General features: G+C 44.5%; 1 protein-coding gene across 2 annotated transcripts; it reads right to left on the bottom strand.

Annotated features, from left to right (window-relative positions):
* Nucleotides 1-39,590: 39,590 nt before the first annotated feature.
* Nucleotides 39,591-60,573, bottom strand: MACIR (macrophage immunometabolism regulator). 2 transcript variants are annotated; one of them, XM_056139136.1, is made up of 3 exons: nucleotides 60,455-60,573; nucleotides 52,707-52,793; nucleotides 39,591-40,239 (listed from the first exon to the last, which is right to left on the bottom strand). In XM_056139136.1, exon 3 carries the CDS (start codon nucleotides 40,216-40,218, stop codon nucleotides 39,595-39,597), a length of 624 nt encoding a protein of 207 aa, XP_055995111.1. In that variant the 5' UTR covers nucleotides 40,219-40,239; nucleotides 52,707-52,793; nucleotides 60,455-60,573; the 3' UTR covers nucleotides 39,591-39,594. The 2 variants fall into 2 exon arrangements, with proteins under 2 accessions (XP_055995111.1, XP_055995110.1); XM_056139135.1 differs by lacking the exon at nucleotides 52,707-52,793 and having other exon boundaries at nucleotides 60,455-60,530.
* Nucleotides 60,574-72,089: the final 11,516 nt, after the last annotated feature.

The following is a 72,089-nucleotide window of genomic DNA, read 5'->3' as shown; positions in this document are numbered from 1 at the left end:
TCTCACCCTATTCATTCCATTCTATGCCATAGGTCCTGATGTGGAGTTCTTTGGCTGATCTTCTTGGTCCTATCTTGGCATTAAAAGCACCAACAATTATCTTGTAGAAAGTGTGGTCTTCTTTATAGAACTTCTCCAGCTCCATATAGAGCTTTTCAATTTCTCCTTCATCGTAATTGGATGTTGGTACATAGACAATGAAGATAGAAACTTCTGGCAGTGAGTCACATCTATTCAAGTGTAATCATCCTATTTGGGTTTTTAGGCATTCGAATGAATCAGTGCTCATGCCAAGTTTGTGTTGACAAGGACACTGACACCACCTACTTTTGTTGCATGTTGCATGTTGCCTCTTGTCACATGTTCCAAGGAACAGTTCTTCTCCAGTTTTGAAAACTGCCTGATGTGATTGATGCCTTCAGTCATTTTGGTCTTGTAGTTGGCAAAGGACAGGCGGGCGTTGTGAATGCTTTTCTCAGCTTCTGCTGCATCTGCCAGCACTGCTGCTCTTCTCTCTTGGAGGTCTTCCTTTATCACTTCTCTGCACTGCTTTGCGAGCTCAGACATTCGCTTTTGCGAATTTGCCTGAGGCTTGTTCCAAGCCATGTTGGCAAATGAGCTGAAGAGTTTTCGAAGACAGGTGTCTTTTTGTGGCTATCTCTCTCTCGACATTCTTCGCACAATCATGGAGTTGCTGAACCAGTCAATCGTATTCCTCGTCAATGTTGTCAATGACGGCATCTTCCCAGGTTGGTGCAATAGTGCCAAAGAGCTCCCAGTTGTTGGTCGTTCTGGGAGTTCTCTTCTTAAACTTTGCAGCCCTTTCTCCCCACTCTGTGAAGTAGAATTTGAAATGTAGACAATAAAATTTCCAAATGTGACATCAGCCAAATAATAATTTTCTATAAATTTCTGCTAAGAAGATTGAAGAGGAAAAAAATATAAGAAAATGAGAGGAGAACAAAAGAAAAGAAAGAAATGAAAAGAGAAGAGAAAAGAACTCCAAGACCCCAACACCTAGAATACTCATATCAACTACTAACTCACCTTCCAAACTGAAAGCATCCCCAAGTCTCAGCTGGTGGCAACTCCCACTGAATTCTCACATAGACAGGAGCCATGCAGTAACACCTGTCTAGGATGATGACAAGCGTGAACACTGGTTTAAACTTGGGGCTCTGAAGAGCAAGCAGAGCTTCAATCCAGAGCCCTTGTCTGGGGCAATTTGAGCTGCCAGTTGTCAGGTCATCCCAATGAGCATAAGTTGCCAGAAATACATTAATGACCCCGAGTGCCTGTTGAATTGGAAATGTCTAACTTTTAAAAATGAGAATAGCTCCTTCAAAAACCAGTGAACAGGGCATATCAGAGCTAGGAAACAAGCACTGGGATGCACTGACCTCTGGCCCTCCCTTTTCTGCCTTGGGACTAAATATAATTAACATTAAAATTCCATGATTTTAACAACTGAATCTTCTCGGAAAAGAAACGTGAATAGGTTTCTTTTCCTACAGGAAAAGAGATGAATGAAATGTGCAGCCCACAAAGTTGCCCTTCTTGATATTCTCCCCTGAAAAGCAGCACTGCATTTTGTGAGCATGAAGCAAGAGATGCAGGGATATGCTCTCCATGAGCATCACTCAGAGACTGGACAGAGAAGACAACCAAAAGGGGATTTACTCTCGAGGGAAATAAGACAATTGCACCCTTTCTGGGGAAAGTCAAGAAGGAAATGGGTAGGGACGCTTTCAAAACACATACTGTTCATTACTTTCTAGAATTCAGTTAGTCCCTAACTCTTTAAGAGTCAATTTTGGTACTGCGCATCCAAGAGTGACAACACTGGCTAACTGCATGATTTAACTTAGGTTTTACTTTACCTTCATGGTGAACGATGACTGGAGTTTATACACCAAAAAAGAACAAAATCAAGACTTCGAAGGAGATTCAACAGTTTGGCTCAAAACTCATTAACCAGGGGCCTCAAGCCGAGGTCTCTCTCCACACGCGTGTTCTTGCTCATCGCTCTTTCATGCTTCTGTGAATAGTCAAGGAACTATATCCCATTTCTTGGAATCTGGAACAGTGAGCTCCGGTTGCAACTTAGGGCCTTCAAGCCTCTGTTGCCTTCCAGTCTTCTCTCAAATGTATCATTCTGGGCTTTTAGTAGAACCCATTTGAAAATTGTCTGCCTGGCTGGCAAGATAGTACAGGGGTAAAGCACTCACCTTCCATATGCCTGAACCATATTCAAAGCCCCACCACCATATATACGTGCGGTCCCTAGGAGTGATCCCTGAGCACAGAGACAGGAGCAAGCCCAGTCACGGCTCAAAAATAATAACAAAAACAGGAAAAATTGTTCCTCTACTTACATCTTGAAACATACATATACCTTTTAGATTTCTAAGCCAGAGCACCAGTTATGTATTATATACGCTGTAAAAAAACAATGGAGCGATAACACAGCAGGGAGGGCATTTGCCTTGCACGCTGCTGAACCGGATTCAATCCCTGGCATACCATAGGCTCTCTCAAGCACCGCCAGGAGTAATTCCTGAGTGCACAGCCAGGAGTAACCCCTGTGCATTGCCGGTGTGACCTTAAAAGAAAACAAAATTATATACAAAGTCCCTTAAAATTCATTTATTTAATCATTCAATAAATAATTATTTAATAGATGCTTTTAAAATGTTTTCCTTAGCAAAGAATTTTTTAAGCCAACAACTCTTCAAAAATTTAGTTGTACAATAAGTGCAACATACTAAATGAATTTGTTTAGTCCATATTGTTGGATACTTTAAAAATTTAGGTATGAGAGGTAAATTTCTACACTATCAAAAGACCATAAACACAATAGAAAAATATGATCTACCTTGTAGATGCTCTAAAGACAGGTCTAGATCATTATTAAATTTTTGCTTATTTATATAAATGTCTGATACATCAAAACTGGATATAGCTCCAAAGAAATAAAAATACATAAGCAAAATCCCATCTGGAGCCTTCTGGAAAATAATCCACTCTTGTAGATTCCTGCTGTCCTTGTGTGACCCTTTTGCACTTGAGGCGGAGACCATAAACATGGTCTATTGCCCACACACATCTCTCCTAGCATTAGCAAAGCAAATCACAATGCAAAGTACTTATGGCCACCACACTGATAAAAGTTTTTATTCTCTCTCTTTCTCTCTCTCTGTCTCTCTCTCTATCTCTCTCTCCTGAAGACTCACTAATGAAGACCCATTGAGTATTAAAGTGAAATGATTTCACACTCTCAAGGTATTGAATGTAGATACTCTGAAATTAGAGTAAATTCAGATTATAACTCAAAACACAATTCTCTATAGGTAGTACTCTAAGGAAGAAGAGAAAAAACACCATTTGCTTGCTCAGAATTCACCTGTGTGATCAGCAATTATTTGTTCAAAATCGAACACTGAGTTGAACAAAACTGTTGCAAGATACTTTTTCTTCAAAATTTTTATTTGTCCACAAAGAAACTTTTATTGGGTCCAGCCCTGGAACTTGTCTTTAAGTGGCCCAACAATATGTGTAATTCAAAGCAAGAAGAAGAAGAAGAAGAAGAAGAAGAAGAAGAAGAAGAAGAAGAAGAAGAAGAAGAAGAAGAAGAAGAAGAAGAAGAAGAAGAAGAAGAACAAGAAGAAGAACAAGAAGAAGAACAAGAAGAAGAACAAGAAGAAGAACAAGAAGAACAAGAAGAAGAACAAGAACAAGAAGAAGAAAGAATCATTTTTCCTTTTAAAGGAATGTTTTCCTCCTTTGTCATATTTTTTATATCTTTATGATTTTAGAGCTGGAGCAATAGCACAGTGGGTAGGGCGTTTGTCTTTGCACACGGCCAACCCGGGTTTGATTCCTCCGTCCCTCTTGGAGAGTCCAGCAAGCTACGAGAGTATCCTGCCTGCATGGCAGAGCCTGGCATGCTCCCTATGGTGTATTCGATATGCCAAAAACAGTAAAAAGTCTCACAATAGAGATGTTACCCACTCGAGCAAATCGATGAACAATGGGAGGACAGTGCTACAGTGCTACTATTTATTTTCGCACAACACATTACAATATTATTAATAACTGCAAATGTACAATTCAGACATTTTAAAAAATTATCCCAGGCTTACTTCTTTGATCAACAATCTTTTTCAGGTTCATTTGAGTAAAGTACTTATATTTATTACCTGGGGCTCTGTGAGATTCTTAATTAGAATCAGGCCTGTGGAGAGCTGCCCAAATGCATTAGGAAGGAAGACAGCCTGAGCTGCAGCTCTGTTCAAGATAGCGCAATCCGGCCTAATAGCTAAATGTCACTGCTCCTTGCCAAATGCATCAAGGACTTTGCTGGCACCAACGTGCCCACTTCCGAATGAGCTATATTTCAGCATCATCAGAATTAACCGTCCACTAAATTCAATTTAATCAGTCTGCCTCATCCCCGGTGTTTCACCTTCATGCACAATTTATTATAATTTCATCCAAAAAGTGAAGAGCTCAGAGCACACAGATGCTATCCTATTCCTGAAAAGAAAGTCCTTTGCTGGAGCAGATTCTGACACTGGAGAGCAATACTGACTGTAATTGGTGTCTTTGTGGGGCAGCTGACTGTGTTCGCTTGGAGCAAGATAAAAGATGCGATGTCAGGGTTTAACAGCTGCAAGAAATCTCAGCATTTTGTGTTATCCCTTCAGCGACAAGATGAGAAGACATCTCCACAAGGACACTCACAGTTTCTTTCTGGGTACCCCCAGTCTCTGACTGTCCTTGGAAGACACCGTATTCACTGCAGGGGAGTTGGGCATGGTGGTGGGGGTGTTGGACCTATTTTATGTGGTTTCAAAGAGACACTGGAGAGGCACTACATCCACATGTATGTCTTCTCTGAACTTCTGCTTCTTTGTTTATTAATTTCTTGTGGTGTCTAAGAAAAAGAAACAGACACTGTCATGCATATAAAAACTGAGAAAGAAAAATAAAGTAAACCTTATGGCAGGAGTGTCAAGTAGTATTTAATATTAGCAACATTCACCAGGAGGGACTATCATTTTTGGAGTCTTTAGTTAAAACGGTGCATCTCAGGGCTGGAGAGATAGGACAGAGGGGAAGTCACTTGGTTGGCAGACAGCAGACACCGGCTCAATCCCCGTCACCCCACAAGATCGCAGCGCTCCACCAGGAGTAATCCCTGAGCACAGAGCCAGGAATAAACCATGAGCATAGCCAGATGTGGTCCCCAAACAAGTGTTGCACCTCAGATAAAGTTCAATTCAGCAACAAAGCAATCTTTGGACATTAAAGGCTTCTAGTTAGATAGAAGTGATACAGATTCCAAATTTTCAGGTTTAGGCAAAAAAAAATTTTTTTAAACAGTCTTTTAAGGATGGTGGAGAGGCACCGAGTCCTTTCTCTGCTGACATAATTCTACAAGTTGGTCACTTGGTACTACCTAAATAGGCAAGCTCTGTGCTGCTTTCTGCTGGGAAAGCAGAAACCAGCGCATTCGAATACGATCTTCGGCAACAGCTCCAGGGAGCAAACAGGTGTGTGCAGAGACTTTTCCCTCGGGTCGCTCCAGCTGGTGCTGACTCACCCCTGGACTTATACACTGAACAATAATCTGGATCCATCACCAGATCACATGTCGGTCCTCCTCAGTGAAATGGGTCTTTATTTTTAGAGAACAATGGGAATTATAGGAAGCCAGAGACCTGACATCAGAGAACTATAAATAGTTGTTGTGAAAGGCACCCCCACGCCCCTGGAATCCAATTTTCAAAGGCAGCTGATACTGGAGAGAAGTTTTGCATCTGCCACGCAGCTTAGATGCCCCTTTCAGATTAGCCCGAGCGCTAGCTGTCACGGGGAATTTTAATCAGCAAGATCGCTCGCTGTGCTGAGTGTGCCAAGCAAACTGAACACCGCTGACCTTTCCTGCACGCAAGATTTAAATTTGTACCATTTGGCTGGGTAGGCCTTCTTCCTTCTCCCTATGGATCAAGATTAGAGATGAACTTTCAGGTTCAGTCATACATTAAGAACACAAACACAGACGCTGAGAAGAGCAGGGCCTGATGTCTTCCCTATGAACCAAAGGTCAGCACTGTTTGATCACACAATTCAGCCCAGCAAGAGGCAGCCATGCTCGCTGTCCCCATTCAAGAACTCACAGGGGGAAGGCACCGGGCTCAGGGGTCCTGCATGTGTTCTCTTCCCTAACATCATCTACACGTATGAACTGGAAATCTCCTCTGTCCGCTCAAGGAAAAATGATTTCCCTGCTTAGAGACCAGGTCGGAGGGCCTACGTATAAGTTTCTGTTGATCAAAATAGCCTTCATGTGGTATGAAAAATTCTGATTCCTAAATGGCAAATAGGAAAAAGAGAAAAAGTTTCAGGTAAATATGTCTTCGAGAAACCTGCTATCGTCAAAGCAAGCCATTCCAATGCATCAGCATCTAAAACTCTTGCATCATCATGTATGGAGTAAGCAGGACAGAGAGTACCACAGAAGCAGACCCCCTTTTCAGCACTCAATTAAAAGTAGCTTAGGGGCTGGAGAGATATACATCATGTAGGGTACTTGTCGTATACTTAGCTGACCTAGATTTGATCCTCAGAGCCCAAAATGGTCCCCCAATCCCCACCAGGAGTGATCTCCAAGTGCAGAGCCAGGAGTAAGCCCTATGTGGCCCAAAAAACAAGCAAATAAATCTATAGTCTCCTGTTTAAATTTAAGATTGTTTCTGTATTTCCAAAACGGAACTCATAGGTGTATATAAAGAATCTCAAGGATCCTACACAGTATTTTCTTGACTACAGACTGAGAAAGAAAATGTAGTATAGTCTTAATTTAAGTATTATACCAGACACAGCAGATCTCACAACCAAAAGAGCCAAGGAAGTTTGGGGGTTTCTATATTTGTGAAGGGGGAGTGACATATTAGGGCCACACCAACAGTCTGGGTTTACTCCTGGCTCTGCGCTCAAAAATCACTGCTGGTGGGGGATAGAGGGACCATATAGGGGGTTTCAGGGATTGAATCTGAGTTGGTTGAATACAAAGCAAGTGCCTTACACACTATGCTATCATTTCATCCCACTGAGACAAAGTTTTCTTTCTTATTTAAAGGCTTATGTCTAAAACCAAGCAATTTTTCTTTTTCTCTACAACATGCAGTATCAAAATTACTTTTCATTTTAATTTATATAGCTATAATACTGTATCTGATACACAAAGAATATGCATTTCACTGCATCTCAAAAAACATGAAGAATACAGTTAGAAAGTCTAATCTGCTTTCAGCAATCCACAGGTTAGGACTTCAAAGTAATTTAGAAAATGTTTGTAAATTGCATCATTTGATTATTTTCCAATCAAATGGAAAAGGACACATGGTAGTTTACTCATAGAAGTGCAGGGGGTATTTGCTGCTTCAGTTTTTAAATCAGTAGAGACTGTTTTACCCAGATAAGTTTGATTATACTCTCTGTTTGGATATGGTTTTTCATTGGGGTTGGTGTGCTTCCAACCACTGTGTGGTGGTGGGGAGGGGGGGAGGTCACTCCCAATGCTTCTCAATCCAGAAGCACAAGTCTCACTTCTGTGCCCCGCAGTGCTGAGACCACCCCTCAGTACTCGTGGAGCCATGAGGTACCAGGCATCAAACGTGAGACCTCCAGCATACAGATTTGAGCCTTCTCTCCAGCTCCTGTACACAGCTTTTATGATCACCTTCATCATTAAAATGAGAAATACCTATAAGAAATGAAAATTCTCCTGTGACACACAATTCAGATGTGGCACCAGCCATATAATTCGTATTGCATTGAAAGAAAGCCCCATGACAATTGGGCCCTAGTAAAGCAAGTCCCAGTCCTGCAGCTGCGGCAGGCTAGCAACATCAAGTACCCCCACCTCCTCCCTGCACCTGGAATTCACCAGATAAGGCCACAAGGTCAGAGAAGGCCTAATGAAAAGGCCTAATTGACTGCCCGTTGGGAGGGTCTGGTGACAGGTACAGAAGAGAGTGGCTGGTGCTGATGGCTTGTTGCAAAATGATTGGCTGCCTGCGTGCAGCATCTAATGTGATAATTCAAATGTATTGGGTGATTTGTGCGCGGGCTTTCTGAAATGCGCGGGAAGATGCCCTATAAAAAGCCCCCTTTGAAGAGGCTCAGGGCTCTCAGTCACTTACGGTTTGCGGTCATGCTGTGAGCCCGAGCATGCTCGAATAAACCTCTTGCTTTTGCATGGACTTGGTCTCTCAGAGTTTTCCTTGACAGGTGAGGCTGTCCTGAGCTCGGACCCTAACATTTGGGGGCTCGTCCAGGATTGGGAGCAAAGGGACCCCTGCCCACCTGATCAGGACCTCCCTGACAGACCTTCTGAGGTAAGTAAGGCGCCTATACCTAGCGATCGCTAAGTTGGTGTGCCGGCCGGTCAGGGGACTCTCGCAGTGGCTGTCAGATTGGGTCCGTGAGGACCTCCTGTCTGTGGCGAACAGACGTGTTCTGAGACCACAGGCCACAACCCTGGAGGACGCTCCAGTGGTGGTGGAGTTCCGGGGACGCCCGGCAGGCTCCGTTTGGGGGAAGGAGACGCGGAAACCTCCTTCCAGGCAGAGAGCGAGACAGTGAAGTTTTTACCGGTACCCCTTCCAGCAATTGGAAGACCTCTCCCCTTGGCATGTAACAAACAGGAGATTGGCTGGTCAGGCTGGGAAACGGGGAGCAGTGTTCCCAATCGGCCGACAGGGCTTCTTTGCCCTGGGGACTGCTCCTTCCTTTCTCAGTCCATCAGTTTTCTCCCTGCCATTTTTGAAGGGTCAGATTGATCAATCAACTGCAGATATGTGCACATGTACGTGTGGTGGTCTTTTGTCAGTTCACTGTCTGTCTGTCTGTGTGGAACACTCTAGTGCTGAAATCAGAAGTAGAAATTCTAGAGAGGTCAGTAATATGCAACTCAGTGATTTAAGGAATGCAGTTGTTTTTGGAACTTGTTAGACAAGGTTTAAATGAAGATTTCTTATCAGAAAGATACCTACAGAGAAAGCAGGATTCTCAATCTAAATTTCTTATTGGAAGAACATTAATAGATATTGACGGTTGTAATTCTTTTGAATTTAAGAATCTGTACTGTCCAGGAAGAGTTGCGGAATTAGAGCCTAAAACTAAAGTGAAATAAGAGTTCAGAGAAAGCAAGAACTTAAATTACAAGCCTCAGCTAACTTTTATGAAAAATTTGTAAGAGGCAGTTTCCCTTTTCTCACAGAAACCTAGCAGGTCTTAAATATGTAGATTCCCAGCTAGTCATTGGTATGCAAAGCTCAGATACTTGTCTTTGGGATGTAGATTCCAAGCTCTAGCAGACTGGTCTTTGGGATGCAAGCCCAAGTGCTTGTAGCTTGTGAAAGTGTTTGTAGCTTGCAAAAGTGCTTGTGAAAGGTTTCAGTTTGGTTTTGTATCTTCTTTCCCAAGGCCAAAATTACTGGCTTGCAGATGTAAAGAAACAATGTACGTTTTGCTCCCTCAAAGTTTTTTTTTTTTCTGTAACTCCTTTTGATTACATCACTGTATTGTGCACTTTAGAGACACCATGATCTATATGAGAAATTTAGCTGTTTTACAAACAACAGAGGTACTTAAGCCACTAAAATAGTTTCCTCATATTCATAAATAGTTGTCTCCATAAACATTGAAAGTCCAAGTGCTTTTTCTTATGCTAATACCAAAGTTTGGTAAAAATCCCAAGGCCTTTTTCTGTGTCCAAAAACATGTTTGTATTTTTGTGGAATTGGTAAAAGTATCTGGTGTAGAAAGCTCATGATTTTAAATAACTAAGGTACAAGAACTATTGAAATTAAGCCAAGGAAAGTTTTATCATTAAACATTGGTGGTTCAAAGGTTTTATGCTGTTATATCAATGTACATATTTGTACCTGCATTGGATTATTAGAATATTTGACCTAGAAAATCTTGTGAGTTGAAATAATGTGGTACATAAAAACAGGTTCATGTTTATTTTAAAATGAGTTTCTGGAGTTATCAAGTTGGTTGCAAAACCTATCTTACCAGCGTTTTATTTGCTCTCTGAGACTTTTGATAACTAAAATTTCTAGAGGTATTTAGCAAAGAATTGTAAGTGATCTCAGATGTCATCTTGATAGAGTTAAGCCATAGCATTGTGCCTTGGAAAAATTTGAGAAAAGAATGGAGAATGGCATGGGAATGTGGGAACTTTTACCGACTATTAATCAGCCTGTCCAGTATATGAAAATGTATGCTATTATGATAACTGCAAAGCTTTGTCTCCAGGTATCAACCTAGTCCTGACCTTCAGAGAGCTTAGTACACAAGTGTGAATTGCTTTCTGTACTATGGTAATCTGAGTGTTTAATCTCTTTGTATTTGTGTTTTCCTAGAAATCAGATTTCTAAGATGTCTCTTGGTTAATTTCTAATGTGAAGTGAACTTTTGCCCAGTGAATGTATGTTGTAAGAACTTTAGTTGTGAGCATCTCTAAAGCCTTTTAAAATATCTATAGTGTTGGGATCGGGAGTTCCCTGGCCCTGGGAGGCGCGGAGAGACCAGATAGACACAATTCCTGCAGGAGTAAAAACGGGGTTTATTTAGACCAGCATGCTGGGGCTCCGCAGCATACCCCAAAAATGGGCAGTGGCTGAGAGCCCCGAACTTCTTCAAAGGGGATCTTATATAGGCCTTCACTGGCCGTTACAGCAAAGCCCGCGCATTTCATAGCCAATAGATTTGTAACAACATATACTTTCTTAACCAATCCATTTAAAAGTACCTCACTCCTTAGCCTATAGATTCAAAGATCAGCATTTACGTACATCGATTGTCAGCACAAGCAAGGTTATAGCTGGAATCATTAAGCCTTAGGTAATCTCCCTTGACCATCCTCGTTTTGTGTTACCCAAGTCTGCAGGGTGCTTTAGTGAGACAATACATTCCAGGAAAGGGCAATTTCCCCCAACCACCAGCATCCTGAGTTAGCCTTTACCCAAATCTGCAGGGTGCTTTACTGAGACAATACATTTCAGGGACAGTAAATACACCTGAATCTTGTAGAAAGAAGTTATGCCCTGTTCACTTTGCAAGTCCCCTCTCCCCCAGGTCAAAGCAGCCAAGCAGTTTTACAGAAAGCAATGTTGCAAGTTAGCTAAAGTACACAAAAATTTGATGCCCTAATATGGATTCTTTCATTCCCCACTTCTTTTCATGAGCATCTCTAATCCTAGAGATCGTGGGGGGTCGGGGCCTAATTCAAGGACCCGTGGTTAAGAGTAGCTTCCCTCAGTGGGTAGAGTCCGGTATTGTTGCCCCGAATTAGGAGGATCTTCAAGACTCAAACCAATTCTCCCAGGCTTCTCCGACGTCGTTCAAGGCCTTCCTGTAGCTTGGCTATAGAGTCTCTGACAACCTCAGTGTGGTCTGCGTAGAAACAGCATCCCTCCACCAGATCAGAGCAAAGCCCTCTGTTCTTGAGGAACAACAGGTCGAAGGTCGAGTCCTCTCAGGTTTTGGGAGACTATCTCGAACAGGGATGTGAGAGATTTCTCGATGAGGTCTTAAAAAGAGTTAAAGCAACAGAAACCAAAGCAACATAATGCCATACCCATCTCTATCATTAAAACAATGAAAAGGATTAACTCTACAAACAGGTTTGGTTGATAATATAACTTCCTGTGTTCAGATTTTTCTAATGGTCACAGAAACACCAAGCCATTCTCTGGCTTTCTCAGTACAGACTGGAAAAGCTTCTGCCCATATACTGAAGCTATCAATGAGAACCAACATATATTTATACCTTGAACATATGAACATTTGATCATTTGTATAAGGTCAAGCTGCCGATTCACCTCTAAGTTCCTTGATGCTGAACAGGTGTTAGGAGAGGAGGCTCAGGATTTCCACTAGGTTCATTAATGGCACAGAAAGCACAGTTCTGAATTACTTCTATCTTACTTGCTGTTCAGTTCCTCCCCATGGAAGATGGTTCTCACTAGTGTTAAAACATAACCCTTTAATAATATTCCATTGCATTGGTTCAGGAGTTGTTAATCCCATGATGCAACAGAAATTAAGAGCTGATAATATTCTTGTTCTCTCCAAATGACTGTTCACAGAAAATGAGATGCAATAAAGTATAGAAAGAAAATTCACAGTATTTTAGAACTAGATATTAATCTACTCTAATTTGACCAGTTTAGATGCCTTTCTCGACACTTTGGCCAATTCAGACCAGGGGAAAGCAATTCTGCACTTTGAGATGAGCTTCACCCTAGTAAAGCTCTGGCTTTCAATGCTCGTATCAGACTAGTGACAGCATGTATAATATTGAGTTCCCTTTACAGATTAGGCTGTTTTACCTACAGACAGTAAACTAAGTTTTATCTAAATTTCCCCAAAGGGGGTACCTTTTAGATCAAGATTAGAATACATTTATTCAATCACCTCTGTAGAATTAGAATCTGATTCTTACAAAAAGCAAGTTACAGAAACATGGTTTTCTCTCCACCTTCATTTTAAAACGTTGCAAGATAGTTTAACAAACCTGGCTTGTTCTTTTGCATAAACACAGTAAGATTAGAGAACTCTCCATTTGGGATACCCAATTATTTACTGAGAAGTCCTGGGGATCAGCTAAAGACAGGAGACACAACAATAGTGGCATTAATCTTCATTAATCTTATCTGGCATGTCAGAGCTACCCAGGCCTGGCCAGAAGATGTCCCGCGATGTCTCGAGCCCTTGGGTTGTGGCTTTGGTCCTCGTTTTCCACAGAGATGTCCTGGCAGAAAGGAATCCATCCCATCCCTTCTTCAGGGCTGGGAGAAATCCTGGTTTCCAGGTTTTTCCTTGACGCTGAGAGTAGGCCCAGACTGAGTTAGTCATTGCAGAGTCCTAGATTCCTCATTCTCCATAGCAGTGATGGTTTCCAGTCTTTTCTCGAGCCAGCCTGCCTCTAGGGTCGCTCTGAGGTTTGTAGGGTTCTTGAAACAATACCTGTTAAATCCCTGCTCCTGTCATTTAGACAGATCCCCTGACTGTTTCCCTGGAAGAGGGCTTTGGGGTCCCATGGCTGGTTTTTCCTGTCTGCATGAGGGGTAGACCCTATTACAGAGAGGAAAGACTTATCTGGATTTATGCAAACCAACATAGTGCCATGAAACATCAAAAAACATACTGAAGGTACAAAAGAAGAGAAAAGCAAGTATTTCACTTTACTCACAGAGATGTAATACACCTGTTTGCTGTGGGTCCTAGTCAGAGAAGCTAAAATCTGTAGAGATAAAGCATACCGTTTAACATGTTTTTAATCCCATGTCAAAACCCTTGATTTCTGCAACTTTTGAAAAATTCAATGATCTTAAGAGCACTGTAACAGGAGTCCAGATAATCCATCAATCATCTTTACCATAGATCTTACCACAAAGGTGCTAGAAGAATTCTGCATGTGATTTAAAGCGTTTCTTATAACAGTTTGACCAGTTCCTTTTCTTTAGAACAACCTCAAACCTTCTACACATTCCTTTACATACATTCTGTAACTTTCATTCATTTAAAAATCAATTTCACTTTAACAGAATTCCTTTCCTTTCTTCCCACTGACGATATCTCCATCCATTATCTTTCTGACTTATGGCATACATCTATAGTAGTACAATGTACAATGTGATCTCCCAAATTTAGACACAAGTTACCAACCATCTCACTTAACATGACAAAACTGTACTCTGCAGTACTATTTCAAAAGCATTAGATCAGTTCCATAGATATTCAAAATGCTTAAAAATGCTCACAATTAAAGCTTTTACAAGGTATATCCACTGGGCAAAAGATCACTTTACATTAGAAACTAACCAGGAGACATCTTAAAATTCTGATTTAGAGGAAAACACAAATACAAAAAGATTAAAACACTCATATATTACCATGAAACAGAAAGCATCTCAGGTCAGGGCTAGGTTGATACCTGGAGACAAACCTTGGCATAAAATAAAATTATCAAAATAATAGCATGCACTTTCAAGCACTAGACAAGCAATGCTATGGCTTCAAATTGTCAGGCTGACATCTGAGACTAATTCAATACAACTTATTACTAAGTAGCCCTAGAAATTTTAGTTACCAAGAGTCTCAGAGATCAGATAGAGCACTGGTAGGACAAACTTTGTAACCAATTTTATAACTCTAGAAACTCATGATTAAACTAAACCATTACTTTTAAACCAGTTTTAATGTGTCATAGTTATTTTAACTCTTTCTAGGTCAAATATTCTAATCCAATGCAGATACAAATATGTACATTAACATAACAGCATAAGACCTATAAACAATCAATTTTTATAAAACATGATAAAAACCTTCTTTGGCTTAATTTCAATAGTTCTTGTACCTTAATTATTTAAAATCATGAGCTTTCTACACCAGATACTTTTTAACAATTCCACAGAAATACAAACATGCTTTCAGACACAGAAAAAGCCCTTTGGATTTTTTTTAACCAAACTTTGATATCAGCATAAGAAAATATTTGAATTGTTGTGTGAGCACAAAAAGGATGGCAACAATCTATCTTTCCCACCGCCAGCGTTCTGTAGTTTCCCCCACTCCAGGGAGGTAGATGGAGATGGGCAGGAAAAGGAAGGAAACCTTATGGCCAGGCTGCTTGATCTTAGTTGCAGTTTATTCCAATCCTCTCTCCACTCTCGTACCAAAGACTAGCCTGCCTAGAGCTGGGAATCTGCAACCCAAAGATCAGGCCTGGCTAGCACCTGAGATCTCCGTATCTAAGACCTGCTAGGTTCTGTGAGAAAAAGGGAAACTGCCTCTTACAAATTTTTCATAAAAGTTAGCTGAGGCTTGTAAGACAAGTTCTTGCTTTCTCTGAACTCTTATTTCACTTTAGTTTCAGGCTCTAGTTCCATAGCTCTTCTAGACAGTACAAGATTCTTAAGTTCAAAAAGGATTTCAACTATTAATAATATAATCAATGTTCTTCTAACAAGAAATTTAGATTGAGAATTCTGCTTTCTCTGTAGGCTCAACCTTCTGATAAGGATTAACCCTTGTCTAACAGGTTCCTAAAACAACTGCATTTCTTAAATCACTGGGTTGCATGTCACTAACTTCTCTAAAATTTCTACTTCTGATTTCAGCCTGGTTCCAACACTCAAGTGTTCCACACAGACACACAGACAGACAGACAGTCAGACACAGACAGACGGACACAGACAGACAGACAGTGAACTGACGAAAACACCACACGTACATGTGCACATATCTGTAGTTGATCGATCAATCTGACCCTTCAAAAAAATGGCAGGGAGAAACTGATGGACTGAGAAAGGAAGGGACAGCTCCCAGGGCGGCTGATTGGGAACTCTGCTCCTCATTTCCCAGCCTAACTAGTCAGTCTCCCACTTGTTAAAAATGGGTCAAGAAAGCGCTTTTGTTGATATAAGCCGGCAAAATAAACTATGACAAAGATGTTACCATATTTTCGCCAAGGCTAATTCTGAGGCAGGGAACTAGTACCTTCCTATCAGACATGGGGATAGGCTTCTTTGTTTCTGATGTCAAACAGTTAATCATAAGATCTCGCATTTTCCTGCCTCCTCTGCTTTGATACTCTCCTATTTCTTTTGTTACCTGCAAAGATCTGACTGCAAAATGATCTGGTAATGCAAACTGCCATTCACTGGCTATCTTTCCCCAATATACTCAGGCCACATGGTGTTACAGAGGTCAATAAGATCTCCTTATCTAAAACTACCTAGTTAGAAGCTCCTCAGATGATTTCCTAATTGCAAGCAAGAATCTATGAAAAGGGATGGTTCCTTGGCAAAACTTTTCTCCAGGTCTATCACTTTTGCGTCTCCTAAGGGGACTCTAACCTCCCTTAAATTGGCCTTTATTCAGAGGCTCATCTCCACCTGGGTGGGCCTGGCTTTGGGCAGACCCACAGCTGTGTGCCTGAGCCAAACTTAGTGCTGTGGTCTTAAAAACTCTGCTCCTTAAAAAAAAACAGTTCTGCCTTCTCTCAGCTTGCTACATCTTCCCTGCTTTTGCTGGCTTGCTGCTTTTCTTAGGCTTCTTACCTGCCTTTTACCCCTTTTTTTTTCTTTCTGCCTTACATCTGGACTGCCTTCATTAGCATTTGAATTGACCTCTAGCTGAGACTGGGTGGGGAAAAGGATTTTCTGCCTGTAAATTGATCTGCCTTAGTTTCCCAGAATCTTCTCACTAGTGGGCTTTCCTCCCATCCCCCCAATAGTGGATGGTGACGCAAGACAGACAAAGGAGGGGTGCCTCTTTGCAGAGACTATTCAGATGCTTGCCTGGAGGAGAACTTCACAGCAGATCTTCCACAGATTACCTCCTTTATCTGAGCCACAAGGTTTGGAGAGAAGGAACCTCGTGGGGGCCAATCCACACCGAAGGAAGGTCATTCTGATGAACAATAAGTGTCAAATTTACCTTTCTTGATCATCAAGCCCAGATCCTGAGCTTTCCTGTGGATCTCAGAGAAGTGATCAATTCTGACCCGTATTAAACAATCTTAATAAACAGAATTAGGAGAAAGATAATAAATACACACACTATGGATACACGCACAGATCACACTTAGGCACTCGCTCGGACCGGTCCACTCTTTCACACGGGTGTGCACCACACTCACCAGTCACCCTGGGACTCCCAAATATGCCCAAAGGGCATGCACATGATTTTTCACCTCCAGAGGGTTTAGTTCTTCCAAGTGAAGAGATCGGAAGTAGGGAAAGGCCAGTGCTGGCCCGGGAGTGGCAATAGAGAGTTCGGGGTTCAGGGGCAGAGGAGGAGCAGAGTAAGTGGGGGCCCCTTCTCCCCCCGGCCTGGCACTCCTGCCTAAGGCTCCTGGTCCGGGTACCCCCGGGGAGCAGGCTGGTAGATGACTCCCTTGACCTGGAAGATAAGCGGCGAGTGGAACGATCCCTCGGGGGGCCAACCAATCTGGAACGTCGGCCATCCTGCAGAGCAAAAGGTCTGCCATTTAGGCTTTTTAACAATCAGAAAAGGATTCTGAGCACGAGAGCAGACCTCTGACCAGTGGGAGAGAGTGAGTGAGAGGAGTGGACGGAGATTGTCCCATGGTTCCAAAGACGGTGTCTCGGTAGAGAAAAAGGACGAGCGTGATCCAACCTACAAAAAAAGAATGACGCAAGCGCAAGGCCTTTTGGAGAGGAAAGAAGAATAGAGAAGTAATAGAGCGGCCGATGATTCCTGACACACCAGATGTAGCCTCTCCGAGGCTACCACAAAAGAGGCCTCCAGGCGTCCCTGGCCCTCATCCACCTCCGGGGCGTCCCCCAGGGCTGCGGCCCGTGTCTATTCCCGACACGTCTGTCAGACACAAGGCTCGCACACACAACAGTGTGCTGCACACCACTGTCACTGTGCTTGCACACCACTGTGCTTGTGTCACCGATCGGTAACTACAGTAAAACGGTACCGGAGAAACAAAGAGAGAGAAAGAGGCGCCTTAACTTACCCCGCGGCTCAATCCTGCGTCCCTGGGGCAGGGTCCTCGGTGATCTCGGTGGGACCTCCAAATGTTGGGATCGGGAGTTCCCTGGCCCTGGGAGGCGCGGAGAGACCAGATAGACACAATTCCTGCAGGAGTAAAAACGGGGTTTATTTAGACCAGCATGCTGGGGCTCCGCAGCATACCCCAAAAATGGGCAGTGGCTGAGAGCCCCGAACTTCTTCAAAGGGGATCTTATATAGGCCTTCACTGGCCGTTACAGCAAAGCCCGCGCATTTCATAGCCAATAGATTTGTAACAACATATACTTTCTTAACCAATCCATTTAAAAGTACCTCACTCCTTAGCCTATAGATTCAAAGATCAGCATTTACGTACATCGATTGTCAGCACAAGCAAGGTTATAGCTGGAATCATTAAGCCTTAGGTAATCTCCCTTGACCATCCTCGTTTTGTGTTACCCAAGTCTGCAGGGTGCTTTAGTGAGACAATACATTCCAGGAAAGGGCAATTTCCCCCAACCACCAGCATCCTGAGTTAGCCTTTACCCAAATCTGCAGGGTGCTTTACTGAGACAATACATTTCAGGGACAGTAAATACACCTGAATCTTGTAGAAAGAAGTTATGCCCTGTTCACTTTGCAAGTCCCCTCTCCCCCAGGTCAAAGCAGCCAAGCAGTTTTACAGAAAGCAATGTTGCAAGTTAGCTAAAGTACACAAAAATTTGATGCCCTAATATGGATTCTTTCAATAGAACTGATGTAATGCTTTTGAAATGGTACTTCAGAGTAGTTTTGTCATGTTAAATGAGATGATTGGTAACTAGTGTCTAAACTTGGGAGATCATGCTGTACTAAGTTCAGTAAAATAAGAGTTTAAACTTGTGGGATGACTATTAGGGATATAGATGTGTGTCTTAAGTCAGAAAGTAATAGATGGAGATATCAGAGGGAAAAAGGAAAGGAATCCTGTTAAGTTGATTTTTAAATGAATGAAAGTTACAGAATGTATGTAAAAAGAATGTGTAGAAGGTTTGAGGTTTGCTTAAGAAAAGGAACTGATCAAATTGTTTTGTTGTAAGAAACTCTTTAAATCACATGCAGAATTGTTCTAGTACCTTTTTGGTAAGATCTATGGAAAAGATGATAGGTGGATTATCCAGACTCCTGTTACAGTGCTCTTAAAATAATTGAATTTTCCAAAGTTGCAGGGAATCAAGGGTTTTTTTTGACATGGTGTTAAATGAATTAGACACGTTAAACTGTACTCTGAACTCCTGGTACAGTGCTCTTATTAATGGGAAATTAAGGTTTTCAACATGGGAATGAAAACATGATGTTAAACTGTATGCTTTATCTCTACAGATTTTAGCTTCTTTGACTAGGACCCACAGCAAACAGATGTATTACATCTCTGTAAGTAAAGTGAAATGCTTGCTTTTCTCTTCTTTTGTACCTTCAGTATGTTTTTGTTGTTTCATGGCACTATGTTGGTTTGCATAAATCCAGATAAATCTTTCCTCTCTGTAATAGGGTCTACCCCTCATGCAGACAGGAAAAACCAACTATGGGACCCCAAAGCCCTCTTCCAGGGAACAGTCAGGGGATCTGTCTAAATGACAGGAGCAGGGATTTAACAGGTACTGCTTCATGTACCCTACAAACCTCAGGGTGACCCTACAGGTAGGCCAGCTCAAGGAAAGACTGGAAATCATCACTGCTATGGAGAATGAGGAATCCAGGGCTCTGCAATGACTAACTCAGTCTGGGCCTACTCTCAGAGTCAAGGAAAAACCTGGAAACCAGGATTTCTCCCAGCCCTGTAGAAGGGATGGGATGGACTCTTTTCTGCCAGGACATCTCTGTGAAAAATGAGGCCCAAAGCTACATCCAGCCCAAGCTGAAGGCTCGAGGCCATCCATCCAGTTCATCGCGGGACATCTTCTGGCCAGGCCTGGGTAGCTCTGGCCAGATCAGATTAATGCCACTATTGGTGTGTCTCCTATCTTTAGCTGATCCCCAGGACTTCTCAGTAACTAATGGGGTCTCCCAAATGGAGAGTTCTCTAATCTTAATGTGTTTATGCAAAAGAACAAGCCAGGTTTGTTAAGCTATCTTGCAACATTTTAAATTGAAGGTGGAGAGAAAACCATGTTTCTGTAAATTGCTCTTTATAAGAATCAGATTCTAACTCCACAGAGGTGATTGAATAAATGTATCCTAATCTTGAAAAGGTACCCCCTTTGGGGAAATTTAGATAAAACTTGGCTTACTGACTGTAGAAAGACAGCCTTATCTATAAAGTAACTCGATGTTATACATGCTGTCACTAGTCTTATCAGAGCATTGGAAGCCAGAGCTTTACTAGGGTGGAGCTCATCTCAAAGTGCAGAATTGCTTTCCCCCAGTCTGTGAATTGGCCAAAGTGTCAAGAAAGGGCATCTAAACTGGTTAAATTAGAATGGATTGATATCTAGTTCTAAAATTCTGTGAATTTTCTTTCTATACTTTCTGTATTGCCTCTCATTTTCTGTGAACAGTCATTTGGAGAGAACAAGGATGTTAACAGTTCTTAATTTTGTTGCATCATGGGATTAACAACAGAGAATATTTCCTCTACGCCAGAATGCTCTGCAGAAGAGGAACGATGGACATTGGAGGTTTCCAAAAGGAAGTTGATGGATGATTTACTAACAAGGAAAGTTGCTAACTCCTGGACCAATGCAGTGGAATATTATTAAAGGATTATGTTTTAACACTAGTGAAAACCATCTTCCATGGGAAGGGACTGAGTAGCAAGTAAGGTAAAAGTAACTCAGAACTGTGCTTTCTGTGCCATTAATGAACTTAGTGGAAATCTTGATCCTCTTCTCCTAACACCTGTTCAGCATCAAGGAACTTAGAGGAGGATCACAGCTTGACCTTATGCAAATGATCAAATGCTCATATGTTCAAGGTATAAATACCTGTTGGTTCTTATTGATAGCTTCAGTGTATGGGCAGAAGCTTTTCCAATCTGCACTGAGAAAGCCAGAGAATGGCTTGGTGTTTCTGTGTCCCGTAGAAAAATCTGGACACAGGAAGTTATTTTTCTATCAGCCAAACCTGTGGGTAGAGTTAACTCTTGTTTTTTTTTTTAAGACAGCAAACAACTCTGTCCTTACTGGGTCAAAAAGGAACTTCTATTCCTCCAGGGTCTAACCACGTCAAAGTAATATCCCTCAGTCTAGTCGAACTGATCTTTTCTTTCAGATAACTTCAGGAACCCAACCAATTCATTGCTGAGGGCCACTAAAAAGCTGAGGTAGCATGAGATTTCACCCCTTGTGTAGGCAGGGCCAGCACCCCATTGTCAGCATGAAGCAGCTCCAGAAGATGGACCTTCTGCCATTCTCCCTTAAATCGGTTTAAGAGAGAGCCTGTTAGCCATACCCTGGCAGTGTTGTTGGGGTTAAGAGTAGCCGCAGGGATAGGTACTGGAACCGCCTCACTAATCCAGGCTCCTAAACAGCTGGAACAACTGCACATAGCTATTAATCAGGACCAAAAGGCGATTGAAGGTTCCATATCAGCTTGGAAAGAAGTATAACATCCTTGTCAGAAGTGGTCCTCCAAAATAGGCAAGAGCTGGACTTGTTATTCCTGAAGGAAGGTGGGTTATGTGTGGCCCTAAGGGAGGAGTGTTGTATCTATGCTGACCACACTGGGGTGGCCAGAGACTCCATGGCCAAGTTAAGAGAAAGAATACAGGCCCGGGAGAAACATCTGCTGGATCAGCTGGGTTGGTTCGAAGGATGGTTCCACAAGTCCCCATGGCTGACCACTTTACTCTCGGCCCTATCAGGACCTCTTGTTCTGCTCCTCCTAATAATAACAATCGGCCCTTGCCTTCTTAGTCGCCTGCTTGCATTTATACAAAACCGACTGGGAGAGGTCAAGCTATTAGTGATGAGGCATCAATACCAGGCATTACAGAATGAAGCTCTCTAGGATTAGAAGACCTACTAGAAGAAAAGCGGGGAATGAAAGAAAGCCCATGACAATTGGGCCCTAGTAAAGCAAGTCCCTGTCCTGCAGCTGTGGCAGGCTAGCAACATCAAGTACCCCCACCTCCTCCCTGCACCTGGAATTCGCTAGATAAGGCCACAAGGCCGGGGAAGGCCTAATGAGGCATCTCCTTGTCCTGGAATCCGCCTAACAAGGCCCAACACCAAGTACTCCCATGTCCTCCCTGCACCTGGAATTCACCAGATAAGGCTACAAGGCCAGAGAAGGCCTAATGAACAGGCCTAATTGACTGCCCGGTGGGAGGGGGCTGCCTGCTTGCAGCATCTAATGTGATAATTCAAATGTATTGGGTGATTTGTGCGCGGGCTTTCTGAAATGCGCAGGAAGATGCCCTATAAAAAGCCCCCTTTGAAGAGGCTCGGGGCTCTCAGCCACTGACGGTTTGAAGTCATGCTGTGAGTCCGAGCATGCTCGAATAAACCTCTTGCTTTTGCATGGACTTGGTCTCTCGGAGTTTTCCTTGACAGGTGAGGCTGTCCTGAGCTCGGATCCTAACAGCATGGTATCAAATACAAAGAGCTACTGTGAAAAAGTATGTTTGGACTATCGGAACTTTGGATGATCTTTTGAATTTCTTTGGTTTCTGTTGTGATATCCCCATTCTTATTTCTGATTCGATTTATTATGGTTCTCTCTCTCTGTTTCTTTGTGAGTGTTGCTAGTGGTTTATCTATCTTATTTATTTTCTCGAAGAACCAGCTCTTGGTTTCATTGATCTTTTGGATTGTTTCTTTGGTTTCCATGTCATTGATTTCTGCTCTAAGTTTTATGATCTCTTTCCTCTGCCTGATTAGGGCTCCTTCTGTTGATCCTTTTCTAAAATCTTGAGCTGTGAAGTCAAGTTGTTTATGTGCATCCTTACTTCCGTCCTGAGATATGCTAGCAGAGCTATAAATTTTCCCCTTAACACGGCTTTAGCTGCATCCCATAAGTTCTGGTAGCTTGTGTCTTCATTCTCATTTGTTTCCAAGTATCTTTTGATTTCATCCTTGACTTCCTTCCTGATCCACGCATTGTTCAGCACTGACAACTCTTTTTTGTATAGACATAGAAAGACAGTTAATGCTATGCTTTTGTAACTTGGGAGTTAATTAACTCCAGATAATTTTACCTCCTGGACATCTGTTCTCTCAATTTAAGCCTCAGTTGCCCTTACTTCTTAGCACCCCAAAAGCAGGGTCCCAACGAGGGACTGGATTGACCCAGGGCATGCAGTAAGCTACCTCGGCATCGAAATGGGCCAGGCCAAAGCGCCATAATAATTATAAATTAAGAGCATGGCCATGGACAAATTCTGTCATAATCCAAAATGTAACAACTGGATTAGGAACCTGCTACGATTAGGAAAGACTAATCTGGCCTGAGCACTCTGGTCTGATATCTATAGTGAGATGTCCCCAGGAGAGCCACCCTACAAGCTCAATGTATCTCTTACTGTGCCCATACAAAATTACTAATATTAAGTGGTAGAATTAAGATGTTAATTAAGATGTTAATTAAGTTATTGAACTAAGGAGAGGAGGTATTTCCTCTCCTTAGTCCTAGGTGGTATTTCCACCCTTGATCCTGATGGGCGATCAAGAAGGGCTGTCATATGTTAATTGTGCTCCCAGATGGGGTGTCTACCCCTAATGCTGGGGAGTTGGAGAGAGATGAGAGAGAAACCAGGGCAGCAAGATGGAGCACGGAGAGACTAGTAAGAGGGACAGAGGGAGAAGAGTGTAGGGGAAGAATGCAGGAGCTGGCCTGTGGAGAGACAAGAGATGCAGCTGCAAGAGCCCAGAGAGCTGAGCGGGAGAGAGAGGAGACAGGAATATGGGGCAGTGTCAGACTGGAATGGAGAGCTTAGGGAGACAGGAACATGCACCTGAGGAGAGTGGAATAAACAGCAACTGATCACCAACCAGCCTGGTGGCCCTCATTTCCTCCTTCGTCCGCACATGGCAACGACTGTCCCAAGTCAGGGAGCGGCCCGAGTCCACTGAACCCAGGTGGTGAGAGGGAGAGCCCCCGGGGCTTTCCCTAGCCACCACAGGAGATTACAAAGAACACCACTGGGTGTGGCTCCCCAAAATAAAAACAAAGGGGTGGTGGGAAGAGAATACGTATTTCTTCATAACAGAACAGAATAAAATGAATAATATTTTGTTTTGGGTTTTGGGGGGAGAGTTGGTATTTTTGTTTAGTTTTGGAGGAAACACCCGGCGGTGCTCAGGGTATTTTCCTGGCTCTGAGTTCAGGCTTCACTCCTGACAGTGCTGGGATTCCCATATGAGATGCCAGGGATCACACCCAGTCATCCGCTTTACCTGTTGTTCTGTCTCTCCATCCCCCATAATATTATTTTCCAGCTTTTTAAGGGGTGTGATATGCCAGAGATTTATTGTAATGATGAAAACTAAAATCAGGGCAAAGGAAAGAGCACAAGGAGCTGAGGCACATACATGCTTTGGGTGGAAGGTACCCTGGGTTGATCCCCAACACCACCAGGCTCCCTAAGTATCAAAGTGTGGCCCTCTGGCACTGAGCTCTGCCTGGGTGTTACTGGTGGTTCCTGGCACAACAGGATCCAAAGTTCTGGCCTTCACATGAGTCTGTCCACAGCCCCCTGGACAGCAATGCGCCTCTGGGCCTTGGCCTCAAGCTGTCAAAGCCAGTCACTGAGAAATGCTGGGCTAGCCCAGAGACCCTGAACCACTGCTTAGGAAGTTCCGTCCTACCCCAATTTTTTTTTAAATTTTTATTAGTGAGAAACCATGAGGTACAGATGTAGACTTACAAATTTTTGTGCTTGGGTTTCAGTTATACAATGATCAAGTACCCATCCCTCCACCAGTGCCCATTTCCCACCACCACGGATCCCAGTATCCCTCCCACGCCCCCATCCCCCCATCCCCCCTGCCTCTGTGTCAGGGCATTCCCTTTTGTTCTCTCTCTCCTTTTGGGTGTTGTGGTTTGCAAAAAAGGCATTGAGTGGCAATCATGTTTGGTCTATAGTCTACTTTCAGCATGCTTCTCCCATCCTGGGAGGATCCTCTCAACACCCTTTATTAGTGCTCCCTTCTCTATCTGAGCTGCCTTTTCCCCTAGTATGTTTGGCTGGCCTCCAAGCCATGGAGCAAAATTCCTGGTACTAATCTCAGCCATTCTTGGGTGTTAGTCTCCTATTTTGTTACATTATGTTCCCCAGATGAAGGCAATATTTCTATGTCTATCCCTCTCTTTCTGACTCATTTCTCCCTGCAAGCTACCCCAATTTTTTAAATGAGGTCAGGTACGGGAGGGCTGGCTCAAATGGCTGGGGAATAGGCTCTGCATATTGTAGGCCCTGATCAGGTTTGATACCTGATATTTCATGGTCCCAGAACATGGCTGTGAGTGACCCCTAGCTCCACCAGGGTGGCCCAAAAGTCAATTTTTTTAATGAGGTCAATAAAAATGAACAATGCAAAAAAGAAATCCTTAATTCTGTGCCAAAGGTGAATAAATAACCAGGAATCTGAGGGACAAATGATTAATCATCAAACGTTTTGCTATGCAATTGCATGTAAACATACATGCTGACATTTACCCATTTGCAAAAACTCAGTCTCAAGGATATTGGCTAAAAGGGCTCAAAGCCTGCCTTCAAGTGCAAGTTTTGTCTACTCATTGCAGATTCTGCTATTTGGTTCCAGGCTGACCGCCTTCGAGTCACACAGCCTTGGATATGATGATCAGTCTTAGTAGAGCAGAGCAAAGGTTACTGCTACCTAAGCTCACCTGGCTTTTTCTCAGGATTCTTAGGTATGACACGCCCTCTCTGTCACTGTCCTCCATTGTTCATCTATTTGCTAGAGCGGGTTCAGTAACATCTCCATCATGAGACTTGTTGTTACTGTGTTTGGCATATCGAAAATGACAAGGGGAGCTTGTCAGGCTTTGCTGGTGGGCGAGATTCTCTCAGTAGCTTGCCGGGCTCTCCTAGAGGGGCAGAGGAATGGAACTCGCGTCGGTCATGATGGCTGCGTGCAAGGCAAACACCCTGCCCGCTGTGCTATCGCTCCAGCCTCTCTCTCAGGATATTCCCATTATACTGCCCAGGTAATGCTCTCTGATCCTCCCTAAGTGATTACAAGAAGCTCCTAAGCTAAACAATACAGGCAAAGAGATTTTAAAGTCATTCCAGTGTGATAAATCTTAGTCTACAAAAAACCATCAGCAATTCAAACTTTAGAGAAGAAAAGATTGCGTGGGAGTTGAAATCATTAAATCATAAGGTCAGACTTTCCATAAGGTGCATTAGATTCTTATCACCTTGCTCTGATTCTTGCATATATCATCACTCACATCCCTGGCGACTGCCCAGAAATAACAAGACATTTAAAAATCCCGAGACAGCTGCAGTGTATGGTTAATACACACTATGCATCCACCTAGAGCCTCCAGCACTTAGAACATCGGGATAAACTTGGAAGTCTGAAATTGAAAAGTTATTTTTAAATCCAAAGCAGGTGATAATTTAAAAGAAGGAAGGAGGTGTTAACAAACCAGCTCTGATTTTTTTCTCAGTTTCCATTTTGTTTGCATTGCTCCTTTCATTTTTCAACTCTCAGTGCTAGAAAGGTTGGAATCAAATCTAGAAACCATGCCAAAGACATTGACTTTAAGGCCTTCCATCGGCATCTTTCCTCAAACTTTTTAATCACTGTCAACTTTAATCACTGTCCTCCCGTTGTTCATTGATTTGCTCGAGCGGGCCCAGTAACATCTCCATTATGAGACTCCTTGTTACTGTGTTCGGCTTGCCAGATGAAATACTCTTGGTAGCTTGCCAGGCTCTCTGAGAGGGGTGTAGGAAACGAACCTGGCTCAGCCAGGCTGGCTGCGCACAAGTCAAATGCCCTACCACTTTGCTATCACATTGAGCAAAATTGTCTATTTGTAAAGATGCTTTATTTTTAATTTTAGAACATCAGCAATTATACATAAATACTGATGACAAAATGGTGACACCACAACCACATGAACTGTTATTTTTATTTACACAAAGTAAAGGGCATGCACTCTTGAACTGAGGGAAAAATTTAAGACTTTCTGGCCAATATATCTTTTGAAGTTATCTACTACCAAACTGAGTTATTAGTATCAGACCATTTTTGTATGCTGCAGATTTTCAACAGAGTCCAGATAAATTCATAGCTCGTAATTTAGAAAATGGGGAGGGGGGGAGAGGGCAGGGGTATATTTACTAGCAGTGACTAATTTCAAAATTAAACACTGATGGAATAGTCTGAGGTATAACATGTGGGAAGCAGCCTTGGATAAGGGACAAGACATCCAAGGTATACTGAGAGCAATTTCTGAATGTTTATTCATTATACAACCCTCAGAAAGAGGTTAGTTAATACAGTTTTGATGACGCCACCAGCCACACAGATGGTTGTTATGAAACTCTGGTGTTGTGTCCAAATTTGCATGAATGGATTACTGCTTTCATACATTAAATTAAATTAATGAGAATTTCTGTCACTTCAAAAGTTTCCAGAACATAGTCATGGAGCTCTGTTCCACCCCAAGTTTTGATTGCTTTAGCTATTTTCATTAAAACTAGCAGCTACACAGGTAGAGAGAATGCTGGACATACTATTTTTATTTTCCATTTGAAAACAAATCAATACTGACAAAATTTTTTTTGTTAAAGTGTCCCGCTTTCCTTGTGGACAGCAGGTATGAGCCGGGAGTGTGGGGGGTGACTAAAACCTCATGGGAAGGGGGGCGTTTCGCTCCGCCCTTCACGCCCTACCGAGGCCACTGGTTGCCCCCCGCGAGCGGCTCTCCAGCACGGCCACGACTCCAGAACACAGAAACCAATTTCTTAACTATCTGACTTTCAGTAGAAATACTTCCAGGGTCAATAGGTAAAATAGCAGAAATCCAAAACCAACATTTAATTCTTGAACCCAGCTGTAGAAAGCAAATCACTTCACAATGCTTTTTCAGCATGTCTGATTTGGGGGGGGGGGGTAAACTCTAAATAATAGTGGTGAATCTTATTGAAATAATGAATCTAATCAAAGCAGATAGAGTGTTAACTAGAATTCATCTGCCTCACAGGGACGGGGAGGGGTGGGGGGTGGGGTTTTATTGGGGTTCTTCAGGGTAAAAAATAAGTATTGGTAAAGGGAAATGTGTTTGATATTTGCATGACTGAGACATAAACCTGAAAGCTTTGTAACCTTTCCCACAGTGATTCAATAAATAAATTAAAAAAAAAAAAAAGTGTCCCGCTTTAAATATAATTCATGACCCTAAAGTTGAATTTTCAGACAGCGTCACAAAATTAAGAATGCAGTGCCATTTGTGTATTCATAGCTTTGAAAAACCGTATCATAGACTTGGGGGGAAAGGTTTTCTTTTTTTCTAGTGGCTAATATATTTCCGTGTGAGAAACGAAGACAAGTTGGATTCCCAATAGTGCTTGTCAAAGTCAGTTACATGGTGGCTAAATGACAAATAAGAACATTGTTAGCAATTCAGGGAAACTGAAGTAGAAACAGTTGCAAATTCTCCCTCTGAAGTATCAATTTACTCTTGGCAAAACAAAAACCACCCTGAAATTAAATGCAGACTAGAACCAAACCAGACATTGAGTTAACAACCAAAGAAATTCTATGGAAAGACATCAACCTGTAGGTCCTGGTACTTCCATTCTACAGATCAAATAAAGAAATGCAAGCAGGAACCCCCTTTCATATTAAGAGTAACATGTATATGCCTTAAGGCAAGTTAGAGGAAGATAATGGGGAGCACAGTTAATTGGAGCAAATAATTGTTCCCAGGCATTCATCACGTTCTATAGTTTGAGGCCAATCCTAGGGCTGGAGAGAACCCCCACTGTCTTACATCGCCTTGCAATGAACATGGGCAATCCAGTCGTGAAGATCAGGAGGTCAACTCCAGTTCTCAGAAATTGTGAGTACAGCAAAGGGGAAGGAGGAGAAGAAGGAGAAGAAAGGAGGAAGAAGACACTTTCTGTGGATGGATCCTTGCTCTGAATGGTCAATGTTTCTGAGAGTGAAGTCAAGATCTGGTAACAAAGAGCAGGATCTGCAGTGTTTACCTTCCCTTCCTCCGTAAGATGGAATAGGGACTAAACGAACAATGTACCAGTCCATGCAAGAGAAATGCAATTCAAAAGTGAGATATTCTGTAAAGGAGTCACAGGCCCAAGTATAAAATCTGCTAATGTGAAAAAGAGGTGGCTGGCCAAAGGAATGATGGGATAAGTAGAAAGCTTTGCAGGATAAGTCAGTATCATTGCCTCCTCTTTGCAGCACCGGGATGTCTGAGAAATGCCTGGGAGGTACCCTTCACCCCAGACCCCTCAAAAGGCTCAGAAAGCTACTAAGGAAGATGGGTTCTGCTCTGGAATCTTCCCTTGTCCAAATGGTATCATGTCTTCCATTGAGGAACTAGACAACAAATATAAGCACTGATGCACTGAGGAGAAAATTCCAAGCAAAGACATGTATGACAGGGGCCAGAGAGATATCATAGTGGGCAGGGCACCTGCTTTGCATGTGGCTGACCCAAGTTTGATCCCCAGCATCCCATATGGTCCCCCGAGCCCACCAGTTGTGATCCCTGAGCACAGAACCAGAAATAAGGCCTGAGCTCTCCCAGGTGTGCGCAAAGAGAAAAAAATAATAAATATGTATTATAGTAGACATGCCTCTGGACCCCACCCAGGCTGAACTTCATATTCAGGGCAGCTCAGAGTGGGGGCAAGTAGGGGAAGTCACCCACCCAAGCAGAGCCCCAGCAACCGAAAACCTCCAGAACTCAATCACCACCATGCTCATGAGTGAATCTGCTAAAAAACTCAGGTATGTAGGTTTTGTGACTGAAATCTCTAAGCTCGCATGGAGTTGGGAATGAGCAACCTCTACTCATCTCCCTGTGCTTCCGGGAGCCTGGCAGTCACACCCACATACTGCCTTTGGCACCACAAAATCTCATTAATGGCCATGATCCAGACACATAGAGAGCAACAAGCTGCAGACATATCTCCAAACCCCAAAGTCACCATTCAGTTAAAAACTTAACTCCAGCTGTATCAACCTATTTAAAATTTTAGAATTCCTAGAGTAACATCTCATACTCTACACCACTAATATACCAGGAGTAGCACACCACATTGAATGGGGTGTAAAGTAAAAGGCACTGATCTCGATTAAAATACATGCATATGGATGTGTGTGTCTGTGTGTGTGCGTGTGTGTGTGTGTATTAGCCCACAAGACTCAACCTGTAACAGCATGTTAGTAAATCTCTTCTAACAAGGGCTTAATAGCTCCAGGCTGAGATACAACAATCTTTACCCACTTTCTTCTAAGGAAACTGATTATTTTTAGCAGATTTTCATAACAAGTAATACAAAATAAATAGGGCCTGCTATTGGGGTAGGTCTGGGTGGTGGTAGGGAAAATTCAAAATATTGGTGGTGTGAAAGTGTAATGGTGGTGGGATTGGTGTTGGAATACTAATGTAATAAATTGCTGCTAAAGGCTTTATAAAAATAAAATTAAAATTAGAAAAAAAGATGTATTATAGGAATCAAAAATATTTTAATGTATATCCCTTATTTTGGTACCCTTGCTAGATTTCAAACTCATGTGCAAACACTTAAAATTTCAAGAAGGCAAATTGGACTCATTCATTCATTCATTCATCATCCTGTTATTCGTCGATTGCCTCGAGCAGGCCCCAGTAACGTCTCTTTCATCCTAGCCCTGAGATTATATTCAAGGCTCTTTAGGAGAATGAGACCCATCATTGTTACTGGTATTTGGCATATTTGGTGCGCCACGGGGAGTTTGCCTGACTCTGCCCTGTGGGCAGGCTACATTTGATAGCCTGCAAGTTTGTCCAAAGTAGGAATGAGATAATAAGATGTCATAAAAAAGATGTCCTGATAAGATGTTGCGTGGCTGCGAATGCGGCCGTGCGGTTCCGGGAGCTGGATTTTATAGTCTCTGAGTCTTGGCCATTGATGGGATTACATGGCGCCAGGGGGCCAGGTGGTGGGTGTGACCCCCGCCTACTGGAATTTGGAGGATCTGGGTGGAGGATGCTCGACTCCAATCCGAGTAGGCTTGGAGATCTCGGCCCCGGAACCCGTGTGGCTTTGTCTGAGTCACGGCAAATTGGACTCAATAAGAATAATTTTCATGTTATAATGGATATGGCTATTTAGATGATTTACTTTTAGGGCCATGAGTTTAAAAAAATTAATTGAGCTAATATGCTGAGAAACTATAGACATGATATATATTTTAAAGAATAAGATTTTTCATTTTAATTTTGAAAGTCTACTTTCTTCATAAAAGGAACAAGGGCGATTCTAATCCTGATTCTGTTTGTTTCTTTGTAACCACACCAGCAATTCTCAGGGCTTACCTCCTGGCTCTGCACTTGGGGATTGCTCCTGTCAGTGTGTAGGGGACCATATGGGATGCTGGGGTCCAAACCCAGGATGGCTGAATGCAAAGCAAGCATCTTTGCTTTGCATTCAGCCATCCCCTGTACCATCTCCCCAACATCACTTCTTACTTCCAAATGGAACCCTGTATCGCTTGGAATATCAACAGTTCAGGTCAGAACTGTTAGTTTAGTTCAAAAATTGAATTGTTATTATTATTAAAGAGCAACGTGTTTATTCACCACAAGTCACACACATTTTAAGATTCTGTAACATATTATACAAAACACTTGAATTTCAAACAGAGTGCTTTAATATTGCCATCTAGCACCTTTTAAAAGCAATTGTTGGGTGAACAAAGGCACAGACATCAGGAGTTGCAAAGACTGTTTTGATTACTACCAGTGGTTAGTTTGTTCTGCTGCCTGTGACAAGCATCTTGAATATTATGTCTAATTCTCACAAGAACTGTAAAATGGAAATTATTTTTTCTGTTCTATATACTTAAAAATTATACTGGGCTCATGGTAACTTTATCTACAAATTATAAGCCAGAGTAGATGATCTTTATCTTTAAACCACAGAATCAAAATGGTGTCAATGACAGGCCATTAAATGTAATGCCAAGCATTTTAGCTCCTGCTTACTCTCTCTCTCTTTATATATATAATATATATTTAATGCATTAATTATATATTTAAACATATGATATATTACATCATATATTTTTAAAGAGAAAACAGAACTAAGCTTTTAAGTTTTCTTAAATTTATTTATATAAATAAAATCTATATAAATTATTCAATAGTAAGTAAACAATAAATATTTGTTTATTATTTAAGAATTAACAATTCTCCAGGTGGCAAAATAGAAAGGGTTCGAGAGACAGCACAGCAGGACGGCGCTTGCCTTGCATGCTGCTGACCCAAGTTTGATCCCTCGCATCCCTCATGGATCCCTGAGCCCCATCCATCAGGAATGACCCCTGAGCTTAGAGCCAGGAGCAAGTCCTGAGCACAGCCAGGTATGGCCCAAACACCAAACAAACTTTTTAAATCAAATAATAATAATAGAAAGATCTGGGGAGAAAGTACGTACATCCTGAAATGCACTGGGGCCAAAGCATAGTCCAGCGAGCAGGGCACTTCCCTTGCCTGACCCAGGTTCATTCCCTTGTGTACATATGGTCCTCTGAGCCCTTCCAGGAGTTACCCCTAAACTCAGAGCCAGGAGCAAACCCTGAACACTGTTGGACGTGACCTTAAAACCAGAAAGAAACAAACATACAAAAAATAGCAGAAAAACAAAGAAATATTGGACTCCAGTCATACCCACCTGCTCTCCTACTACTCCTCTAGCCAAAAGTTAATAATAACAATGTCAACAGTAATAAAAACAATCTTCTCCAGACCTGTTGTGGGGCCCAGGTCTGCCAATGTCAGGTTCAACCAGTGGAAACCTCGGAGACTCCTGAGCTCCCCAGATCACACCCTGGGCTCCAAAGGCAGCTGGTGTGGAGCAGCCTGGCCAGCCCTGGGCTCAAGGGAGGAGCCCACAGAGAAGCCAGAGAAGAGGCAGCTGTTCTCATGGGCTCCTTCCCACGACGCGGGTGAGAGTGGCTAATTTCCTCCCATGGCCATCTGCCAGCTCTGCGCCCCAACAGAGCTGGGTGCAGGCCCTAGGTCCCCAAAAGTTTCTTTATCTTTACAGCACAGAGGCATCTAATCTCTGCCCGAAACTCTACACTGCCAGAGCAGCATGAAAGATGACAGAATTCTAAACACCTGGGATGTGACCATAAGGTTGACTTTCATTTTTTAATACATGGAAGTGGGTGGCAAATTAGGAGAAAAGCTAATAATGTATTTTATTGGGCAGTGTGAAGAAGCAGCCTTTGGAATTTCAAGCCAAACACTCGACTAATGTTGATCAAACTCCTAGAACAATTCCAGGACTTTCCTTCCCGGAGATTGTTAGTGTGGTTTCTTCCCAGACTAGTCCAAAGCCTTTCTCCACAGGCATTTCTCTGCCTGGAAGGCACTCAGCCCTCCTACTCACCCGGCAAACTTCTCTACACGCTCCACACCTACACATGCTTCTTTGAGAAAATTCTCCACACTTGAAGTGGAACTGGGAAATTTCTCTTCTGTGTATTCAAAAAATCCCTTGCATAAGCCTACACTCGTTTAAAATGCAACTATTTGCTCTGAACTCTGACTTCAGGGTTCCCTCGCCTAGGCAAGTAGGCAAATGCCAGTTCCCACTGTATTTTGACACATAGTAATTATAATAAAAATGTGCTGGGCAAATAAATAAATGCTGAGCCCATGGATCTGATGGGGCATTCCTTCTGGCAGATAAATTATAGTACTCTGCTCTGGGTGGTTCTCTTTCAAATAAGCACGCGTTTGTTTTGCCGTCCTTTATATAAAACTAACAGTTCCCTGAACCTCCGAAGGTCACCATGTCTGGCTGTGGATTTTTAAAAAAGCTTCTCTCATTGCTGGTCACAAAGACAAACCCAGTGTAGCATAGAGGAAGTGGCATGGAGAATTTTATTCACAAGTTGTAGACACCATTTCTCTTGCAGCATTTCCTATGATTGCCATAGGGAATACCTGGCCCAGTGGGCTAAGTCATGCTTTTCACTATTTACCATCTCAAGAGATTCCTCAAAGTGAGGGGGTTGGAGGGTGGGGGTGGAAGAAGGCAGGAAAAATTTAAAGAAAGCTTAAAGAATGGCAAAAATCCACAACAGTCATGTTTCACATTTAGGGCTAATCCTCCAAAGAACAGTAAATTTCTAGTGGGAGGGGGGAGAAGAGGAGGTCAGGGAATAATTAATATGATCTTTAAGAATAACTAATATGATCTTTCTCCCTTCAAAAGATAATTTGTCTAATTTGCCATGTCATTAGGTTTCTTGGACTATCAAAAAAGTGGATTACCTTATGTGATCTACTACAAAACAGTATTCAATCTACAAAAACCTTAATACTAGAAAAAGTGTTTCTTTATAACTGCACCAATTTCTTATGACATGAGCATGACATCAAATATGTATGCGAATGATTAAGAAAAAAGCAAAACTACCTAAATACTAGAAAAATACAGAAATCTGCAATGAACACAGAACTCTAGATGATCATTTTAAAAGACGAATATAGGGGCCAGAAAGAGCACAGCAGGCCAAGCCCTTGCCTTTTACACAACTGACCACAGGGTTTGCTCCCCAGCACCCCATATGGCCCTAGCCCACTGGGAATACTCTTCAAGCTCAGAACCAGGAGTAAACCCTGATCATAGTTGAGTGTGGTCCCAAGACAAACAAAAGATCTGTAACAGGAAATTTGGGAGCCACACGCAGTGGTGCTCAGGGAGCACTCTTGGCAGGGCTTTGGGGACCATCTGAGGTGTTGGGGATTGAACCTGGGTATACTGCATAAAAGGTAAATGCCTTAACCCCTGTACCATCTCTCTAGCCCCTGTAATAGGAAACTCCTCGAGCAAGGCACCTTATACAGAGGTCAATTTCTTATACAAATTGTATCAAGAATGCAACTTTTCGTGGCTGGAGCAATAGCAGAGTGGGAAGGGCATTTGCCTTGCAGACGGTCGACCTGGGTTTGATTCCCAGCATCCCATGTGGTCCCCTGAGCACTACCAGGGGTAATTCCTGAGTGCAAAGCTAGAAATAACCCCTGTACATCGCCAGGTGTGACTCCCAAAAAGAAAAAAAAAAGTGCAACTTTTCAAGTGGACTTTGGACTCTAATTTAAACTTTTTTTCATTTCCCCCAACCCCAGTCCCACTCAGAACAAAAGGCAGAGTGAGGTGGTGGGGAGGAGTGAAAAATAAGTGAAATATCTAGAACATCTAACGTCTCTGTTCTTAGCTCTTGTATCCCTGACCCTCAACGCCAGCATTTCCAGGGCTTCTCCTGCACCTGAAATAAATCTCTTTGAAAAAGGAGAAGGATATAGGGAAAAGGTCCACCAATCCTGATCTAGAACTCTCAGGGCCAATGACTTCACCTTTTCCATGGTTTACCTTCCCAGACTTCCCAAGAAAGGCACCGGGGAGAAAAATAAGCACATTTCAACTGCCACAGACATCAGCCAAATGGAGTGAGTGAACCAGGCCACTAGCAGGTAAATGAGCGAGTCACTTCTCCGACGCTGGTGCCTCAGACTAAAGCTGCTGTCTGGAGCTGCTGTCCAGTGTACACACACGCGCCTTCCTGCTATGCTGCTTAAGTCTGTTTCCACCAGGAGGCATGACCTAGAAGGCGGCGCTGTCCTAAATCCATCTGTCTCCCTGTGTTCTGTCAGTGCTCCGGAGACAAGGGTAACTGACGGCACACATCACCTGACCGCGGGTTAGAAGACGGGCACAGGATGGTCTCCTATTCTCAAAACATACAGATAATTTCTCAACTCACGTTGCAATCTATTGCGGGGGCACGGTCTTATCTCCTATGTAAGTCTGACCAAGTCAGTAGCAGCTGCTCCAAGTGCTGGGTGGAGAGATAATGAGGGCCGGGGATGAAGTACGGCTGTGGGAAAATTGGCTCGCCTGGGTGAAGCCCCGGGTTCAACTATTGCAACCTCACACACACCGTGAAAGGGAGAAAGGCCGGTACGGAGAGCATGCCTGGCTCACAGACTTGACAGTGATGTAGAGAAGGGGCTGCTTCTCCTCTGAGCCTGCGTACTCGCTTACCACATACTTCTCTCCTCTGCTTTTCTCCAATCTGGATGAATTCATTCTCTCTCCCATCACATCTTTCTAAGTAAATTTCTTTTAATAAAACTACTTTGCTTCACTTTAAAAAAAAGGGGGGGGAAGCAGAGAGACATGGGGGAAGGGGGGTTAAGGCACTTTCCTTGAACACAGTGGACCTTAGCTTCATCCCCAACACAATATATCCCCACCAGGAGTGATCCCTAAGCACAGAGCCAGCAGTTCAGCCCGAGTACCGCCAAGTGTGGCTCCCACAACAAAGTTTGGACAAAGAAAGAAAGAGGAAAGTAGAGTGAACGTTCAGAGGGGGCCTGGTCATGGACAGATGCTTACTGATGTGTGTCACGCTCATGCTTGCTCAGTTTCTGCAACCCTTTCTCAAGGCACTTCCCACAGATCCAAATTGCAGTATGATCAAAACTTTCTTCCACGCCTTAACTGACACTAAAGACCCAGGATGGAGCATTCAGTTTTATAAGTACGTGGTTTCTATGCATAACCCTTTTACATAAAACTTTAGTAGAATTAAAATTCAAAGTTCCAGAATTGGGCCTCAAGGATTCTCTTTCCGGCCCCTTCCTCTAAGTACCCTTCTGCGGAGCATTCAGCAGCGACCCTGAAAGGGCTATTACTTTACCACAGATGCAAAGCCTCCGGGCGCCTTGTTCAAGAGCCTCCCCAAGCCAGAATCATTTAACTGAACATCTCTGATGGAGCAGCAACTCCTTTATTCCATACATGCTGCATTTTTATTGAAGGAGTTTTCTTTTCTTAACGTGCACTTGATGTGGAAACTTGGCCCTTAAGTCTGTTTATCGAAGGTCAGGGGTGAGAGCTTACGGCATTTGATTTCAAGCTTTTCCTGTGGAAGTCATTTAATAAAACCTTGCACCAAGTGGTTTTTTTGCAGCAAGAATGTGAGTGCAATGTTGCTCTCCCAAGGATGTGACACAGTATGCCAGGAACCCAGCAAGTGTGTAATTAACAAAGATGCTCCTTGGTCTCTAGTCGTGTTCTCCATAGCCAAGAGTCCTTGCTTCTTTTCTAATGCAAAATATCAAGGAACCCACTTAACTCATCCAAAGAGTACAAAATGAAGCACATCAAACACAGGACACGTACACCTTCTAACCCTTCCATTGCTTTTATTATAATAAAAGCCTAGATCAAGGAAAAGGCAAATCCTGTTGCTACCCTGTGCATCAGATGAACCTCTAAAACAGTCTTTTCTTCTCTATGGAAAACTAAAATGTTATGTGGTGCTATAAGCTATTTAATGAGAAACTGTTATAAGACCTCGTGAGATGTGTTAGAGCAAATGTGTACCTGTCTGATATTGAAGATTGAATCAAAACGCCTTGGGAAGGAGAATTCAGAAACTCATCATGCTAAAAGGCTAAAAGAAAATGGAATTTTGTTTTTTAGCTAGAAAACAACCAGGCAAACCTATTATTTAACAGAATATGACCTCCTGTAGGAGTACAATGATGGAAAGTAGAAAAAGCAAGAGTGATTTGAGTGCAGTGAGGTTTGACAAGCATACTCTGAAAACAACTGAGAGTTTGAAAACTTTCTTCCTAGGAAACCATACTTCAAATGAGCTCTTGCTACTAACCAAGTGATAGCAGATACATAATATTTCAAAGTGTTAAGTTTTTTAGGTTTGTCTTGGTTTTACCCATCTTGAAGGAAAAAAAAAACCAGAAGACAAGCACACATTGCTTATTTAGTTCAAGAAATTATTTAAGCATGGGGACTGGGGTGGATCTCCTGGGCACAGAACTATCTTTCCCCACAGACGATGGGAAAACAGCAGCGTACTTTACCTCGAGATGTGAACGAGCACCAACTTGGGGCTGAGAAATATGAGAATTAGGCGGGATTCTGAAAGGTAGTCAGCCCTGTCGATGGGGAAGAGTTGGTGGGAGCTGACAGTAGTTGCCCGTTGATGAGAAAGCACCACACGGCAATGTGTGTTTACATCACCCTTTTATTTCATAGTTAGAAATAATACAGTTCCACAGGGTAAATCATCAATAAATAACGGTGTTTAATCATTAAACGTAAAAATCCCAACTCTTTGGCATCTGACAGGATTCTATTTCTTGTCAAACTAATGACTGTAGAGATATAGTTAATCTTAGTGATCATTTGTCAATACAATATGTTACAAAGGTGCAATTTACTTTAAATATACAAGAGCTGAAAATTTCAGCCCACCACAAAATCTGAACAACTCAGTAAGCTATGGGCCAACTTTCCCAGGTCTCTTTAGATGGTTTGCCTTGGCGAAAGTATAGTAAGTGTTGACAAAGAGTTCCTAGGGGTTTCTAACGCTTCTGCTCTAGTTTGCTATTCATTCTGGTTAACGAAAAAGACCAGAATGGCCCACTCGTTAATAGGTGTTCTTAATTTTAAATGAAGATTGCAACCACCTAAGGAATTCATTGCCCAAAATACAATTTAAAGTAAGCAGTTCTCCACTGCCCAAAATGCCATGCCATTTCAGTAATAAATTGCACCTTCAGGAGTCAAAAAAGAAATAGAAACTTTTACAAAAAGGTAAGTTATACATACATCGTTTTGTTTTCAAAATATATTCAAGAATAGTTGAGCTGTATTTGTTACTAAAGCCAGGGTATTATTTCTTTAGCAACAAATTAAACCAGTGCAATTGACATAAATTGTTAAGTAATCCAGGATTAACCCATTAAAACTGCAGAAGTCCTTGAGCCTTCTGCTCTAATCCTAAAAACTGGAATTTCAGTGAGTCCTTGTACTGCAGGAAACTAAAACCGGGATGAGCCGGTGCCATGCTAAATGGTGTCACTTCACACTTAGTTTAAGCATTCACTAGTAGAAACCATGAGGTCCTCTTAGTAGGAGTTCCATTCATTTACAGAACATTCAGATGCAAACAGTATTATGCCTAAAGCCCACAAATAAAAAGAATCCTTTCCATTGTAAAGATCCAGAGGAAGTTTAACTAAGAAAATAAGCACGGAGGAAACTTTTTTCCAGCTTAGGAAAACTTCAAGTTGGACACTTTCTGGAAGAGCTTCTTTCCCCACCCCCACCTAATGTAAAATAAATACTTTGTATCCCAAATTTAATTTTATTAAGACACACTTGAATAACGCTATAAAGAAATATTTTACAGCCGTAGAGGTCGATACCTTTCCATGCGGAAATAAAAAATCCATTGCTCAATAAGATTATTGAGGGAAATGAAGAACGACCACTCTCTTGTCCATCTGAAATGCTAATTTTTCTCAGTGCAAAACCAGTTATAAAATATTTAAACTCAATCTTGAAAAATAAAAAGTGGTCCAATTCAGCCAAGTTCAGGTTCTAAATTTCATGAAACAAATCATTACGTACGTCTCATAGTAAAATACAGAGATCAAACAAGTACCTGCGTACTTAAGATACAAATTTCTAATGTGTCATACCAAGCAGGTCACATTCCAGTCTGAGCGCCGGAGTCGGAGAGATGCTCGAGGACCGCGATGATGCGGCCCGCAGCCTCGCGCTCTTGTTTTCCTAGCCAAGCAGCTACGCAAACTCAACGGTCAACACTCGGGTGTTCTTCGCAGACACGCGCTGGAGTTGGGTCCCCCCTCCCGGCCGTGGGATCCGCTCCTGCATCCGGACCCTGCGCCCGGCGGGTGGCCGTGCGCCGCAACGGTAGGCGGGGGCAGAGTCCCGCACACAGTCCGCCAGGGGCGTCGGTCCGGCGGCCGCCGCGCCACTCAGGTGCTGCTCCTGGCGAAGACCCGGTCCCCGCGGAGCGTGAGGTGCTGCAGCTGGTACTGGAGCACCTCCGTGTCGGCGGGCTCCTTGGCGTGCATCTTGTCCAGGTTGAGGTAGTCCAGGGACTTGGAGTGCGCGCGCTTGCCCTTGAGCAGGCAGAGCGGCAGAGGGCCGTGCAGGGCCCGGTAGGGTTCGCACGGGAAGGCCTTGGCAGCCCGGTCCCCGGAGCTGGGCATACGGCGGCGCCGGCGCCCGTTCACCGCGGGGATCTCGTAGGGCTGGTAGTGGCGGGCGCGGGCCTTGGCCAGGCGCGAGGAGCGCGCCAGGGCGGTGTCCAGGGGCTTGGCACGCAGGCCAGCCACCGCCTCGCCCTTGGCCTCGTCGCCCGCCGAGCACTTGTGCGCCAGCTTGAGCAGCTCCTCGCCCGTGGCGAAGCCCACCAGGTAGTTGGAGTCCATGTGCAGGATCTGGTAGCCGGACAGCGTCCGGCGCATAGGCGAGCAGGGCGTGCTGGAGCAGCGGGGTTTCTCGGCCTCGGCCCTCCCCGGCGGGCTGGCCTCGGCGCCGGGCAGCGGCAGGGTGGCCAGCGGCGCTCTCGACTCGCCGTTCACGTCCACTTCCATCGTAGGCAGCGGTGCACACGCCTGCGGGGGAACACAGCGGGTTAGAGGAGAGACAAGGGGGGCGCGGCTGCCGGGGGGGCCGTGCTCCACCGCGGGGAGACCCCGACCAGAAGCGGGAGCGAGTCCTGCGCACGCCACGCGCGGCCCAAACGCAAAGACAGGAACAGTTTTCAGAGAAGAAAAGGGAGGGGCAGGGGAGGCGGGCAGGGCATCTGCCTTGCACGTGGCCGACCCAAGTTCGGTTCCCAGCATCCCAGAGGGTCCCCTGAGCACCGCCAGGAGTAATTCCTGAGCGCATGCGCCAGGAGGAACCCCTGTGCATCGCAGGGTGTGACCCAAAAAGAGGAAAAAAAGGAGGAAAGCCCGGAATCAGGGGAGACACTTGGAATAAGCCGGCACCAAGAACCCGCAACCGGAGACATTGCAAGCACCCACGCAGGAACTCCACCCGCTCTGCCTGCAACAACTGCATGCAGGTGGAACCCGAGCCTGGCCTGAATCCAAGTCTGGGTCGAACCCAAGCCTGCAGCACGGCCAAGAGGAGCCGCGGAGCGGTCCTGCGCAGCATCTGCCCTGCCCTCAAATGTAGCACACTCCCCGTGGACGCGGGCCCCTGGACGCAGCTGTCAGCAAATGGAAAACAAATCCCCACATTAAGCAAATAAAAAGTTGTGTGGTTTAACCAAAACCAAAACGATTTCTAACTTGAATTGAAAAAGTCTTTGATTTTTGTATTTTCAAATCGAAAGGAAGAGTTCACCAGGCATTTTTTCCCCCAGCTATGTTGAAGGGCATATAATCAAAGACAAAACCTGATCAATTTATGCAATGATTCCAACTTAAATCGAAAATCAAATTTTAAGAAACGGAGGTGTCTCTTTGTTGGGGGAGGGGAGGGTTGTTGGGCCACACCCAGTGGTCCTCTGGGTTTACTTCTGGCTTTGTGCTCAGGAATCAGTCCTGGCAATGCTTAGGGGACCACTGGGTCTCCACCAGAGAACAGACAATAGCTGATGCCTTGGGGCAAGGCCAGCGCCTTCTCCCCAGTAATCTCTCTCCAACTTGTGGAGGAGCTTCAGAGATTGATGTCACAAACCTTATAAATGACCATTCATCCACAGACTCAATTAAACAATACCATTATGCAGTTTTAAAATTAATCCTAAATACAATAACCTGGGTCATCAAACATTTATAAAGTATCAAAGGTATTTTGAATATCAGAAAATAAATCACCGATTTGACACTAATTTTATAATAACTGAGACACTGAACTTCCATGTAATTAATAAGTGGCAGAAAAACTTGTTGACGTCAGTCATTACAAACACCAAATTACAGAGTTCGGAAAACTCCTAGGCCAGATTCCTCACAATTAATGGACAGCTTCCTAGAAAGCTGCAGGTAATTAAAAATTTGGAAAAGAAAATACCAGTGGGTAAGGTGCGACAGTGCCATTTCTGTGAAACTTCACTTCTAGTAGCTGGCCGGGTAGTTAAGTCTTTGAGATCACTGAGCAAACGTGGCCAGTGCAGCAGATGGCCAAGGGTCCATCCAGACCCTGCGGAAAATGGGGCTGTGCCTGCGACTCTGATCTGAATCCTGGCACCACCATCACACAGGACACCCAGGCACGCATCCAGAGTAGCTTTTATGTACCACCAGGTGTGGCCCACAAACAAAACAAACCCCAGATACAAAATGAAGTCGAGTAACACCTAATTATTTTTTAGTTTAATTATTATGGTTCAGGTCACGTGTGTACTAACTTTGATGTACAGTCACCACACCCCAGTGCCCAAGCACTTCCACCAGTTCCTGACATTACATCAGTGTCTCTCATTCCTCTCCGTATTGGGCACGCTCGGTTCAGAACTGAGAACTGAACAGGTTTACAAGCCAAGATCAAGATTTTGCTCTCATTCCATCCCGTCTTACTCCCTTGTCTCTCCATCGACCACAAATGTGTGGAGTTATCCCGTACTTGTCCTTTTCCCTCTGACGCTTAGCATCATGTCCTCCAAAACCATCCAAGCTGCAGAGAACCATACGCTTTCATCTTCTCTTAGAGCTGCATAGAATTTTCTTGTGCATATATTACAACTTCTTTTTTAAAAAACAATTTTATTTCTTTTCTTTTTGGGTCATGCCTGGCAATGCTCAGGGGTTATTCCTGGCTCATGCACTCAGGAATTGCTCCTGGCCATGCTCAGGGACCAGATGGGATGCCGGGATCCCACTCAGGTTGGTCTTATGCAAGGCAAATGCCCTACCCACTATATTGCCACAGCAGCCCCTATTGAAACTTCTTTAACCATTCAACTGCTAATGGGCATTGGAGTTGCTTCGATATCCCAATTACTAAGTACTACAATGATCATATATATGTTAGTACCTATCTTTTCAAATTAACGTTTTAGATAATACCATCATTGTCACTGCCTCCCATGTTCAATGATTTGCTCGAGTCGACCCAGTAACGTCTCCATTGTGACATTTGTTACTGTGTTTGGCATACAAAATACGTCACGGGGAGCTTGCCAGGCTTTGCTGTGCAAGTGAGATACTCTTGGTAGCTTGCCGGGCAGTCCGAGAGGGGCGGAGAAATGGAACTTGGGTAGGTCAGGTCAGCCGCATGCAAGGCAAAAGCCCTACCTGCTGTGCTATCACTACAGCCCATATCATACCATAACACTGTAAAATTGTAGCATAATTTTGAGATGAGAAACTTATTGCAAGACTATTAACTCAATCTAATCAATACTTTTGTTAAAAAAAAGTCACATTTTCATCAATAAAACATTTCAGAAAGTTTAGATATTCATTTACAATCCAAGCAATTAGAAAGTTAAAAAAATTAGACATGCATTCTACAATTTCCACCATTAAAAAAATGTATAAACCATGTATATGAAAAAGCAATAAGATACCATTCTGTCTATTCTAGAGTTCATATAGCACAAGTAAAACCTAACAACAGAATGCCTGAGATAAAGCAAATTTAAAAAAGCCAAAGGAAACAATGTAGTTTTAATTTTACATTAAATCTTAGATTACTTCCAATGTTAATGCAATAGAAAGTCCTTGGCCCCTCATTTCTTCGTGATTCAAAGTAAGTGGGCAAGAGAGATAACAGAGTGGGTAGGGTGCTTGCCTTGCATTCAGGAGATCTAGGTTTGACTCTCCAGCACCACATATGATCCAACAAGCATTGCCAGGAGTGATACCTTAGCACAGAGCCAAAAGTAAGCCCTCAGCATTGCCTGGTAGGGTTCAAAAATCAAAGCCCAAAATATAAATACACACACAAATACACATACATATATTTAAAGAAAGTGGCATTATTCCAGGCTAGTATTATAAAAAATAAATTTATTCTGTGTAATCAATTTCTCTATTAAAAGACTGGAGAAAGTAGGTGACTTAGCAGCAACTTTGATAAGCACACAAACCCTAAACGTTTCTCATATGCTAAATTTCAAAGAGCCATTATGAGCCTGATCAAATTTTATGCCGAATTAACAAATGTTTCCTCTAAATCAAAGGACAAACTAATCCAACCTTTCTCACCCATTCTATAGCCTAACATAATGACAAGAGGACAGCTGTAAGGCCTTAATCGACCGTACCGGGGCAGTGAAGGAAATGGGGCTCATTCCACACTGGCACCGCATGCATCTGTCCTCCATGGCCCACTGATGCCAGGATTATACTCAGGGAGTCAACTGACCCCCACCAGTCACCTTCCTGTAGGATATCCTCTCTGGCATATCCTACACTTCACTACCCACTCTAGTCTGGGGAATAATTCAAACTGAGGCTAGCAGGAAAGTCATCTTTGGTTGTCTCTGAAGAATCAATGATGGTCAGCAAGCTAAGCATTCAATGCCACCATCCAGAGGAGCAGGTGGTGGATCCCATGATTAGCACACTCATTACAAGGCTCATCATCACACTCCTGCACTAAGTCCATCCTTCTGCATCACAATGCCTACCCAGGGGAAGAGTCTCTGGAACTGCCACTGAAGAGGGTATGATAGCCAGCCTCTCCTTGCAGTCTCCAGTGAGTGAGAAACAGACGGGTTACTGTACTGCCTAGGAAACAGGAATTCAGGAATCTAGAAAACACAGTACTTTTTCCCTAACAAGAGGAAATAACATATAAAGGCCAAAATTTGAGGTGGCCTTCGAGTGTGGATGCTACTGTTTCCTAACTATCCCAGATGAAACTTCCTATGGTCCTGCGGTCCTCATTTGTATGAAAAGCCCAATCAGCTTAGGTAAACACTCAACAGAATCTTCAGGCATCCTCCTGAGAGACTAACCTAGACTGTTAACTGAAAATGACGTTTAAGAGCTCAAGAAATGTCAACCAGGCAGTCTGTTGGGGGAAAAAAATCTTATTTGAGCCCAAAGGAAAACCCAGAGGGTAAGGCAGTTGTCTTGCACACAGCTGACCAGGTTCAATCTCCAGATCTGCATATGGTTCCTAAGTGCTGCCAGGAGTGATCCCTGAGCACTGAGCCCAGAATAAACCTAGGTGTGCTGGGGACCTAACCCAGGGCGGGGCAAGCACCTTATCCACTGGGCTGCCTCCAGCCCAAACTGCTTAGATTTTTTTAAAATTTTTTAATAGTGAGACATCATGAGGTACGGTTGCAGACTTACACATTTTTGTGCTTGGGTTTCATTTATACAATGATCAAATACCCATCCCTCCAAACGGCTTAGATTTTTAAATGGATCCTCTTCCACATGGCATTGTCCTGAAGTGCATCTACTTCACGGTGCTGAGAAAGATGACTGAAGGCTGGGTTTCAGAAAATGGAATTTCCTGGCAGGTAATTCCTTTTCATCTGGGTACAATGCTGACTAAGCACTAAGCCTTCTATAATGTGACCAAATTGAAAATTTTTTATGCTGTTTAATTTCTGAGAACATTCTGGCTGAATTTAAATGATAGAGCAAAATCCTGAAGCTAGACACAATTAGCTTTCTCATATTACTTTTTTTAAAAAAAAAATTTGTACTATTTTCAGTGAGGTACCAGGATTTACAATACTATTAATCATACTTTTCATGCAAGCATCATTCCAACACCAATCCCACGACCAGAGTCCCTGCTTCCCCCCACCAGTGTTCCCAGGACCCTTTCCACACACCCCAGTCCCGTGTATGCTCAGTCTATAGGCAGAATCTCTAGTTCTGATAACTTTCACCATTTTCTGTTCCCTCTAGTTTTCCTTCTCCCTCTCCCTTTATCTCTCTCCCTGTCTCTCTCTCTCTCTCTCTCTCTCTCTCTCTCTCTCTCTCTCTCTCTCTCTCTCTCCCCTCCCATCCTTATCTCTCTCTGTGTGGAGTGGTGACACCTACACATGTAGATGAACAGAGATAATGTGCCGGAATCCCGCAAAATTGTAGATCAATGGCACTTTTTTTCAAAACCGCATTATTTTACAGGTATATAAAGTGTAAAAACATTATAAACAATTTGCTGCTAAGACATTTTAAAGTTTACATGAAACAGAAAAATCATGCAAATGTGAAAGAGTGAAGAGAATTAAGAATATTTTAAGGGGGAGATGAAGTCATGAAATTTACATACAAGTGGTACTACAGGGAAAGTATCATGCTAAGTGAAATGAGTCAGAAAGAGAGGGACAGACATAGAAAGCTTGCATTCATCTGGGGAACATAAAGTAACAAAATAGGAAACTAACACCCAAGAACAGCCGAGATAAGTTTACTCCATGGCTTGGAGGCCAGCCACACATGCTGGGGGAAAAGGGAGCTCAGATAGAGAAGGGAGCACCAAGTAAAGGGTGTTGGGAGGATCCTCCCAGGATGGGAGATGCATGCTGAAAGTAGACTATAGACTGAACATGAATGCTACTCATTGCCTCTTTTGCAAACCATAGCACCCAAAAGGAAACAGAGAACAAAAGGGAATGCCCTACCACAGAGGTGGGGTGGGATGAGGGGGGGGGAGGGATACTGGGATCAGTGGTGGAGGGATGGGTACTCGATCATTGTATAACTGAAACTTAAGCACAAAAATTTGTAAGTCTACAACTGTACCTCATGGTGTTTCACTATAAAATTTTTTTAAAAAAAGGAAAAAATATTTTAAGAGGAAAATCTGAATAGGCCTATAAAAGCGTAAAAGTGTACTTGATCCGAAGAAAGGGAATACTGGCTTTATGTAAGATGTTATATTCTAGATACTGTTTAAGGTAGATATTACTAAGTAAAAAAAATAATAAAAATCTCTATGGATTAAAAAAATACACTATTCAATATAAATGTTAATTTGTCACTAAAACTATGTAAAAATTTTCATCTGGGCACAACGCTGGCAAGCTAGGAGTAAACAACCCCTTTTTAATCTAGTAGAGGGCAACCCTCAGCGCCATGAGTGAGTGCCATATCTGATGCCAAACACTGAGAAGTTTGTCCTGTCCTGTCAAAAAGGATAACCTTCTTAAGGCTTTGTGTAGAACTGGCTCGAGGTTATGAATTCCCTAAGCTGATCCAAGTTCACCAGGTTCTGTATAGTTCCTTCAAATCATAGGTGCTCATTGCACTAAGTTTTTGTAGTATTTCCCTCTATTCTCTCCTAACTCAGAAAGTCTCATTTGCTAGGTCGCTGTGACTCTTCCTGGCTTTCCTATGCATGTAAGTTCCTCTTTTGATTTTGCTGCTTTGAAGAGTCTGTCTCTATCTTTGCTTTTCACCACTCTGAGCACAGTGTGTCTTGGTGTTGTGTGAACTGCTCCAGCTAAAGAGGGAGCAGTACAGATATTTTTTACATCTGGAATTTAAGAGGCAAATGAAAAGGATAACACTAGAAGAGATAATACTGAATCATTTCAAAGTCAACCTATATTGATCTGCCTACAAATTCATGCTGCAAAATATTCTTACCGAAATGACTGATCAGAAGACTAGGCACTTATAGCTACCATTGGAGATGGCCTCTGTTTAGCAGTATATTCTTCATGTTTTGCATGAAAGATAGCACAGCGGTAGGGTGTTTGCCTTGCACGCAGCCAACATGGCCGACCCGAGTTCGATTCCTCCGCCCCTCTCGGAGAGCCCGGCAAGCTACCGAGAGTATTCGATATGCCAGACACAGTAACAACAAAGTCTCCAATAGAGACGTTACTGGGCCCGCTCGAGCAAATCGATGATCAACGGGAGGGCCTTTGCTTTTGCTTGCTTTTGCATGAAAATTACTTGTGCCTATATTATTTTTAATAAGCCCATATGAGATGCAGTATCTTGTTTCATATTCTAAAGTCACCCTTGTATCCACAAAAGCAGACTGGGAGATAAACAATGACAAAGCACTCTCGTAAATACTGTTAGGTATGTGCCGCAGATATTGCTCCCGCCAGAGCAATAAGAATAAATGGAAACCAGGAAATCAGGCCCAAGGCTGACTTCACTGCTGCAGAGCACTGAGAATCAGGAGCTAATGATGCCCTTCCTGCTCCCATTAATGACTTCTGTATATCATAGAAAACAAAAATAGAGCAACTCAAAAATAGAAAAAGTGATGATATAATTACAGAAAAGGCAAAATTTCTGGGATAGAGGAGTCCAGAAAATACAAGAACAACAAAATAAATCCACTGTCAATGGACAATGCTTTTTATACTCAACTTTTGAGGACTGAAGCAGCAGTACAGTGGGCAGGGTTCCCGCCTTGCACATGTAACCTGAGCTCACCCTGGCACCACATGATTCTCTGAGCACTGCCAAGAGTGACCCGTTAGTTCAGAGCCAGGCATCAGCCCTGAACACAGTCAGATGTGACCCCAAAATAACAACAACAACAACAATGAAAACTCAGTTTCTTAAACAACCACGAGGAATAAACACAGCATTTTCACTGATAACAAGTAGTTTCAGTATCGAACACACCCCCCACTTCCCATGCAGTATGGAAGAGTGCTCCGCATGCAGGGCTGATCCAAGACCACTCCGTGTTCAGAGGTTCAAAAGTGGGGATTCAAAAGCAGAGAGACATGGTAACACTCCAGTATTTATTAAAATGTAGGCATTTTTAAAACACTAGTTTCAAATTTTCACTGCAATTAGTATAGTGGGTAAGGTGCTGCCTGGCACACGGCCAACCCGGGTTCTATCCCTGGAACACCTTTTATTCCCCGAAGGGAGCACAGAGCCAGGAGTGACAGGAGTGATCCTGAGCACAGAGCCAGGAGTTGGTAACAAGCACCACTAGGCGTGTCCCCTCAACCATCTCCCCCCAAAAAAAATCTCTTGTTGAAATTGAGCAAACACATACTGGACCCAATAAATGGTAAGTTTTACCACTGCTGTACAAAGAATTCCTTTTGAGGAGTACTGCATTCTGGGAACTGTTTTTTAAGGTAGGCTTATCAAAATTGTCACCCTCAGTCATCCAAAAAAAAAAGCTCCATATGCTTGAACTGTTTTTAGCCATATACAGTGATAACCTTCAAGGGGAAACAGAACTTTCTAAACACACAGAACAAAAACAGCCCCATCAGAGGTGGACAGAGATGGCTGTGATGGGCCATTCCAGATGCCAGAAAATGAGCCTCCTACCGGCCTTGTGGGACTCAGAACCATCTAGCTGAATGCAGAAGCAGCTCGGAGCTCCCTTCCCAGGTGCCTCGTGCTCCTGTAATCTTAGCAGCCACGAGGCTCACACGTGGCCCCCACCCCCAACGGGTTGCAGACTGGATCGGGTTCCACGGGCTTCCCAAAATACTGGCATCTGCTCTATCTCAGGCTTATGCTTTAACTCCTCTGCTGCGGAGTCTGGGCTGTGACACTGTCAGAGAGTCTCCACGTGAGTCCATGATGGAGACAGGGGTGGGAACTTGTGTATCACGGGGCCAGGTTCCACTGTCACGTTCCCTTTAGTTTAATTCAGTAATTACAGTCCGAATGCTGGGTATCAGTTTTGGCTACTTTCAAATGCTAACAACTTACCCCTCCAGCCTTCAAATCTTACCATTTCAAACTCAACCTGGGCTTCAGAAACATCTCAAACATGTTACGAATTGATGTCAGTTATCAGTTAATGCATGCTGACACCAGGGCCTTCATCTACACACACATCGTAGAGCTATTTTCACTTCTTGGAACCCTTTATTAGGTGCAGCCACTTTGGAAACAGCTTGTTAAAGTAAAAGTAAAGGCTTATTAAACAACCTGCTGCCCTACTTCCTAGGTATTTGCCTGAGGGGGCAGTGGGGGGAATGCACTCATAAAAGATGAATGTGAATGAACATTTCCAACAGCTTTACTCATGATAAACTGAAAACAATCCAAACATCCTTCAACAGAAGCCTGAGATACAGACATGTAATACATCCATCCATTCAATAGGATACCACTCAGCAATGAGAAGCAACAAACCAGGATTGCAATAAGCGAAAGATGCAGACAGACAATGCAGCCTGCGTGTGACACCACTTCTGTGATGTTCAAGAAGATGCAAAACTTGGGGATTAATCAATGATTGCCAAAGGTTTGTGGTGGCTGGGAAGAAAGGACAGAGGACAGGGGCCCCAGGGGATTGGGGGGTGATTAAAGTATCTATATTCAAAAATACAATGTAAATAATTATATAAAGTGCTCTATTCATGGTTCTTTTACAAGTGAATAAATTTGGCCAAATTCATCAACTGAATACCTCAAAATGTGAATATGATTTACACTATAATAAATCTGAATTTCAAAATAAAAGAAGTAGTCACACATTTTCAAGTTTCTTCCGGTGCTCCAAATCAAACAACTCCTCAAGTTTGAAGAGACTTGAAGGAATTTTAAGAGCTGCCCAGTCTGAACACCTGCAAGAAGTGGTAAATTCAGGACCTCTCATGCTGGGCCCTTTATCTTCTGTCGCTCCACCAGGGTGTCCTTTACTTACCCATTTATCAGTACCTATATAAAGATCCATACCTGTATTATAGAGATACAGGTGTGTGAGCATGCACACACACACACAGACACACAGACACACTCCCCCCACTTATAGCTGCCATCATCACAGACGGACTTGGATTTTAATTTAAACTGGAGGCACTCAGCAGCACAGTGTGTGCCTTCAAAGCCTACAGCAAGAGCTGGCTCCTGGGCCCACGGCACACACCAAGCAGGGACACAGCCCATCCACTATCTGCGGTCCAGGACATCTAGTGTGGAGTGTCTGGAGGACAGCAGGGGGGAGCCTATGGCCTCTTCGAGCCCCACCAAGGAAGGAACGAGCTCCCTAGTGAGTACATCGGTGGCACCATACCTACCAAGTGAGACCACCAGATGGGCCACCCCCAGCAAGTTCCACAACCCAATGTGTCACCACCCCAACCAAGCCAGTGTCTGTACACATGCACATCACTGCACAATGGGAGCCAAGAGGGAAGATTCTAAATTAAACAAAGGGCCAGAATGATAGCACAGTTGGTAGGGAAGGTGCTTGCTTCACACATAACCAACCTGAGTTTGAACTTCACAGGGTCCCCCGAGCCTACTAGGAATGATTCCTGAATGCAGAGCTGCGGGAAGACCTGAGCAACAGGTGTGCCCCAAAACCAAAACCAACCAACCAAACAACAAAAAAACTCCACAACAAAGGTGGTATGTGACATGACCTAGCTTTCCGGTCCCTTGTTCAATATCCCCTAAAAGAACTTAAACTTTGAACCCTCTTATTTGGTTCCACAAAACCAAGGCATCTGGTCAAGTCCTCCCTTTCCCAGCACTTCCCAATGCACTTTGCCACCTTGTATGGGAAATACCCTAGGTTTGACCCCTGCATCACAACGCATCCATCAATACCATCAGTGACAGTCTTCCTGGTAAGGGTCCCATGTCTAAATAGAAAAGAAAAAGCACTTTCAAGCCTAGGGCTCAACTATGAAAAGGGGCAAAGAGAGAAACAGGCTCCCGGCAATTAAGATCCTGTGATGATGGTAGGGCCCCCAGGAGTGGTACCTCGCTCAGCTAGCTTACAGTGCTAATTACAAGCTTAGCATTCCAAAAGGAAATGTATGTGCCTAAATCTGTTGAACTCAATTCATCTGGCAAAAATGTTCTTTTTTCAGGGGCCAGAAAGCTAGTACTGGGGTTAAGGGCCTTGCCTTGCATTGGGTCAAGGTCTCATCCCTGGCACCCTATATGGTCACCCCAGCCCTGCAAGCAGTGATCCCTGAGTTGAGAGCCAGGAGTAAGCCATGAGAATGGCCAGGTGTACCCCACATCCCCCTCCAAATGAAAGGAAAAAAACGTTTCTTTTTTATTTTTTTCCCCTCTTACCCCTTTAAGTCTCTTAGCTGCTGGAGCCTACCGTAGCAATCACTTATCCTGAAGCGACTTCCCAAGGACTGAGATTGCTCTAAATAATCCTAGCAAAGATGAACTTGGCCAGAGCATGACTCACACATGTGCCTATCAGTTTTAAAATGTCAACAGGAAACTGCTTTTTGTCCTGCCTGCTTTTGGCAGTACCGGGGATGAACCCAAGGCCCCAAAGATGCCAGCCAGCACTACTCTGGAGCAACCCCACACCCACCCAGCATCTTTATTAAATTCTGTTTCCTCTCCTCCCAGGATGGGAGATGCTTGTTGAAAGTAGACTATGGACCGAACACGACTGCCACTCAATGCCTCTTTTGCAGACCACAATACCCAAAAGGAGAGAGAGAACAAAAGGGAATGCCCTGCCACATAGGCAGGGTGGGATGGGGGGGATGGGGGTAGGAGGGATACTGGGATCCGTGGTGGTGGAAAATGGGCATTGGTGGAGGGATGGGTATTTGATCATTGTATAATGGAAACCCAAGCAAAAAAAAATTGTAAATCTTCAACTGTACCTCATGGTGTTTCACTAATAAAAATTTTTTAAAAAATTCTGTTTCCTCTTTAAGGATGGAGAGCCATACAGGCAACTGTGCCAGCGCAGTCTCACAGATGATGTGCGTAACAAAGCCGGCTGTGTGATGTATTTCTAGCAGTTTAAATCCATCGTGCAAGACAAGCGACGTCACATTTACAGTGAACCCTGATGTATGTATGAGGCAGCGCTGCTCCTTTCGGTCACTACCTGTCATTCTCCTGGTGCACTGATACAGAAGCAGAGCTTTTTGCAAATTATTGCACAATCTTGAGAGCTTCATATTTTTACTAACATTGCTTGGAAACCAATCACTCTCACTTAACCTCAGCGGAAGAATAATCCTTCAAATCTCCTTTATCTGACAACAAAAACAAAATAATCTACCCAACCAAAAAGTAAATATTTCAGCTATAAAAATGTTAGCATATGCAAATCATCTGATTTCTCTCCTGAAAAAAAAACACCTGTAGTTACAGCACACACATTACTTACAATATACTGACATTTTACATTCATGTTTATGCACGTCTTAAAAACACTGCAATATTCTGTTCATATAACCGTTAACAAACAGAAAAGGCAATATATAACTCACCAAGCTAAATCCCAGGTGTCACTGTACAACTTCCAATGAGTCCCAAGGGAACACAGGCATAATAATTTCTCTGCTCTACGCCAGATACTAAACACGAAACATAAAAATAAACCTTTAATTTAACAAATAACACAATTTAGAAAGCAATTATACCAATTCTAGCTGCAGAACAGGATGAAGCTAGAAGAAAGTACTAACATGGGGCACGGGTTATCATCCGACACAATATCCATTCACTTAGTTCAAGTAATTTTGAGTTTGCACAGCAAAATGAAATCCCAAACACTCTATCCCAACTATGCCTCTGGATTCCACTGTTTAAACACTCCCTGGGTTAAAGAGGGACAAAAGAAGCGGGCATTCCATAGGAGGACCATCAGCCTCCCATTCTTCATTCATTCAACAGGAGTATACAGAAGATCATTCTGCACACAGGTCACAGAAACAACTGCACATCTTCACCTTACTGCCAATTCTGCCTCTTGACTTTGCATAGCCAGCGGCCTTGAAATTTAGGACAATACCATGCACCCTCGGACAGCTGCTCCAGTGAGGAAAGAGGTGGATGAGTATGTTTTCCTGACTGCATGGCCCTTTGCAGATGTGGGATGCTACTATTTTACAATTAAGTGATGCAATGTTTTTATTTTAGCCATAAAAAAGCAACTATTACCCAAAAATAAATAAATAAGCACTGCACTGCACTCCTGTTTTTCATCAATTTGCTTGAGCGAGCCCAGTAACATTCTCCATTGTGAGACTCGTTCTTACTGTGTTTGGCATATCGAGTACATCACGGGTAGCTTGCCAGGCCTTGCCGTGGGGGCAAGATACTCTGGGTAGCTTGCCGGGCTCTCCGAGAGGGGCTGAGGAATCAAATTCAGGTCAGCCAAGTCGGTGGCATGCAAGGTAAACGCCCTACTGCTGTGCTACTGCTCCAGCCCAAATAAATAAATAACTTGGAAAAAAAAGTAAGAATTCCAAAAAGACATCTTTTGGGTTGGCATGTTTTGCTCTAGCTTTCTCTTAGCTAGGGAGACAATGTGTAAAAAACTCCATCTTTACCCCACCCTCCCCAGCTAATTGCACCCATTTCTGAAACCAAGCAAACTCCCCAAAGTCTTCTCCATCAGAGAGGCTGCTGGTTGGGTTGGGTTTCCGTTGCTACCTTCAGAGGGGAGAGGGGAGGGACACAGAGGGGTGTGGCCTTGCCTCCAGTGACTGCCTCATTCCCTGCAGTTGCAAAGGGACACAGGCCCCAGGAAGCAGCAACAGGAAAACAGAGACAGCAAAAGGAAGGAAGGCAGGGTGTTGCCACTTCGGGCCTGCCCTTACCTGTATAAGTGGATCCCCAGGAAACACCTGACTACTCAACAGCAATCCCTGACTCAAGGAACTGCAAGAGCTACTAATGACGGAAATCTGTGAGAAGCCAGCAGGCGCCAGCCTAGAACTCATAGACTGAGATGACAAGACCCCCTTCCTATCATTTTGTTAAGAAAATATTCACAAATTGAACAACCAAAAGAGAGTGGGGGGGGGGGGGGAGCTAGACAATTAAATCTGGTTCTACTCTACACTGGAAGCTTCTGGTTTTAGCAAAAAGTGATTCTTCTTCTAATTACCCCCCAAAGAAATTCCCTATACCAGTTTTACAATCAGTTCAACATGTTTTTTATTTAAATGAATGTATTGAAAAAAAGAAATTTTTTAAACTATTTCTAGAACCTCTGAATGTCTATCACTTAACCTGTCTCCACGTGGAAACTATTTTTCCTGTTTTATAGTCCTGTCCTCCCGTTGTCCATAGATTAGCTCGAGCGGGCCCAGTAACATCTCCATTGTGAGACTTGCTGTTACTGTGTCTGGCATATCGAATACATCATGGGTAGCTTGCCAGGCTTTGCCGTGCGGGCAAGATACTCTTGGTAGCTTGCCGGACTCTCCAAAAGGGGCAGAGGAATCGAACCCCGATTGGCCGGGTTGGCTGCGTGCAAGGCAAACGCTCTACCCACTGTGCTATCGCTCCAGCCCCTGTTTTATAGTAAACTAAGTTATTGCAGATATTCCTACATTAACTTGAACTTGGGCTGGAGCGAAAGCACAGTGGGTAAGACATTTGCCTTGCATGCAGCCAACATGGCCGACCCAGGTTCAATTCCTCTGTCCCTCTCGGAGAGCCTGGCAAGCTACCGAGAGTATCTTGCCCACAGGCAAGCTACCCATGATGTATTCAATATACCAAAACCAGTAACAACAATTCTCACAATTTGTTGTGCGGCATTACTGGTGCCTGCTCGAGCAAATCGATGAACAACAGGAGGACAGTGCTGCTGCTGCTGCTGCTAACTTGAACTTTATTTTGAATTAAACAAATTAAACTTTATTGAACCCCAACCCAACTGACTATACTGACTGTACTGACTGTACACTGCCTGTTTCATACTAACCTCCTAACCTCTACTCAGTGATAAGGCTGGGTGTGTCGCTTTTTATACAATGATTATGTTCCTGAAAAAGGAATATTCCTATCAGGTAGAATATTATTTAAAATGTGTGGGGAGGCAGTTTATTAAACTTTCCGTCTCACTTGTGCAATGGCTAGTTTCATCCAACTTGAAACATGTTAGGAGCCTGGAACTGAAGCTAGAACAGCAGGTAGGCCACTTGCCTTGCATGCCATCGACCAGGGTTTGATCCCTAAACCACATATGGTCCCCCAAGCCCCAACAGGAGTAAGTGATGTCTGAGCACAGAGCCAGGAGTAAATCCTAAGTACCACTAGGTGTGTCCCCAAAACCAAATTTTAAAAAGTGTATTCTTACACAATACAGTAGAAAGTCACGTACAAAATGTAAAGTCACAAGCTCTTTCTCCTACAAGAGTGTAAGATTTTTTTAATCAATCATAAGTTACCAGGCAGGGAAAATTGTATCAACAACACTCTACAGATATATTGTTGGATACCAAATATAGTCAGATGAGTGAGGAAGACCCGAGTTGCACTTTGAGGCTAACCACCTAAAACCATCACTGTCATCGTCACTGTCCTCCAGTTGTTCATCAATTTACTCAAGTGGGCCCAGTAACGTCTCCACTGTGACACTTGTTACTGTGTTTGCCATATCGTATACGTCACAGGTAGCTTGCCAGGCTTTGCCATGAGGTTGAGATACTCTCGGTAGCTTGCCAGGCTCTCCGAGATGGGTGGAGGAATCGAACCTGGGTCGGCCAGGTTGGCCGGATCAGCCGCGTGCAAGGCAAACACCCTACCCACTGTGCTATCGCTCCAGCCCTAAAAACACATTAGAAAATCTGAATGCTTTATTCATCAAGAAAGAAGTTCGTTAAAACTTGAAAATTTCTTCAAACTCTTGTATAATCTATATCATGTAATTTGGTGACAAATTCTTTCTTTCACGTGAACTGTCTTTCCAAATATTATTTCTCAATAACAACAGCAAAATCAACTTAGTAGATTCTGAATTGGAAAACAAAATCCTTAAACTAATTATCCAAACCCTGGCTTCTTAACAGTGTGGAAGTCCAGGAATCAGTGGGTGATCCCCAAGTGAACAAAGGGGAGTGACAGATCACCCCAAGCCAGTGCCAAGCCCCACACAGCAACACAAGCAGGCATCCCAGGAGCAAAGGGGAAACCACGGACAGATGCTTCTCTCCATCCCTCTTTCTGCTCACTCGAACTTGCTCCTGTCTCCATGCCTAGGTGCTGAGAAAAGGATAATGGTAAGGAAACTGAGGGTAGGGGGATTGTAAATGAGAAGAGCAAAGACAGAAGAATTTGGGATGGTTGGAGGAAAGATACCACAGCAAGCAGGGCACTGCCTTGCATGCGGTAGACCCAGGTTTGATCCCTGGCACCCCATAAGGTCCCTTCTGTGCCTTCCCCCCACCAGAGTTCGCCCAAGAGTGAGCTCAAAGCCAGAAGTAAACTCTGAGCATCAGTGGGTGTGGCTCCAAACAATTTTAAAATGGAAGAACATAACTTAGTTCGTAACAGATTGCCTATAAAGGAATACAGTGAAAAAAGTATTGTAAAGGCTTTACTCGGTCTATTAGAAACCATTACAAGACTGTCATCTGAATGCCCCCAAATACAGACCTTCTAAGCTACGCTTTGATAATACTTAAAAACGACCTACAAATCTCAGATACTTGCAATGGATTCTGGCCATTGTTTTGAAAATGAAGACTTGGCAAGATTTGGATGAATTTCCTTTCAAAAGTTGTCAGCAAGAGGGAAAGAAAGTCACATGAAATCCTTACAAGATAGATTAAATGCTACAAAGAGGAACCAAAAACACAACACCTAAGAAACAACAGCAAAAGTCAGAATATGTAAGACTGTTAGCTATAAGCAGCTGAGACAGACAGAAAGCCTGTGACAGTACCCTGTCAGCACTACAAGAGCACTAAATCAAGCCTTGCCCAGAGCTGCCCACAGACCTCTGGAAAGGGAAAAGAAGCCACGGGTGACTAAGCAAAAGACACCCAGCATTTAACTGTAAATGAAGCTTCTACAAATAGAAAAGTTTGCAAACATTAACTCGCAAGCGTGTCAAATTTCTCAGGCAAGGTGACAGATGCCATCACGGGGAAATCAAGAAGAATGTCCTTCAAAAGTAGATCATATGTCTTGGTGAGTAGGTACTGTGCCCTGGCACAATTATTAACAGCACCCCGTCATCACTCAAAAGTGACCCAGTTTGGTGACCATACTATATTCCTCGTCGAAAGAAGCAGCTGGCAGTGCCAGGGATTGCAAAGGTGAAGGAATTGAGGGCGGGAAGAGAGGTTGATCCACTCACACAGAGGATTCCCACACAGATCCGGTAAGGATATCCTTGGGTTCCTCCATCCTCAGCAGTTCATTCATTCATTCACTTAACCATTTGGTCACTGGACAATATTTCTTCAGTCTTACCATGCCCCAGCCAGCACTGTGCAAACACTTTGGTGTAGTAAATATAATAATAACAATAACAATAATAATAAACCTCAGGCCTGAGCTACTGTACAGCAAGTAAGGTGCTTGCTTGCTTTGCACTTGGCCAACCCAGGTTCAATTATCTGCATCCCATATGGCGACCTAAGTCCCCCAGGAGTCATTTCTGAGCACAGAGTCGGGAGTAATCCCTGAGTACCTCCAGGTGTGGCCCTCCAAAAAACAATCAAACAAACAATGAACCTGGAGACTAGGCCTGAAGCCAAGAGAGGCATGGGCATCTAAGTCTCTGGACAATGAGATACAACATCAAACCTGAACCACACAGAGATTGGACAGAGGGACGTGGGCTCCAGGTGCAATGATCCACGCCCACAGAACACATCCACATGCACAAACTCACACAAAGCCCGAAATCTCAGGCTGCAGCCTAAATAAAATATCCATAAGAAAAACACTTAACAAAACCTGCCAAAAGGCCAGCACACAGCTCCTGTGAATTGGGGTAAAGAAATCTGACAAGTCACTGAATATCAAATTACTTTTTTAAAAGGATAAATTTCAGACAAAGAAAATAGGGGAGTTTTTGAGTTCTAATTCCAGCACCCAAAACACAAAAGTGGGGAAACCCCAGTGTTTTTCACAATGTCTATTTAAGGAGAGACTGAAAAAGGGGAAAAAAGCCAAAGCAGTTCAAAAAATAAAACCATTTTTTAAGTTCCATTCATTTCATGAAGATATTCCGCAATCTCTCATCTAAAAGATACCTCTAAATTTAAAAACTACATGTCAGAACTAGAGTACAAAGGCAAACCCATGTTCAATGCCCTGCACCTCGCTGGGTTCACAGAACATTGCCAGGAGTAATGCCTGAGCACAATCAGGAGTCAGAACTAAGCACCGCTGGGTGTGGCCTCCAAACAAAACAAAACAAAAAGTAAACTCCCCAGTTCTATCAAGTCACAAAACACCGCGTTAAAACGCCAAGGGAAACCCAGCAAACGGTTGCCCCCTCCACACTCACAGAGGGCGTACTTGAAAAGAATTTCCCTTTATCCTTTGCAACTCATAAAAACGAAAGCATCCATCAGTTTTGAGTCCTTAGAGGGGTGTGACGTTTCCGAAACCATCCTTGACCTTACAAACAAACCATTAACCTCACCAGTGCGGTTAGGCAACCCATGATTAGTGCAGGAAGACCAAACTGGGTGTCGCGCTGACACCGGGCTCTGTGAGCGCCCGTCAAGGGCGCTGTTCATTTTCCATTTCTGCTCTGCAGAAGTGAAAGCAAGATTACCAGCGTCTCATCATTCCGGGACATCGTCTTCTACTTTTAGCAAACATCCAGCTCTGCTACAGAGCTGACTCCGAGGGGCTCTGGCGGGGGTTCCCTGCGGTCTCGACAGGAAATCGGCCGCTTCGGAAGCGTAACTGAAGGGGGACAGGTGTCCACCGAGGCGCCTGCCGCTGATTCTGATATATTTTGATAGAGACAATACAGAGGCCTGGCGGGGAGAAAAGAGCTCATTCTCCCTCCGAGGCCACACATCGGCACAGAAAGCTCAACCCCCAGATAGGAAGTTTCTTCGTTGCATGCCACCACGTAATAACTTTCAGCACTGGAGTTTGCCTAGCTCTGCTGAGCGTCTGCAGGATGGCGCAGAGCAGGGAAACGCTCCCCCGCCGTCCTGTGACGCCTGCACCTGATGTCCTGGAGCTCAGCACTCAGCCATCGCCCCTGCAGTGACAGGGCTCGGCAGCTGAGGCGAGCAAATATCCCTGCATCCCTGAACCAAGCAAGCCGTGCCTGGGTCCATGCACCCCCAGACGCCCGGGTCCTTTCAAGTTTCCAATGCACGCGGTGCCATCACAAAGCACCCGGGAAATCTGTGCACCGGCCCTCCGACACGACTGGGAGTGCTTCAGGTCGCAGTCCCCAAGCGCGGCACCCCCAAAGCGCTGGCCCAGACCTCGCACGAGGTCGGCGTGGGAGCAAACTCTGGACAGGGCCCCGTTGTCCCCAACGGCCCCCTAAGCTGTGACATGCAGGGCTCGACCCACAGAGGGAGCAACCAACAGGTCCCCCGTGCACAACGTCCATAAAGGAGTCGGGGACGTCAGGCACGTTGTGCAAGAGCCCTCCGGTGGCCGCCGCCTCCTGCAGGCCCTCCCGCACCCGCCAGGTCCCCAAGCTCGCTGGGCCTCGGGGCCAGGCCCCCGCCCCCGCGCCCCTCCCCGCCGGCCCGGAGCCGGGACCCGCTCGCGCCCTGGCAGCTGCATAATGGGGACCCCCGCTCCCGGCCCGGCTCCCGGCCTCCGATCCCCGCCCCGGACCCCGCCCCGGACCCTTCTCCTGGCCCGGGCCCCGCTCCCGGCCCGCACTGCAGCACGGCCTCCCGGCCCGGGTTCGACGCGGCGGGCGCCCCAAGCAGCGGCTCCCCGGCCCGGCCCGGCCCCGCGCGCCCGCCCGCCGCCCCCCCCGCGCCCCCCGGCCGCTGCCCCCGCCTCGCCCAGCCCCCTCAACGGCCGGCCCCCCCCGCGCGCCCCGCGCGCCCCAGCCGCGGCACGGCCCCACCCCGCGCCGGCGAGCCGCGGGCTCCCCGCACCCCGCCAGGCCGCGCCCAGAGCCCCACCGCCGCCACCCGCCGGCCCCGCCGGGCGCCCGGACCCAGGCCGGGAGCGGGGGGCGGCGCCGCGCGGGGTCGGGCTTCCCGCCGTCCCCACGCCCGCCGCCCCCGGTCGCGGCACAAAGGCGGCGGGCGGCCCCCGCCCAGCGACCTACCGAGGCCCGGGGCCCGCGGGGCCCGCCAGCAGCCGGGAGCAGCGCCGCCGCGGCGCGAGTGCGGGCCAGGCCGCCACCAGCCGCGCTCCCCGCGCGCTCGCCCCGCGCCCGCCGCCGCGCCGCCCCAGGCCCCGCCTGCGCCCGCCCCGCGACGTGCACCGCCCCCTGCGCCCGCCCGCGCCCGCCCCGCGCCCGGGCGGTGGCCGCACAGAAAGGCCGGGGCGGGGCCCGCCGTCGCGCACACGCGCACCCCCTCCAACCGGAACGCGCGCGCGCCCCTCCAACCGAAACGCGCGCGCGCCCCACTCCCAAGCAAACGCGTGGGCACCTCCCCGCGCTCCAAGTGACACACACACCCCACTCCGGCTGGAAGACGCAGCATTACGCACCCGCAGTGCCCGCTCCGAACGAACAGACACCCCCAGTCCAACTGAAGCACACCCCCAACTGAAAAACACGTGGCCGCACGCACCCCACTCGAACTGAAACGCACGCCCAAACACACGCCGCTCCACCTGAAACATGCATGCATGCACACCCTACTCCAAATGAACCGCACTCCACACCCAATGAAACACGTGACCACACAGCACTGCAAAGGAAGCTTGCCTCCACTCAAACCGAAATACCCTTACACAGCCCACTCCAAAGAAGCAGACATCCTCCTACAGATGAAACACACCCCAACTGAAAAACACACCCTACTCCAACTGAAAAATACACCCTACTCCAACCGAGGCGCCTTGCACAGTCCACTCCAAATGAAACACATGAACACTGCTCTAGCTGAAACACACAGCCGGTCCACTCCACATGACCACATGAAACACACCATTCCAACTGAAATACCCTCCAAAGGAAACACAGGTGCTGGCACATATGCACACATGCACACACACACACACACACACACACACACACACATACACACACGCACACCAACTGGAACACACAAACACCTAAATCCTTGAACTTGCAGGCCTAGCCTCATTTGGGCTCCCACAGTTAAGTGATTTTGTGGTAATTGTCATATGCGTCTCTGCTGAAAGTTACAAACACTAAGCACTAGCAATGAAGACACAGTTTTCTAAGTTTACAATCTTCAAAAACTGCTATAAATCTAGTAAAAGGTGGGTGTGTGAAAGATTCAGATTATGATTGGATTAGCTGCTCTTGAATCTGCCAACTTGATCTTTTCCATTCTTGTAAGTTCCTTTGAGGCACCAGAGATATAGTACAACTGATAAGGAACTTGTCTTGCATGGGGCTAATCTAGTTCAACCCTCAGCAGCACATACATTTCCTCACCCCCACCACAGCACCACCAGGAATGATCCCTGAGTGGGCTGAGTGTGATCCAAATTCCTCAAAAGAAAGAATTTTCAGGATAGAGTGATATTACCGTGGGTAGAGCACTTGCCTTGAATGCAACCAACCTGGGTTCGATTCCAGCAACCCATATGGTCTCCCCGGCCCACCAGGAGTGACCCCATAGTACAGAGCCAGGAGGCAGCCCTGAGCAACACTGGGTGTGGCCCAAACACAAAAACAAAAACATTTTATTTGATCAAGCTTTTCTATTCTCAGTCCATCCTGTACATCCTGCCAAACCAATCAATACAGTAATAAAAGGTTTAATAAGAATATTAGCTACTTGTGTTTACTCCACTTTGTGTCCAGCCTTCTTTTCTACATTTCCAAGTTATATCTCTCAGAAATTCTGTGAAGGAACAAGACAGCAGAACGTTTCACTTCCTTGTTGTTAAGGGGTGTAATGTGTTGGTGACTGAGCTGATTTTGAACCTAGGCAACAGAATAACAGAGTTGTCTTGTAACAGGTGCTAATTTATGCACTGTCTCAATCCAAGAGAATTTATCCTTGTTTTTAACAAAACGCTGTATCTGAGCATAAGAGGCATCAAGTTGGGATAGAGACATACAACCTGGAATAGATCTGGCTTCAGACATGTCTCAGGGCCTATACAGACACAGCTAATGTGAAGGCAAAGACATGACCCATGATCCACGCTGGGCACCAGGGAACAGCCTCAGCCAGGACACACTAATTCCTCTCTCTGTGTCCTGAAGTAAGTAGGGCAAGGTAGAGGGAGACAGAAACTTTTTTTTCCTTAAATTTTAATTAGTGAGACACCATGAGGTACAGTTGTAGACTTACAAATTTTTGTGCTTGGGTTTCAATTATACAATGATCAAATACCCATCCCTCCACCAGTGCCCATTCTCCACCACCACCAGTCCCAGTATCCCTCCCCCCCCTTCCCCCAATCCACCATCCCACCCTAGCACTGTGGCAGGGCATTCCCTTTTGTTATCTCAGGAGACAGAAACTTTTGACATTCTCTAAAAACATATTTAGAAAACAAATTATTTTATTTCAACTTTCCAAGTATGCAACTTCTCAAGTGCAGAATTTAGCATGTTACAGTATGCATTAAACGAATAAAAAATGAACTTGGAGGGTATCAATTCTTTAAAAGAACACAAAGAGTTATTTCAATTTGCATCTGCTTGACAGGATCATGTTCTGATGGTCATTCTTTTAAAAAACACCCCCCAAAACAATGATTATTCAGAAACTTTAGTTTCAAGCCAGAGCAATAGTACAGCGGGTAGGGTACTTGCCTTGCCATGTCCCAGTTCAATTTCCCAACACCCCCAAATGGTCCCCCAAGCTCGCCAGAGTGACCCCTGAATGCAGAGCCAGAAGGAAGCCCTGAGCACAGCCAGTTGTCACCCAAAAGACCAAAACCAAAACCAAACAAAAGATATTTGAAGAAACTTAGTTTCATTTAGTCTCCTTGAAATAACCTTATCAAAAGTATGTCTTGTACTTGTCCTTTGCCCTGAATACCAGGCACTGTTCATCCCACAAAACCAATAAACGTCTGATTTGCCTTTGAGTTGATGGGGCTCAGAGCTAGGCCTGTGGTGGAGCACTGTGCCCCCCCACCCCCATGGGTGAAGCTTCAGGCTCCACACCCGGCCCTGACTCTTCACCCAATCAGAACTGCCTTCAATTCTTGGCTGGTCACTGATAATAAACAAATTGAACATGCAACTCATGAATGATAAGAGCTTTATGTGTGGTCCCTCCGTGATGAGTTTATGACATTTGAGGACTCCAAGGCAGAAGTTAAATTGGAGGTGACTCACTACTAGACTGAAAGGCAGTGCTCAGGGGATGTTGGAGGTGGAAGTGATACAAAAGTCCTTCCACGAGCTTTCATCTGTTCTATGAAGATAGAGTCCACCTATTAAAAGAAGCATGCTTCTAAAAATGAGGCGTCGAAACAGAATAACCGTGATCTCAAAGGTCCTCCAAGTCTCAGAACTGCCACATTCCATCTGCAGTGTCCCTGGTGGCAAACTAAATCTCTGCCACAAGCGGTGCTTCCTCTCCCCAGAATCATTTTAAAAAGTGGTGAGGAGGAATTTTATGTGGATTTTTTCGGTCAAAAGCCTGCTTGAGAGAGCTGGGCAGATAAACGTGGTTCCAGCACCAGGCTGTAATAAAGCAAATGCGTGGAGCTGGAGCAATAGAACAGTGGGTAGGGCAATTGCCTGGCACACCGCCCACCTGGGTTCGATCCCCCAGCACCCCGTACATTCCCTAACACCTCACCAGGAGGGATGTCTAAGTGCAGAGTTAGGAAGCCCTGAGTACCTACAAGTGTGACTCGGAACACCGAAAAGCAAACAGCAGCCACAGGCTCAAGCGTGCAAGGAATCTGACTTCTTTCTACAGACCCACTTGGGTCCAGCAAAGAGGAGCTACAAGGGAAAGGAGAAGCTAAAGCACATCAGCAGAGACAACAGCAGGCATAGACAGGGGTGCATGGAAGAGCTCAAAACCAAAAGGCGAGGGTGATGTACCCCAAATCAGCAAGCAGTGACCAGGAAATGGCAAGACTAAGGGGAGGGAAACAGCTTAGGAAAGGTCGGGGTGACCAGGAACCGCGAGAGCCGGGAAAAGGGAGAGGCCGAGAGTCTCCTCTCCTGCCTCCCCAGCCACACCAGACCCAGATGCCAGCTGCCGCTGTCAGCAGAGGTCAGCCCTGGACAATAGGGTGGAGATGGGACAGAATGAGAGGCTGTGAGAGACGGACCCAGCTTTTCTTCCGCTTTCGGCTGTTTCGAGTGTTCCCTCTGCTTGTCTGGTGGGTAGTATCCTGCGTCCCTGGAATCTGCCAGGCCTGGGTGTGCGGGGAGGGCAGGCCACGGGAGGCCCTCAGGCCGTGCTTTGCTCCTCCACGGAGGCTTCAGTTGTCTTTGCCCAGAGTGGCCACATCCAGCCCCCGAATACAGCACACAGCAAGCCCGTGCATGGGTGTGCTGTGCTCCTGCCGGGGGCCACCTCTCTCTGTCAGAACTCTGCCCAGGACCAGGTCCGGGTACCAAACATCAGCAAGTCACTGGTCCTTAGGGTCCCAGGCATTCCCATCATTCAGAGCTGTGAGCCCCTGCCCCAAGTTACACTTTGCTCTCTTCTTTCCCAGGCCAGAGATTCATTTTCAATGCGGTTTTGTGGGGAGGGTCCACACCTGCCGAAGCTCTCTGGCCACTGCTGTCAGGGCTCTGGGGCCCATGCAGGGATGTGGATCGAACCCAGCCAGCTGAATGGAAGCAGGACCCTGCTCGCTGCCCTATTTCTCTGGCTCCGAGCCCAGTCTCTGTCTTTGCCAAGGAACTCATCTCTCTCGGAGGTGAAGGCATTTGGCAAGGAAACACAGAGAAATGATATTTTACAACCCTGTTGTGTCTTATCACATTATGACCCAAGTTCATCAGAGAGAACAAAGTGGTAAGTACAGAATGATAAAAAAATTCTTAACGTTTCAAAATAGTACCAAGCCTGGAAAAGTAAGAGAAGATGAGAACAGGCCTGGAGAGGGAGGATGAAAAGGAGGAAGAGTAAGAAAAAGAGGAAGAGAAAGAGGAGAAAGACCCTCTCTCTCTCTTCTTTTATTCCTTATCACTCCTTCTCTCTGCCTCTCTCTTTCTTCCCCTTTCCCCCGCTCTGCCCCTCCCTTCCTCTTTCTCCCTCCTCCTCCCACTCTCTGGCCCTCTTTCTCCATCTCCTGCTTCAGTTCCTTTGCTTCCGACCTTTCCACTCCCCTAAATCAGTGCCAATAGTGTTGGGATAGTCTCTGTATTGTAACTGAGAAGAGTGAGCCGAGTCTGCTAGCTCAGGCTACCCCACCCCCATTTGGCTTTTGAGAAGCGATCGGTTAATTTTCAGGACTAATTCGCAGCACTGTGGCACTGTAGCATTGTTCTCCCAAGGTTCATTCATTTGCTCGAGCAGGGACCAGTAAAGTCTTCATTGTGAGACTTGTTGTGACTGTTTTTGGCATATTGAATATGCCATGGGGAGCTTGCCAGGCTCTGCAGTGCGGGCGGGATACTCTTGGTAGCTTGCCGGACTCCCTGAGAGGGATGGAGGAATCAAATTCAGGTCATCTGCGTGCAAGGTAAATACCCTACCCGCTGTGCTAACTTCCAAATAATTTCTTGGTGGACAGAAGCCATAATCGGAGTGTGTACACTAAGGAATTGGGAACTACTATAAATGGGAATTTCCACCTGCTTCTGGCCCCCAACTTCCAGAAAATTAATTTCTCAACATACAATTTGCTAAGGGCAAATGGCATCTGAGGAGAGAACCTTGGTCAGGAACTGAGGTCTGTGGTTCCAGAACTATATTTCATAGAACAAATGCAATTTAATCCCATGGTTCACATAGAAAAATCTATTCTTTAATTATGTAAGTCTCAAGAGGAGAGAGAAAAGAAGAAATAAAAAATGGAGTGAGCATCAGTGGAAAAATCATCTCTCAGGTCATGCTCTGACAGTGGATTGCCTTGGGACCAAAACTTTTCTGGGTTACAATTTCAAATGTGCCTCACAATACCTAGACTTGAGAATCCAACTGGTGGAAAGTGAGCACCTAGACTTTGCTGAATGAAATTTTAGTCTTCTTGAGTGTTTGGGTCTTCATCTGTAAATGAAAAGAAGAGAGAGAGTTTTTCTAGAGCCCCTTTACAGCCAGAGGCAAATGGTAGGGCTCCCGTGCAAGAAAACTGAAAACTAAGACAAAGTCATGAAAAGCAAAGCTTATTTGGAGGACAGAGTTCAGTGAGTCACGGACATAGTAGCACGGTAGCACTGTCCTCCCAATGTTCTACATTTTCTACTGTAGCTACCTACATTTTAAATCACAGAATTAGATGGATGCATGCTCACAGTCACAGACAAAGTAGGACTAAGAGAGACCTCCCCACAGCAGCAGCGTAGCTAGGTGAGTTCTAGGCTTTAGGAACAAACACTACTGACCCCTTGTCCCTCCAGAGGTAAGAGAAGCAGCTAAAGGGAGCAGGATGCTCACTCTTCAGTGGAGGAAGAAGGAGGAGGAGGAAGAGGAGAAGGAGAACGAGGAGGAGGAGGACGAGAAGGACAATGAGGACCAGGAGGACGAGGAGGAAGGAGAGCTGCCAAGGGGTCAGAGACAGTTTCCTCCACTGGAATTGAAACATGGGGAGTGATAAAGCAGGAATCTCCCCCTCTCTCTGGGCCAGACCCAGAGGATAGCAGTGGGAAGGTTGCTGGCCTTGCACATGACTGACCACAGTTCAATCCCAGCATTCCCAACATTCCCCAGGAGAAAGCCATGAGCACCACTGGGTGTGGTCCCAAAACAAAGAAATATAAGAAAGATTCTCAACCCCTCCTTGCAACAACCTGTAGTATTTAGCCCTTCTTTGGATCGTTCAATTTCTGACTTCCAGGAAAGCTATTATCTGCCTTTCTCATGCTAGAGCCCAGCAAGCAAAGACAGGCCTGATTCAAGGAATTTCTGACCAGGTGAAAAATGTAACTATTATAAGGTACATTTTGGCATCAGAATATGCTCCTCCTGTGATTCCCTGAAGATGCTATTATCTGGGAAAGCAGGGTCTGGAAAGCCAAACAACTGGTGTCCACATTTGTAACACTTCATTCTACTTGGTTGATGAGCAATTTGGGGAATTCCTCTCCATGGATCCTTAGCACACATTGCCACATACAGGTCCAAGCATCTCCTTTATGGAAGCCACTGAAATGAAGGGGTCTAATTAATTGTTCTTAATCACAGTGAATTCTGATCCTTTACCAAAAAGTTACCCACTATCAGTGAGAACATTAAATCTAGAGATTTAGTTGGTTTATCTTTTTATGTCTCTATTAAAGAAGAAAAAGAAATTTACCCAAAACAGTGTTTCACACAAAATAAAAACATTGTGTTCACATATCAATATTTACCAATCATTTTTCTCATGGGAAAAGTGAAAATAAAATTTAGTCCTAAGGTCTGCCCACCCAGTCAGCTCCAACTTTCCCTCTGCAACACTCAAGTTTTATTCCAATCAAAGCAAATGTTAGCCAAGCTAACACTACCAAAACCAAGGCACTATGTTGGGCTCTGGCCCCAGACACTGAACCACACCAGCTCAGGACCCCAGAACTACTTGGAGAATCAAAAAAATGCCTCCAACCAGCAGATACTGTGGTAGCGTCATCAAGATATTACTTACCATCTCTGAAATGAAAATACAGACTAGACTCTGGACCATTGGAGTCCTATGATTTCCCTTCTGCTGCCACCTGAAAAAAAATATGATGGTTTTAGTTAATTCCCAGAGAGACTCTGAGAATACTGTAAGATACAGTCGCTGTATCTATTCTCTATCTACTAAAATCACTGTAATGAAATAATATATATAAGATATTAATTGTAATGTTTTATGACCGAAATAACCTAGAAATTCACTAATAGGGGTATGATTAAGGTGCATTATGTTACATGGTGCATTTAAGGAAAATCAACTAAAGGTAACAGTGATGCTAACTCTTCAATGAGTCTCTCTTGGGAGTTGGAGGAGGGAAGGATGCAGGGCAGATGCCAGGACGTGGGGAGTCTCCTCCACCAAGATTGAAACATCAAGAGTGCCAAGGAAAGAGTCTCCACCTCTCTCTGGGCCAGAACCATGATTAAATATTCTACAGATGTTCTTCAAAATAAAGCTCTTAACAGCTGGTATGAGGGAACATCAAAATATAATTGAAAATAAAAATAAGATATCAGACCTTGTGTTTTGTGCTCTGCTGTGCAAAAATGTGGTGAAAGATTTGCTTTTTTTCCATGTTGAAGCTTCAGTGTGGTGACTATGCTTCTGTGAAGATGATGTAGACATACTTTTCTGTATCCTGACCGCAAAGTATCTTGAACACTAATTATGAAACAAATATGAGAAGGCTGTGTAGAGAAAAAGGTAGACAGGCTAGGGACATTGATACTCTATCCCTCAATCCTCCCCCCCCAAAAAAGACAGTGGTACCAAGATCAAACCCAGTTGGCTACTTGAAAGATAGCACTGTAGCACTGTCCTTCTGTTGTTCATCTATTTGTTCAAGCAGGCACCAGTAACGTCTCCATTATAAGACTTGTTGTTACTTTTTTTTGCATATAGAATACGCCATGGGGAACTTGCCAGGCCCTGCCGTGGAGGCAGGATACTCTCAGTAGCTTGCCAGTCTCTTTGAGAGGGACAGAGGAATCAAATCCGGGTCTCCATGTGCAAGACAAACGCCTTAAGTGTCTTAACCCCGATACTATCTCTCTGTTCCTCAAACTAATATTTAAAAAATTGGGGCTGTAGTGAAGTGATAGTATTTGCTTGCACACAGTTAACCCAGGTTTAATCCCCTGTATCACATACAGTCTCCTAATCCCCACCAGGAGTGATCCCTGAACACAGAGCAAGACGTAAGCCCTGAACACCACTGAGTGTGGTCCTCAAACCAAAAAGTAAACAAAAATGAAATATTCTCCCCAGCACATGTGGGGAGTCTAGACTTCCACTTATACAAAGGTTGTAGATGTCCCAACATCCATAACCCTATACCCGGACTTCAACTCACCTGGCAGAAACAAGGCACCCCTCCCAGTTGCCACTGGGGAGGGCCAATGTGATGATCTGGGCAGCAGCAGTGAGTCTGTTTTGGGGTTAATGAGTGCTCCCAAGTAGTGCTCAGCATCCCTAGGAACTTTCTTGTCAATACTCAACCAATTGGGTTGAGTAAGTCAGTGTTTAACTGAGTGGTTCTGGGATAGGGTATGGGGGCTCGGGGTGTGGGGAGCTCTACTCAGTGGTGCTAGGGAGTGATTCGGTACTGGAACTCAATCTCAAGTCTTGGCACATGCAGAGCATGCACAGCTGACCAGTGAGCTACCTCCCTTGCCCTGAGTCCTTTTTAATCTGTCCATTTGGGTGGGATCTGTAGGAGCTGCATTCTTTAGGAGAGCTGAAGAATCCTGACGCACTCCTAGCTCAGCAATCATGGGGAATTAGCCTGCCTTGGTGCCAACAAAGTTTAAGTGGAGGCATAGGCATGTAACGTCACCTGTGACTAAGCAGACAATTCTTACTTGATGCCACTGACATCAAAAGAACCAGCTGCATTGAGGGTTTTTAAAAAATCTATCAACACTGAGCTGACACAGATACCAGAATTCTGTGATGAGACTACAAGAGTGCCAGCATAAAAATGCTTCAATGAGCAATTACAAACAGCTTGAAATTAACAAGAAGACAGAAAATTTCAAGGAAGAAATGTAAAATCTCAGCAAAAAAAGGAAAAAATGCTATAGAAATGTAATGAAAATTTTAGAACTATAAAATACAATATTGGGTGGGCTGAGAGATAGTACATCAGGTAGGGCAACTGCTTTGCAAGAGCTGACACAGCATCCCATATGGTACCCTGAACCTGCCAGAAATGATCCCTGAGTTCTAAGCTGGTGTGAGTCCTGAGCACTGCCAGGTATAGCCATAAATAATAATAATAATAATTAATTAAATACAATATTAGGGTTAGAACATGGCTTAAAGGGGAGGAGCAAACACCTAGTGTGAGAGATCCTGAGTTCAGTCCTTGGCACCACACAGTCTTCTGAGCACTGCCAGAGACACCAGAGCAGCCCACTGGGTCTGAGCACTGCAGTGCTGGGCCAAGCACTGAACTATCAGCCCTGCACTGAACTGTCCTTGGGTCTGCTCCTGGCACTGCTGAGTGTGGCCCCTATAAGGATGCAGTAATGAAAGACTCGGTGCCTGCACCTTAGCAATGTGGGGGTTGACAGGGCAAGAATTGGTGAGTTGGAAGACAAAACATAGAAATTACCAAGGCTAATTAACAAACAAAAATAGACTGGTGAAAAAATGTCAAGGACCTCAACAGAGTGTGAAATATTTAATATTTATGTCACTTGAGTGTTCTAAGTAGAAGAGAGGGTAGGGAAAAGTACTTAAAGAAATTCTGGCTGAAATTAATCCAAATTTGGCAAAAAACACCAGTCTATACGATTCCTCAAGAAAATAAACCAAGGAAACACTGAGAAGTACCAACTTTAAACTTCTGAAAACACAGAGCAAAGAACAAGTTTTGAAAGAAAATAAAAAAGAAAATAATCATGAAAGGAGTAAGAGATAAAGGACACACTAGAACAGAACAAGAATGCCAGTGGTTGCAGAATTTCCATCCGAAGGAGCAGAGTGCATCACCAGACCCTGCAGACTATAAAAAAATTCAACTCCACAAAGGCAAAGAGTGTTATAATGTAACTCCTGAGCACCACTGGGGATGGTCCAATATAAAACACATGGTCTAAGAACCGATTTTTATTTTTCATTGCATTTTGGTGGAGGAATCAAACTCGGGTTGGCCATGTTGGCTGTGTGCAAGGCAAACACCCTACCGCTGTGCGCCCCTCTCGGAGAGCCCGGCAAGTTACCGAGAGTATCTCGCCCGCACGGCAGAGCCTGGCAAGCTCCCGTGACGCATTCGATATGCCAAGCACAGTAACAACCAAGTCTCCAATGGAGACGTTACTGGGCCCGCTCGAGCAAATCGATGAACAACAGGAGGGCCTTTACCTTTACCTTATTGCATTTTGGTGGCCATTCACGCCAGTTCTTAAAGAGCTTTACTTTGAAAATAAAAATATTTTATTTAATATAAATCTGATGAATTAAATACATAAATATATAAATATATGTGTGTCATCCATAGATGTAGAAATGACTTCTCATTAGAAAGTTTAAGTTAATAAATGGTGTCTATATTATTATATATGTCATTAGACAGATAAATCGATATCAAATAAGTGTTGCCTGCTTGCTCTCACCTGTCTAAATCCTGCACTCAGTCGCTGTTGGCACTTGTGAAAATACTACAAACAAGTCTCCACTCATGAATCTGACTATGTAGAAAAAATGAATCAGATCTTCAATACTACAAACTACAAGGCCTGGAAAAGAGCTCATGGCTAGGGCTACATGTCAAGGCACTGGAACCCAAGTTTAAACCCCAGCACTACGTGACCCCTGAGCATAGATTGGTGTAGCCTCAGCCACCTTGCTCCCACCCCAGCCCAGGGGTTCCCTCACCGGGTATGTCCCTGGAGACCCTCCCTAATCTCAGAGCAGCACTGCATTGCCCAGCCAGACCAGGCATCAAACCCTGCCCCTCTGGAGGAATACACCCCTCCCTTCCTTGAGTAGCCCTTCCCATCCTC

This window comes from Sorex fumeus, unplaced genomic scaffold (assembly GCF_029834395.1).
Source record: "Sorex fumeus unplaced genomic scaffold, SorFum_2.1 ptg000131l, whole genome shotgun sequence".
Classification (NCBI taxonomy): domain Eukaryota; kingdom Metazoa; phylum Chordata; class Mammalia; order Eulipotyphla; family Soricidae; genus Sorex; species Sorex fumeus.
The sequence above is the reverse complement of the archived record's forward strand: the minus strand, read 5'-3'. Positions and strand labels throughout refer to the sequence as shown.

Coding starts and splice junctions, on each gene's coding strand:
- MACIR (XM_056139136.1), bottom strand. CDS start 40,218: ATGGAAGTGGACGTGAACGGCGAGTCGAGAGCGCCGCTGGCCACCCTG.